This window comes from Euprymna scolopes, chromosome 16, assembly GCF_053919585.1.
Source record: "Euprymna scolopes isolate OS-2025 chromosome 16, ASM5391958v1, whole genome shotgun sequence".
Lineage (NCBI taxonomy): Eukaryota > Metazoa > Mollusca > Cephalopoda > Sepiida > Sepiolidae > Euprymna > Euprymna scolopes.
In genome coordinates, this window is record NC_136497.1 from 134,160,236 (window position 1) to 134,232,324 (window position 72,089).

The 72,089-nt window shown below is 34.7% G+C and overlaps 2 protein-coding genes across 2 annotated transcripts in view; both read right to left on the minus strand.

Annotated features, from left to right (window-relative positions):
* Positions 1-28,434: 28,434 nt before the first annotated feature.
* On the minus strand, positions 28,435-41,284 carry LOC145296100 (uncharacterized). Its single transcript, XM_080142244.1, has 2 exons — positions 41,218-41,284; positions 28,435-30,080 (listed from the first exon to the last, which is right to left on the minus strand). Exon 2 carries the CDS (start codon positions 29,903-29,905, stop codon positions 28,712-28,714), a length of 1,194 nt encoding a protein of 397 aa, XP_079998370.1. The 5' UTR covers positions 29,906-30,080; positions 41,218-41,284; the 3' UTR covers positions 28,435-28,711.
* Positions 41,285-71,211: 29,927 nt separating this feature from the next.
* The window catches only part of LOC145296105 (uncharacterized), a 3,573-nt gene continuing 2,695 nt past the window's right edge, over positions 71,212-72,089 (minus strand). The window contains exon 1 of the mRNA XM_080142246.1: positions 71,212-72,089. This exon is cut by the window's right edge and continues 2,695 nt beyond it. The gene's annotated coding sequence lies outside the window, so the exon portion shown is untranslated.

Consider the following 72,089-nt stretch of genomic DNA (forward strand, 5'->3'; position numbering starts at 1 on the left):
ATGCTAAACCACATACTTCACAAGAATAAGGTTTCTCTCCAGTGTGAATTCTCATATGTGCTTTTAAGGTAGAACTGTGTGAAACTGCAAAGCCACATTTTTTACAAAAATAAGGTTTCTCTCCAGTATGTGTTCGCATGTGCGTCTTTAAAACAGATTTATCTGAAAATGCTAAACCACATACTCGACAAAAATAGGGTTTCTCCCCAGTATGTATACGCATGTGCGTGTTTAAAACAGATTTTTCTGAAAATGCTGAACCACAAACTTCACAAGAATAAGGTTTCTCTCCAGTGTGTCTTCGCATATGCCTTTGTAAAATATAGTTCCTTGAAAATGCTGAGCCACACACTTCACAAGAATATGGTTTCTCTCCAGTATGTATACGCACATGTCTTTGTAACATATAATTTTTTAAAAATGTTGACCCACAGACTTGACATGCATATTTTTTTACGCCAGTATTTCCATTCATGTTACTGAATTATAGGTCTGTATTTCCTATATGTATTGCTTCTAAACAAACATTATTATTACATTTCGGTATAAGTCTTCTTACAAACACATGTCATTCGATTATATGGTGATTTTCTTCTATCCAGTGGTTGTTATCTGGAAATAGAAAAATAAATCATAATAAAAAACACGTCTATTACAATGATAAACATCACAATAAATTTATTTTGCTTGAACCATAAATTTAAAATCAAATTGCCTCACACTTTCAGCAAGATTACAAGATAACAAACAAAAACAGAAAATATGTAAGAAAATAATGTATATATTCATTAATATACTACACTAATTTACTTAAAGATATCTTAGCACATTATTAATGTCTTAATAGTTATGTTTTATATTTTATGCTTCAAGTTCTTAATACCTTCAAATGTACAATTATTGCTATACATCTTTTGGAGATGACTATATTTTAGGATTTCAGCTTCAACGGAACAGCTACATGAGGATATTTTAAAAGAATGATATGCAATAAAATTCTGTTTTAAACTTAGAAAAACTGTCACAGAAACGTAGGAAATGTTTCAGACTGCTTTTGGACTAGCATGCATGAATCAGGCATCAGTTATTGAGTGGCATAAGAGATTCAAAGAAGGAAGATAAAATGTTTTGAGTGGCATAAGAGATTCAAAGAAGGTAGATAAAAGTTTTTGAGTGGCATAAGAGATTCAAAGAAGGTGGATAAAAAGTTTTTGAGTGGCATAAGAGATTCAAAGAAGGTGGATAAAAAGTTTTTGAGTGGCATAAGAGATTCAAAGAAGGTAGATACAAAGTTATGTTGTTAATTCACTTGTTTTCATCATCCATAACTTCCAGAAATAAAGTCATTTAAAGAAAAAGTATGTTCACTTGATTTACTTCACAATTAACTGATATTATTAATTAACCTATCAGAGGTAATTAATTAAACCAACAGGGAGTTGAGCAGCAAAATGTCTGTTTACATTACACTTCTGCATGTCAGTACAATACAATTGTATAGCCAGGATGAGATCAGGTCCACATACCTTTGCAGTGTCTAGGTTTTTATGAAATCACGAACCTTAGAAAAATTTATTTTCAGATCATCATGTGGTTTTTGTCCAAAAAGGAAAATATGGGAGGGAGTGGTTTGGTGGGTCCAAAGTAGAGTTAGAGAAAACCGTTGGGCAAGCAAATTAGCCGTCTCGGTTGTTGTGCAAACAGTCCCTAGGTTGTTGGATAATGAGGAAATTGTTGATTGGCCATTATTTAGTACACTGTTATAAATTTTCCAGATATTACAAGTACCTAATTTCTGCACATATATCCGTTTTTTGGTGGTTTTGGTCTATATCTTCGCTTAGCTGCAGCTATTTCACTCTTAAAATTATTTTTAGCTTTTATAAACTTTTGTCCATTTGTACTGGACTTATGGTGGATAATTCTGCGGTATGCATGCTGCCTTTGAGCAATGGCAGCTAGGCAAGTAGAAGTGAACCATTGGGGAAAGTGGAGTTTGTTATAGAACATCCGTGTGAGAACAATTTGTGCACGGATCCACAGGATGAACAAAGCTATTTCCCCATGGAGTATATCTGAGGTGATCTCTGATGGCTTCCCAGTAAGCTTTCTTGTAGTACCTTGTCATTTTGAGCAATGGCTCTTCAGCTTATAGTCGAGAGTGTATAGTGATGTCTATCATTATCACAAGATCAGTATTCTTGAGAGGGCAATGGGCATTTGTTACACAATCCTTATGAACTGTGGTCAGAAGTGAAGCTTGTTGATCCTGATGATCTGGAAATGGGTTGAGAATGTTACTGTGTCAATGAATGGGATATAGAAAAATTATGTGTGATGCTATTAGCTGTGTCTGCGTAACTTGAGAAACCAAACCAATTACTGTGGTAGGCAATTAAGTCAGGAATATTCCTGAATATTTTAGAGTCTTCGTAAAACAAGGGGACATTATTAGCTGAGATATCAAAGAAGTTGGACTTGATAATTTAAGGGCCGTGCTAAACATGGGTCTGAAAATCGTAATCAAAACTTCTCCACTCAAGTATATAAATTATATTTAATTTAAAGATCTTAATAAGAGTCAATGTTCAGTGGTTTTCATACTAGAAGGTAAATTCAATGAGAAAGGTTGAGGATATTTCAAGGAGTAAGTTTATACTGATTGGCAGATAATAATAGTCAATGAGTTGTGTTTCTGTGTGTTCACTAATGTTTGTGAGTTGCAAACTAAAGGGTACTGAGTAACGCTGATCTGGGACGCCAGATCAACTGGTTTATTGAAGAAAAATCTGGCTTCTGGCTTTTAAAGAATTGAGATAGTTTCAAGAAAATCAATTTTGAATGAATAAAGAAAATCCTCTAATTCGTCGAAAATATAATTATTTGTTTTTATTAATTGAATTTAGTGTATGTGTAAACAATGCATGCAGAAATGAGTTTATGTATTCTTATTTAGACACTGACAAAGTACAATGAATGGAGTTGTTTGATGTGTCAGCTGGATTCATTTGAACTGTAACAGAGTAGTATGGGCGCATGTGAGAAAATCAGCAGCAGTAGGATACAGGCAAGCGAAACTATTAGTAGCAGTACCAGCCAGTAGAGCATGTATGCAAATTAGCAAGTGTGTGCAATCTTGCATCACAAGAAAAGGATAGAAAAATACACTACATGGTCGAGGGAAAGAGCAAACTGTATGGATCTGTAAAGATAATGCAAAATAATGAAATGGGTAAGGCAGAACTGATATCTCATGATGATACCTTTAACCACGCTCTTCATTTGATTGTCTATTAGTGTGTGATTAGTCATATCTATAAAATTAAACCTGGATAGAAAATCTGGTCCTAATATTGGCGTCATCACGTTGGCTATGGTAAAAATCCATGAAAAAATCCATCGCATGCTGAGATTAACATTTAAGGATTTCTCTCCATACGTCGGTATCTCTATGCTGTTAGCTGCTTGGAGGTGGTAAGATCGGAGTAATTTTTTGATTTGGCGGCAGTGGTATCACGCTTATCTCCGTTCCAGTGTCTATTAAGAAGTTATACCTGTGAGTGTTGTCACGAATATAAAATAGACGACCATTAGTAGGAAATCCAGTAACAGTTGTCATTTCTACGGGCTGGAATGTTCGTTTCCATGTTCTTTATTGTTAAAGGAACAAGAGTAAGTATATCTCACTTCAGTACCAATTTTATCATGATAATAACGCTGCATTGTTTTGGAAAAACAATGAATAAATACACTTCATTTGCACTTAAAGAAAATGCTGAGTCAGATTTTTATTGCTTTCCTTTTTTATTTGTTTTTTCCTTTGAAACTTGGGAGTCTGGGTGGTTAAAATGTAATGACACAGTTCGAGTGTAACGGTCACGTAACAGAATTTAATTGCAAACCTTAATAAAATCCAGTTTGAGAAAATTTTATAACTGTCACAGCACTCCATCACTAAAAGTCCCCAATTAGATGCCAACTACCATAACGCTTCAGGACCACATGATAGGAGGAGAAGGAAATACACATGATCCAACATATTTCAAGATATAAAAACAATAACAATTACTTAATAATTAAAAAGTAAATTAAACGTAAAAATTTAATTTATATTGTTTTTTTTTTGTAATGTGAATGCAGACCATGTACATAATCGTATACATAATCGTATATACTATCATTTAATATTGTTGTAGATTTCTGTTATAATCTATTCGTTGTTTGTCGTTCGTTAGGGTCTAATATAAAACTTTCACATTATAACAAATTGGTAATTATTACTGATTATTTTAATTTTGGTTGTCTTTGATGGCATTTATTTGGGCACTTCTTTGTTATAATAGCGAAATCAGCAAAAATGTATTTCCATTAAAAAACAATGTTATCTACTTACTTGTCATATCACAATTAGTTAAATATTACTGCATTGTTGCATAAAACTTGTATTTTGAAGATTTTATTAATCACTAAAAGTCGCCATTAATTGCATCAAGACAGACTGGGTTACTTCCCCCTGACTATAAGCTACTTATTGATGTATAAACTTGGATTTGATTTCGAAAACTATTTTATTAATAATTACTTTTCTATCTCATTATTTTTCGTAATTTTTGGATATTTTACTAAATTCGAGATGGCAATTACATAAATATCATAGGTGTTACTTGAAAGTCAATATTTCGATTTAAGGATTTTGCTATTATAATAAACAAGCATGTTTATTTGTTGTGTATTTTTGGGGGGTGGATGTCGGTTAAGGTAGAGTCGAGATATCGATTTTTTTAAATATGCGGTTTTAAGCAAAATCAACAACACTTACTTGAGTGTCGTATCGAAAATAGTAATATTTTCAAAAATTACGAAAATTTATCGATTAGCTACTGTTTTAGTAAAAAGAATTCTATAACTATAAAGCTACAATGTTGATCGACATTAAAGTGGCGAAAAAGGGAGTATATATATGTCTCCTGTACTCGCAATATTCAAGGTGTTCACATCTAAGGAAAATGCAATTTCCTCCAATTTTCCGTAAAAATTACTTTCAACTATAAATAATTATCTAATCGATGGATTTTTTAATGATTTTTGGAAATGACAAATTAGTACAACTGTTTTTGCTTTGAACCACATATTTAAAAATAAAAATCGATATGTGAACTATCTTAACACGCATCTTTTTTTCCACTACATTTTCTTTGTTTTGTTGGCTATTTTTGGAAATCAATACACACACACACACACACACACACACACACATATATATAAATATATAAATATATATATATATATATATATATATATAGAGAGAGAGAGAGAGAGAGAGAGAGAGACAAAAAGAAACATAATGGCTCCCCCCCCCAAAAAAAAAAATCAATTACTACTCACCTATTGCTTTAGCAAGCCGCCTTTAAATGAGTTATCTGCTCTAAAAAAAAAAAAAAGAAAAGAAAAAAAAACGATCATTAACATTTATGTTCACGGACAGAAGTCAAAATCAAAGATGGCGGCCAAACACGAGATTCGCAGAAAACTAAAAAAAAAAAAAAAAAAAAAGAAAAATTAAAAAGATAAAAACAACAAATAAACAATCAAAAGGTAGCTGACCTTTTTAATGAATTTTATAAATACGGTTAAACTGAATAGAAGCTTTTCAAATTTTGTTCGGGGGAGAGGGGAGGGGGATCCCGAGTCAGTATGGATCGTCAGAAGTATTATAAAGTCCTGGTTGGATAAAGACCATTTTTTTTTTTTTTGTAAATGTTTTAAAAAATATACTTTTACTAGGGGGACCCGTGGAAATTCCACAACAGCATCTATCATATGTAATATATTGCTGCTGGGCATTCTATGAACGTCCGGCGTGCATGGTGACCTCGCGTTAATATTGTAGCCCTTTTGTTAAAACTATAAAAGTGTTTATCTAAATAATCTGGTTAATGTAGTGTCAAAATATACCTGGTATAATGTCGGGGGTTCCCGTCTCGCGGGTATCAAACAATACGAAAGAATAACAACGCAGGGATTGACATGTTAACAACAGCTCGGTCGCAGTCAGACTGACGGCCAAAACATAATTTATTGAAGAGCGCACGTAACTAAGGGTAGATAACTCCTAGAGTTATGTCCCTTGATTGGGGACATCACACCTGGTTATTACAGTTTATCTCCAATATCCTTATAGAAGTCTGTGACATATTTCCATTGTATGAACGCCTGGCGTGAATGGAAATCCCATACATCATTATACCATCTTTAGGCAGAACGAATACAAATCTTGGATCCTAGCCAGAGGACCAAAAAAGGGGTATATTTTAGTTTCACGTACAGCCCACAAGCGGCATCATTTTCTTTTAAAATGCATCTTTGATGATCGGGAGATCCTAATTATTAAATAGAAGAATAGAAGGTAATAACCGAAAACGAACATTAAATTAGTATATAGATAAATTAATTTAACGTTCGTAACATGTTATCACCTTCTATTTGGATAATATTTCATTAATGATTAATGATTGATGTTGAAAAAAAAAAAAAAAGAAAAGATTTTTATGATAAAAAAAGAAATACATTTTTATGATGTTTATTTTGGCAGATTTGCGGTTTAGTTGTACAAATATGCCCCAACCCTGTTATAAAAAAAGGGGACACGTTCGGTCGTCACCTGAATATATCCCAAAGTTTGTTTACGTATAATTTATTTTAGATTAACCACATTGTGCAACAAATAAAAGGATTAAATGAGTTTTATTTTATGATTTAAAATTTTTATTGTATGATTAAAATTTTTATTTTATAATTTCAAATTTTTATTTTATAATTAAAAATTTAAAACATTGAAAAATACAAAAATACGTTGTTTAACAAATAAAAAACAAGAAATGAAAAATGCAGTTTTAAAATGATTAAATGTGTTTTTATTTTATAATTAAAATTTTTATTTTATAATTTAATATTTAAAACGTTGGTGCTTCTACACTTTATTGCCGAAATTGGAGACGCCATTTTTTCACGCACTTGCTATCCAAATGTAGGGGAAACATCATTTATTACTTCCGGAAACGTTAAATTAAACTAAAAGGATCAAGTAAAGAATAGATACCCTGTAGCAGACGACGCCGCCTGGCGGTGACAAGCGCAAATTTCAACTAACACCGGTGATTCGACCTTGACATTGGCACAAGCACATGGCGTCGGTTGTTTGTAAAAACGTCAAATCAAATAGCAAACATGCTCGAATATTCGCCAGCAATTTATATATATATATATATATATATATATATATATATATATATATATATATATATATATATATATATATATATATACAAAACTTTTGAAGATTTAAAAGAAAAAATATATATTTACAAAACATTTTTTTAAGTAACAAAACGAACGTATTAAAATAAAAAATATTTAAATAAATGGGTGTCTTCTGTTTCGGATTTTTGCGACCAAATTTTTAAATCTCGATTGTTTATACTTGTGATTTTATTATGCATAAAAATTGCCTCGGCCTAGAAGGATTTCTCCTTCATTGACCACCGACATACATCGCACTTTAAATAAATACTGAATTGTATTATAATAAATAAATAAATAATAATGAACTTCTTTTTAATAAGTTTTATTCAAACAGTTTTTATTTGAACTTAATGGACTGGTTTTTGTTTTGTTTTGTTTTTTGTATTTATTAACTGTTTTATTCTTTTTATCAAACAAAAATAGAACTTTTATAATGAAATATATATTATGGACTGTTTTTCAAACATCGAAATTTTAAAATTAAAGTTTAATTAAAAAAAAAAGAAAGAAAAAAGACAAGGTGTTTTTTTCTTGTTTGTTTGTTTTTTCGAGATATTTTTTTTTCACCATTTATCATTTTGAAATTTTATTCAACAATGAAATGATAAAAAAAACTTTTCGTTAAATATATTTAAAAAAAATATTATTATAAAATATCTATAAAGTCTATTTTTTATGCCTGTACAAGTTTGTTGAAAGTTCTAATAAAGTTTATAATCTAATCGAAAAAAAAATACCTCGTCTTTCTTTTTTTTTTTTTTTTTTAAATAAAACTAACTTTAATTTTTAAATTTTGATGTTTGAAAAAACAATCCATACTATATATTTCATTATAAAAGTTCTATTTTTGTTTGATAAAAAGAATAAAACAGTTAATAAATACAAAAAAAAAAAACAACAAAAAAAAACAGTCCATTAAGTTCAAATAAAAACTGTTTGAATAAAACTTATATATAAAAAAAAGGTTCATTCTATACGGTTTGGGCCATTTTTTTTTTTTCTTAGTACGTTTTTAATACAATTCAATATTTATTTAAAGTGCGATGTATGTCGGTGGTCAGTGAAGGAGAAATCCTTCTAGGCCGAGGCAATTTTTATGCATAATAAAATCACAAGTATAAACAATCAATATTTAAAAAATATATTATTTTATTCACATATCTCTTTATAACTTTTATTTTTCTAAAGATGAAATGTACTATCACAAGATGGAAATCTTTTTATAATTTGTATTTTTATTAAAAGAAACGCATTCAGAAAGACACCCATTTATTTAAATATCTTTTATTTAAAAAAAAATCTTGCTCGCGAATATTCGTCAAAATTTAATATTTAAAAATATTATTTTAAAAATATATTAATTGTCGCTGAAGTTAATGTTTTAAAGAATAATTGAATAAATATTGAATTGTTTTAAAAACGCACACAGACCCCCCCCCAAACACGGTACATAAAAATCAATCTTGGTCGAAAAAATCCGAAACAGAAAGACACCCATTTATTTAAATATCTTTTATTTAAATACGTTCATTTTATTACTTACTTTAAAAAAAATGTTTTGTAAATATATATTTTTTCTTTTAAATCTTCAAAAGTTTTGTAAATATATTAAAAAAGAAATTGCTGGCGAATATTCGAGCATGTTTGCTATTTGACGTGTTTACAAACAACCGACGCCATGTGCTTGTGCCAATGTCAAGGTTGAATCACCGGTGTTAGTTGAAATGTGCGCTTGTCACCGCCAGGCGGCGTCGTCTGCTACAGGGTATCTATTCTTTACTTGATCCAAAAAATGTTTAAAATTATGTATTTGTTAAAAAAAAAACAAAAAAAACAAAAAAAAAACAAACTATTTTATAAAAGTCCAATGTTGCTTTAAAAGTAAATAACGAAAGTGAAAGAGAACATATATCCGTAATTGTTTAATTGGAAATGTTTCGATTTAATTAATGAGAACGGGAAAGTTTTTTCATGAAACATTTTTTTTATTATTAAAAACAGAAAATTGAAATGACATATTCATAATAGCTTAAACTGGGCGAACGCCATTTGAAAACCAAAACAAAACATTTATTAGTTTTTTTGTTTGTTCATTTTTTCGTTTGTGTGTGTGTGTGTGTGTGTGTGTGTGTGTGTGTGTGTGTGTGTGTGTGTGTGTGTGCGTGTGTGTGTGTATGTGTGTGTGTGTATTTTTTCAAACAAATAAATAATTTTAAACATTTTTTTTTTGAATTGTCAAGATTCATTTTCCCTAGTAATATCGGTTTACCAAGTTTCTGGGAGTAATAAACGATAATTTTAGTTTAATTTAACGTTTCCGGAAGTAATAAATGTTCATTTTTGTAAAGTTATTCTTTCCCTTCCCGGAAGCAATCGTTCGGCCATATAATGATGTCTCCCCTAGATTTGGATAGCAAGTGCGTGAAAAAAAATGGCGTCTCAAATTTCGGCAATAAAGTGTAGAAGCACCAAAACATTGAACAATGCAAATAAGATTTTAGTTAGATTGTTGGAATTTTTTCTGTTTTTACACCAACAATTGTATACTCCCCCCCCCTGTGTATATACTTATATTTTTTATGCTGGTTCATGATTTATATTTATATATATATTGTTTTATTGGATTGGGTTCCGTGTCCCTTTTTTGTACGAAACTCCCTTCAATTTGGAGAAAAGAGAAATGCTAGCTCTGTGATGACGTCACGAGCTCAGCGCGTATTTCACCCTCTTTTGAAATTCTGCTGTCGAGGAGAGAGAACGCGTTCTTTGCCCGGCGCTGAAGATGAATTTTGAAGAGCCCTCCTTGAAAGAAGTAAACCCGGCTGTGACGAGACAGGCTTCTGGAGATTAACTACGTGGCTGCGGTCCTGCACGTATTTATTTTATTATTATTTTACAAGGAGTGAAATTTAAAGAAAATACCTTTTACGTGACAAGGTATTATGGAATTTCCTATCCGGACAAGCGACGAGGTCTTGCTCCTGTAATACCTGTGTGTCTACGGTTTTCACGCAGGAAAGGAAAATTCTAAAAGAACTTTGAACATTATTTTTGTGAGTACGTTCCTTTATTCAAGGCTTTATTTCGGAAGTACTTTTACTTTTAATATATTCTGTGGTAGTCGGGTTAACAAACGACCCTTCCGTTAAAACATTGTTTTATATAGAAGAACCAGCATTTTTTGTTTTGTTACTGTAATATTGCGAGCGTGTTTTGTCTTCGTTATTTTGGCGTTTTAAGTTTAATGCCCGCAAAGGGAAAAATTTGCAACTTATTGTAAATAAAGTTTCTTCTTCGTTTTAAAACAAGACATTTATATTTTATTCCTTACCCCCCCCCCTTTTGTTTCATGCTTTTTTTTCAGCCTAGTTACTTTAGCGTCGAATTTATCTGGAAGCAGGATAAATTCCGACATTTTGCAAATTTTTCTTTCTTTTATTTAAAAGTTGTTAGAAAAAGTCTGCTTTTATTTGTAGGCATTTTGCAAATTGTTTTCCGACATTTTGCAAATTTTCTTTCGTTTATTTAAAGGTAGTTTAGAAAATTTCTGCCTTTATTTGTGGGCACTTTGCAAATTGTTTCCCGACAATTTGCAAATTTTTCTTAAGAGTAGTTGGGAAATTTCTTTTATTTGAAAGCATTGGGCCAATTTTGTCCCATATTAAATGCATTAGGCAAATTTATTATTCCCTTTCTTGGAACCCTTTGAAAATTAAGTATATTTCCTTTTTCATCGAGGTACACTAGTCTCTTTCGGTAAATGCATTTTGCAAACTTTATATTAAATACATTTAGCCATTTTTTTGTCCGTTATCGTGTACCCTTTTCTAATAGAGATACACTTTAATTCACTTTCTTTCGAGTTAGGATTGAAATTTCTGTTAACTTCGCTACTTGACGCTATCAGCGTCACTTAGATTCGTTCGACCACTGTAAATTGCTTCCATTATTTGAAGGCATTTTACAAACTCGTATTCCTTTATTTCAGAATACTTTTCAAACTAAGTGGTCAGTTATCTCAAATAATTTAGCGAACCTAGTTGCTAAGCCTTTTATGATACGACGCATATGCCACTTCCTATTTCGAGACGCGTTTCTGTCACTTCCTCGTCCACTACACGTCTTATTGATGCCTTCCCTCCCCACTTGTAATTTAGCGCGTCTGTTAACGCTCTCCTTAAAATATTTGAGGACTATGTCCGGAATTTATAAAGCGTGTAATGTAATTTAGTGTTTCCAACATTCGTCTTTCGCTTAATGAAAATTCCCGAATTTAGCTTTTATGTGCGTCTAGTGTCTTTATATCTGAGTAATATTTTACGCACAACTTTTCATAAATATTTTTCTTAATAAAAAGATTAAGCGATAAGTATACACTTTCTTTTTCTCTATTCCTTAGAATTGAAGTTGTAAATTTCGTAAACCTCCTTCGGAATATAATTTATATTTTACCCGCTTTAGTTGAATTTCCACGGGTATTGCGAGTTACGGTGGGAGAAACTATAGTATTTTCTGTGCCTAGTCAGCGAATAAGAAATCCTACTAGACTGAGGTAATTTTATTTTTCGTCCTAATTCAGCGTGTTCGATATTTTTCGGAAGCTGGATTTTCCCCACTTTAAGAAACGACTTTTATCTTATTTTACCCTCGTGGGGAGCCTAGTAAATAGAGACGCTGTGTCTAAAACCGGTGTCAGTTATATGTTGGTATTTCTCCTCAATATATTAGAAAAAAAAAAAAAGAAATAAGTATATACCCCACTTTGATTTAATGAACACGTGCGTTCTCTCACATGTGTTAAATGTTCCGGGTTATGAATTAACCGGACAACATTATTAGAAATATTTTATACGTTGGAGATATTTATTATAATTTTCTATAGCGAATTTATACCCATTTGCTTTGCAGACTGTTATTCTAAGAGTTTGTGAAAAGACAAGCCCCCTTTTTCTTTCTTAGCCCGTATTTGCATTTGGTTATTTGAATTCCTTTGAAGATACACATGCGACATAGTGGCATGTACCCTCCCCCCGGCGTAGTTGTATATTTAAACTCTTTCCACTTTTTTCCTAGGTCGTATTCAGTGAGGATATTGCTGTAAGCGTGTTAACGCTATTATTCATTTCCAGTGAATTAACTTCCATGTAGAAGTTTGAATTTTAAATTCACTTAATTTTAATTTAAGTCATAGGGACTCTTTTAATTTGTAACTGGGGATTGTATCCCTTGATATTTTCACGGCTAAATATGCTGTATTGGTCTTGTTTTGTTTGTGCTATGAGGAAGGAATTTTATGCAAATACCCTTGTAACCTTTGTGTGTGCATTTTTTTGTGTATAATTCTCGAACGCCTATTTTTTGTATTTGTTTGGATTTATTCCATATTTTTGAAAGAAAAAGAAAAACGCTGCACGATGTTGGTCACTCGTTCTTCCGGATTCCTTGTAAAGAAACGAAAGTTTTATTTGGGGAAAGTTATCGCCGTCTTGGATTTGTTGCGGTTGCAGAGGGAATTACCCCAGCCTTATTTTATGACGATGAAGGCCGATGTCGATGAATGGTTGTCATCGGTAGATGATATTACAGAGTTGTTGGGTGATCGTTCCTTACGTGAGGACGTGGACTGTTCGCTAGTAGAAGCGGATGCTGTTAATGTTGTAGTGTTCTCGTCCCAGGTTCGATTCATTCTTTCGAGGTTGGCAGATGGTGTGGAGTGTGATTCTTTGTGCAACCCTGAGATATTTGAAACCCCTAGGGAGATGCTTGGCGAGTTTCCGACTACTAAGCCCGAATGTCAGGACTCTGAAAACTGTTCGCTGAGTTCTGGCAAGTTTGGCTTGGAAGATGTTGTATCACAGTCTGAAAGCAGTGTTGCAAGTGCCACTTCAGAGGATCTGCGTAGTCAGGCGCTGAAGTTTGATTTTTCTGGCGGGCAGTTTGCCTGTAGTATTTTAAAGAAGGTATTGGGAGTGAGATTCCCAGGTATCATGAATGATACCACTCGTGTCCACGACTTGTTAAGTGTGGGCATGAATATTATGAAATTTATGGAGGGATTTCCATGGGATGTTGGAATTGTTTTGCCCTCTAACCATGTGAGTTCGAAAACTCGCATATGTGGTTATCTTCCACAACCTTGTCAGAATACCGAGGAATTTAATCATGACGGTGGGATATTACTCCGGTCATGTGGTTCTGACAATGGTCAGTGGTTGAAGGACAGGAGTCTGTCCAGTGTGAAAGTGCAAGTTTTGTGCACTTTAAGTGCTAATGTTAGCACTGGGAGAGAAATTCTCCATGAAGGTTATAGGGCAGAAAGCACTATATCCACCTGTGAACGTGTAAAAACCAGGAGAACGGTTTTTGAAGAGTTACGTGAACTCAAGTTGGACTGGGGCGTCCAGACTCAGGTTGAGTGTAACTCGATAAAGAATCCCATGAGGGATCCTGTTGAATTTGCTGACTACATGGTGTGTAGTTCAGCTTCTCCGAGTTCCTATGGGAGTGTAGGATATGTTGTGCAGAAATCACTTGCAGAACCTTCATTTTGTGAAGTTGCTCCTTTAGGTAGGACGGTTCCTGCTTGGGAGTCACGTGCAGGTGTTTTTGTTTTTGAATGTTTTGTGGAGATCTGTCTTGACGTGGCTTACTGCAGTATTGCAAGAGCTATCGAAGTCAAGCTTGATTTGTCCAGGGGTGTTTCTGAGGCGCTCAGAACCATCCTATACTTAGTTAGAAATGATTTTTCTAATGCTGAGATGTTTGTTTCAGTGCTGAACACAAGATTGGATCTCTCCTTGATAGGAGTCTTCCATAAATATTACATCTCAAGCTACCTAGGTGTTTCTGACACCTATACTCAACTTTGTTTGTTTAGCTATATGTATATAGCTATGCAAGCGTTTAAAACTGCAATTGCCTTTAATAATTTGTGCAAAATTTGGGTTGCAGTTTTATTTTATTTCACAGAGTTGAAGAACTTGTCCAAGCGTAGGGTTGATTGGATTCGTCCCTCTTGTAGCACCGGTGTTGATCTCACTGGGCTCTTGTGGTTACGAGGGAGCTGAGATATTTTGATGTTCGCCAGAGATAATATAAGGATGAGGAGGGTGGATGGTAAGTGAACTTCTCAAGCCTTTACTCTTATATGCTAATGGTTGATTACCTGGCAGAATATTCTCTGTTCTAACCTTAAACATGAATGTTTTCATGTGAATTTTTGTAGAATAAGCCTTTAAATTTTTCTGCTTTTTGTTCTAATATGCGTTTCCTGGAGAGCTCCTGACCATACATTGTGTAGTATATGTATATATAAAAAAAATTTGTATTGTAAATTTTACAGGTGTCATCCAACTGTAGGTTGACTGCCATTTCCTGTTGGGGGAGAATGTTGGAATTTTTTCTGTTTTTACACCAACAATTGTATACTCCCCCCCCCCTGTGTATATACTTATATTTTTTATGCTGGTTCATGATTTATATTTATATATATATTGTTTTATTGGATTGGGTTCCGTGTCCCTTTTTTGTACGAAACTCCCTTCAATTTGGAGAAAAGAGAAATGCTAGCTCTGTGATGACGTCACGAGCTCAGCGCGTATTTCACCCTCTTTTGAAATTCTGCTGTCGAGGAGAGAGAACGCGTTCTTTGCCCGGCGCTGAAGATGAATTTTGAAGAGCCCTCCTTGAAAGAAGTAAACCCGGCTGTGACGAGACAGGCTTCTGGAGATTAACTACGTGGCTGCGGTCCTGCACGTATTTATTTTATTATTATTTTACAAGGAGTGAAATTTAAAGAAAATACCTTTTACGTGACAAGGTATTATGGAATTTCCTATCCGGACAAGCGACGAGGTCTTGCTCCTGTAATACCTGTGTGTCTACGGTTTTCACGCAGGAAAGGAAAATTCTAAAAGAACTTTGAACATTATTTTTGTGAGTACGTTCCTTTATTCAAGGCTTTATTTCGGAAGTACTTTTACTTTTAATATATTCTGTGGTAGTCGGGTTAACAAACGACCCTTCCGTTAAAACATTGTTTTATATAGAAGAACCAGCATTTTTTGTTTTGTTACTGTAATATTGCGAGCGTGTTTTGTCTTCGTTATTTTGGCGTTTTAAGTTTAATGCCCGCAAAGGGAAAAATTTGCAACTTATTGTAAATAAAGTTTCTTCTTCGTTTTAAAACAAGACATTTATATTTTATTCCTTACCCCCCCCTTTTGTTTCATGCTTTTTTTTCAGCCTAGTTACTTTAGCGTCGAATTTATCTGGAAGCAGGATAAATTCCGACAAGATTTTACATTTTATATTGTTCTCGGATGCATATGATGATGCGCGGAAACACTTATTCCTTATTCCTGCATGCATCTCCACAAAAATTCAATATTTAACTTCATCTTTCATGATTTCTTTTCGAGAACAAAAGCAATATTTTATTTATATTGTTCAATGATTTCATTTTTTAAATTATAAAATAAAATACATTTAATCATTTTAAAACTTTATCTTGCATTATTTCTTTATTATTATTATTATTATTATTATTATTATTATTGTTATTATTATTATTATTATTGTTATTATTATTATTATTATTATTATTATTATTTGTTAAACAACGTGGTTAATTTTAATTACATTTTTATCACAAAATTACATTTTCAATAATCACGTAAATATAAACAAACGTTTGTTTACAATACTTATACAGCGGTCTCGACCCAACGTATCCCTTTTTTATAACAGCATAGAAGGCTATTTGTACAACTAAACGGCAAACCTGCCCCCCCACCAAAAAAAAAGAGAATAAACTTTGTTTAGTTTATTTTTTTTATATAAAAATGAATATAAATTTTAAATAAAGATGTTTTATCAAAATTCTTTTTAAAACATTCTTTATAATGTTTGTAAAAGTTGAAATAACACTTTAAATCCAACCAGAACTGACCACCATCGATACTGACTCAAGAAACCCGATCAAAATTAGAAAGGCTTCTCTTCAGTTTAACCACAAATACAATTATTATTATTTATTTACCTCCATAGTTTCAGATTTTAATGTTACAATATAAAAATTTACAGACCCTTTTGTAATATTAAAACACCCCTTTCACACACACACACACACACACACACACACACACACACACACACACACACACACACACACACACACACACGCACGCACGCACGCACGCACGCACACACACGCATAAAAATAACATAATTCATTGAATTATTAATTTAATCAATACTTACATTTTGTTTAACTGACTGCTTTTAAATGACATAAATGAAACGAAACGATTATTAAAATCCATGTTCACGGATGAAGTCACGATCAAAGATGGCGATCGGAAACCAGTTTTGCAGAAAAATTTAAAATAATTTTTTTTTTCGAATCTGTGTATAGTAAAACAACCCCGTTCTGTTCACAAATACACATAAAAAAGTAAAAAAAAAAAAAATGGATTATTTTACAGTTTCAAAATTATGCCCCCCACCCCCACCAAAAGTAAATAAATAGCAAAATTAAATTAATTTTAAACTGCACAATGACGGACCCAATACATTATATTGCCGAAGAAATTGCGTTTAATTCTTGTAGGTATTACAATTAAATTATTAATAATTGATTATTAAATATGTGTTTATATTGTTTTAAATTTGAAAAAAGGTCCTGTATATTGTTTAAAATAAATAAAAAGCGTTTACTAGTAAAAAAAAAAAAAGTTTTGTTTGTATTGCTAAAGTTAAATTTAGGCACCGTCAAAAATGGCCGAAAAATCAAGTTGTTGTTGTTTTTTAAATCGAAATTACATTTATTAAAATCCATTATTTCTGAGTAACTTTTTTTTCCAGAAAGATAAAACCCTGAATTTTATCATATAGAAAGCAGCATAATGTAAAACTTTTTCTACTATTTTTAATTAAATTTGAAATGTTAAATTTTACCCAAAAGTTAGCAATTGGCGGTTTTTGTTTTGCACAAAAAACGTATATAAATAGTTTAAAAAAAAAAGAAGGTTTTTGAAAGAATTTGTTTATTTCTTGTCTAACTAAGATTTAGGGTGATTTTCTATGAGAATATGCAAAAATATTATAATATAAGTACCTGAATTTTAAATAATTCCACTTATTCATATAGGCAACCAGTTACTTCGAGTCGATTTGATTACTCTGTTTACATTTGTACTTGATAAAAAGCAAACTACGGAAGACCAAAAAGCCAAAAAAAACTTATTTTTCAGTGACGAAAATTTCAATGTATTATAAACGCTGAGGCTGGCTAATACCAGATGGGTGACCATTTGTATGAGTTTGGCTTTTAATGTATATGTGTGTGGGGGTCAGGCTCTCCAAAATGGGGAGGGGGGCAATTTAAAGCAGAATAAAAAAAAATATTTCAGCGCTTTTGGTCCACCGTTGTAGAAAGACGGCAAACGTTTCCAAACTGGATCGAAAAAAATGATGATATTTTTAACACAAAGGGCACAATATTTATCGATTTTTTTGTATCGATTCTTCAAAGCATGCCCTGTTTAATAATGGTCATGCATTATTCGGCTCGCTAACAAGAAATTGTTAATTTATTTATCAAAGATTTTAAAATGGCTTTTTTCGTATAAATATTAAAAAAAAATTTTTTGTTTTGCTTAACTTAAATCAATTATTTTACTTAACATATTCACCGAATTTCACACTTCAAAACTCAAAAGCAGGATAATTAAACACAATCGAAGTTCTGATATTCAGACATCAAAATAAGGTATGCAAACAATTTTTTTTTGTTTTTTAATCTATAATCCCGTCCCTTACAACAACAGAATATGTTTTGTTCAGTTTCAGATGATTATTTTAAGCATATTTGGAACCCCCTCAAAACAAGGGGGGTTTTGTAAGCAATATATATATATATATATATATATATATATATATATATATATATATATATATATATATATATTGTTTATGAAAAATAAGTACACTGTTATAAAGTTCATTCTTCTCTTAATAATCACTGAAAATTTCGTATTGATTGGATAATTACCTGATTTTTAGTAGATTTTTAAAAAGACGGTCCGTCAAAAAGTACTTACCTGCCCCCCCCCCCACCAGTTTTGGCGGTGCCTAAGTTCTTAACATATGTTATGTGTACGGTGATTCTTTTTTTGGGATATCAGGACGCCAGTTCGCCAAAAAGTACGCCACGGGCCAAATTTCATTCCTCATGAAAACAACTTTATACAGAAAAAAACAAAAAAACAACAACTTATTTTTACATTTTTATCTCGCGAATAAACGTGAAATTATATATTGAAAACCGTGTTTATTATTTTTAATATCCAACAACGGAGTTGAAGTCAATGATTTCGATTTTAAAACAAAACTAATCACTGCATAAGGTCTTATGGCGTGGCTGCCAGACAGAGTGGCAATACTCCAAGATAGGACACACAAGGCTCTTGTAAAGTTGCACAAAGACTGTATTCGAGAGGAAGTCAAAAGTGCGGCGAATGATCCCGACAACTTTATTTGCTTTTGCAATGGATTTAGCTACATGTTCATTGAAACTCAGTTTGTTGTTGATGTAGACGCCTAGGTCTTTCTTATGATCATGCTCTTCCAGTGTTATCACTCCAAGCGAGTTGTCTTTCAATGTGTATTTAGCCTCTGATCTCCTGCTCCCTAGTTTCAGGACGCTGCATTTCTCTGGGTGAAAACGGAGCAACCAGTCCTGTGACCAGTTTTGCATATTATCTAAGTCAGCCTGTAGGCTGTCTGTGGCTCCTGGGATGTCACTACGTGTGAACAACTTTGTATCATCTGCAAACAGCTTAATTTCACTTTGTCAGAGTTTTTGTTGGTAGTAGAGTTTTCTTTCTCTTAGGAATTCTCTGTTTCTCTTACTACAATATTCGATCTGTTACTTTGTTTCCCCCCCCCATAAATTGTATCCTTTTTCTGACACCATGTAAAGTTATCAGCTGGGTTTTAGTAGTAAGACGGAAAGACGTACAGGATAAGAATATAAGTTTTATTAGCGGCAAAATACATATCTTCCTGAGTCATCATCAGGGGCCGTAATTCGTCCCTAACCAGTGAATCGTCAGAGCAGTAACAATACAATATGAAACCAGTAGATGCCCAGCTTTTGATTAACGATGTAACGCATGTATGGAGAAGAGCCATTTTGAGTCGAAGTGCCCCAGCAAGTTCAGAAAAGCTACCGAACAATGGAGCAACACATAAAAAAAGCATAGTACGCCACGACCACATGTCCTAACTTTACAGTAGAGGATAACAAAAGTGAATGCACTTATGGGCTACACGTAGTGAAGTCAAAGAAGACGCAAAGAAGAGATGCCAAGTGTCTCATGCTCCTCGACAACCAGGAAATTGTCTTCCAGATCGACACAGGAGCAACCATCAACACACTTTATGCAAAGTTTGTGAATAAATAAAACCATACAATGGGATTCTGACGATGTGGAACAAATCCCCAATGAAATATATCACAATAATGTTAAAACCCCTAATATATATGTCACAAAAATTTTAAAAACCATAAGAAGCGCAAAACATATTCAATGGAGTTTGTCGTATTCAAAAAAGAAGACAACTGTCAACTCCTTCTGGGGCTACAAGCACACATATGGGCATAGTGGGGATAAAACAGCAGAATTTCCACCATGTCGCAGCGGTTAACATAGACAAGAACTATCGAGAAATGTCTGATGGAGAATTGGGAAAGTTACCAGGAGTTACAGCCTTACAACTTAAGCCAGATGCTATTCCAATGGCAAACAGGAGGACACTTGTGGCGGTACGACCAGAACTTAGGAAGAAACTGGACAAACTGAAAAAACTGGGAGTCATTGAGCAAGTGAAAAATCCTACTCCATGGGTTAGCCAAATAGTCCTCACAAGAACGAAGAATGGGGCCTTAATAATATGCCTGAACCCTCATGAATTCAACAAAGCACCTATGTGATAAAACTAAATCATTCCTATCCTCGAGGATACTCTCCATGACATTTTTTTACATGGAGGTCACCACTTATTAAGGCCCGGAGGCCACTCGGGGATAAGGGTTATTGCATGTACAGTAATCAATGAGATAGTATTGTAGTAATCATTAGTATTGGAGATGTGATAGAGTGTCTTACTTAAGGAGGCGGTTTGTCAGGAATTTGTTTATGTTGGACTTGAAGACATCCAAGTTGTAGTCAGGTGGGAAACAAGCAAACGGAAGAGAGTTCCACAGTCGTGCACCTCTGAGAAAGAAGCTCTGCTCGTGGAATCTACGTTTGGATTTAGGCACAGATAAAGAGTGAGGAAAATTACTGACAGTGGTTTCAGCCAGACGGGTGTTTCTTGTGAAAGATTGGTGAGCGGCGACGAGAGATTAGAGCTTAGACGAGCACTTGCCATGGAAATAACGATAAAACAAAGACAGGCTCGCAACGTCTCTTCTGTGGGAGAGAGGCTGCAGAGAAGAGAAAAGGGCATCCCCACTAAGCTACGAAGTCTATTTTGTACTCAGTGTAGGCTGTTTTTAGCAGCTCCTGCCCAGATGTGGCAGCAGTACTCCATTCTTGGACATACTTGGCTTTTATACAGATAGAGAATTGCATCAGTAGTGAGATATTTTCTGGAGCGGTAGAAGGATCCCACTATTTTCCCCAGCGTCCTTGGCAACAGAACTGATGTACATGTTCCATTTCAGATCAGGAGTAAAGGTCAAACCCAGAAGCTTGTCAAAACATGGAGCCTCCCCAAGACGAGAACCATCCATTTCAATTGATGCCAGATGGTAATCAGAGCGTTGATGATTTAAAGATATTCACCGAGGCAGACCTATCTACAGGATATTGGCACACTGAATTTTCTGAAGGCTCCAGCAATTTCACCACATTCTAAACATGTTTCAGCCGATACTGTTGGCGTCGACTACCCTTTGGTCTGAACTCGGCAGCCGAAATATTTCAAAGGAAGCTGGTAGAGCAATTCCAGGATATGAAAGGAATCATCATCATTGCTGACGACCTGATGGTTTATAGAACTAACCAGGAGGAACACGAGCAACGACTTCACAGCCTTCTCCAACAATGCCAGACAATAAGGATAAAGCTAAACCCCGAAAAGTTAAAAACATGCCTAGATGCTATTATTTTCATGAGGCATCACATCACTAAGGATAGTATAATAGTCGAACCAGAAAAAGTGTGAACTGTGACTGACATGCCATCCCCAGAAGCTATTGGAGACCTGCGAAGATTTCACAGCATGATAAACTATGTTGGGAAATTTATTCCCAACCTCACGACAATCTTAAAGCCCCTTCCAGGACTTAACGAAAAAAATGTCACACTGGACGTGATCAGAGGCACAGCAATCTGCTTTCAATACGGCCAAAGAAATGATAAGCAAAGCGCCAGTGTTGTCCTACTATAATCCACTTAAGGAACTCACACGTGAGTATGGATTGGGAGCAGCCCTGATCCAAGAAGGATAAACAGTCACCTATGCAAGCCGTTCCCAATCAAACACCGAAAGAAGATATGCCCAAATTGAAAAAGAGATGCTTGCAGTGGTGTATGGTCTGGAAAATATTCACCATTACACGCACGGAAGGAAAGTGAATGTCCTCACTGACCACAAACCACTTGTGTCGGTCTGCAAGAAGCCATTAGCAAAAGCACCTAAACTGCTCCAAAATTGCTGCTACTGTCTCAACATTATGGTCTCTCTATCAGATATAAGCCAGGTAAAGAAATCCCATTAGCAAACACCCTCTCACATGCGCCTACAGACAAACCCAAACCAAAAGAGCTCATGATGGTGAATTATCTGACGATGCATCCCATCAAAAACCGCAGGCTTTTTGAGATCAGACGCAAGACACTGGAGGAACCTATCATGAAGATATTAGCCTAGGTGATTGCGACAGGCTGGCCCAGCAACTAAGGCTGCTGCCTGATTCAGTAAACCCCCTTTTGACTACAGGGACGAGTTGACAGCACAAGATGGACTAATACTAAGAAGACAAAGAATAGTCGTATCTCGTTCTATGAGAGCAGAAATGAAGCAAAAATGTCACACTGGCCATCTAGGCACAAACTCTTGTCTCAGAAAAGCGAGGGAGCTGTTATTCTAGCTAGGTATGTTCACTTAAATACGCCAATACGTCCAAGCCTATGCCACATGCGTATCATATGCAGATCATCAACCAGCGGAGTCACTTATATTCACAGAAGTCCCAAGGAAACCCTGGCAATGAGTTGCTGCCGACATTTTCTCATGGGTTGGAAGTGAATATCTAGTCACGATGGACTAGCATAGTGTTTTTTTTTAAGTGGAGAAGCTGAACAGCTCAACCTCAGGTGCAGTGATCGGTCATTTTAGAGGCCATTTTGTCAGGTATAGTATACTAGACATTCTCATTTCTGATGACGGATCCTAATTCTCATCTAACATATTTCAAAAGTTTGCAAAAGATTGGGCATTTACTCATGAAACAATACCCCCCGGTAACTGTCAAGCAAACGGTGCTGCTGGGGCGGATGTGAAATTGATGAAGCATCTTATGTGGAAGTGCCAGGCCTCGGGAGATGATCTAATACTTGGGCTACTAAACATGCGAAATATACAAACTGAGCATCTCAATACTAGCCCAGTACAAAGGCTACTCGGCTGACCGAAAAAAGCAACGGTACCAAGTGGTTTAAGAAATTTACGACCTAAATAATAAATAAGATGGAATCTTACTTCATTTCACCCCACTCCACCAAATTTTTCCTAAGAAAATCTGTCTGAAGAACGGAAGGAATTTAAACAAGACCTTAAAATATATTTGATGGCGTCGGAAAAGCTAGAAAAAAGTGATGCAGTCAAAGCGAATATTCTGCAAACAAAGCCGCAAAATCTATAGAAATTTTATTTTTTAACCTGAGGAAGACAGCTTTATTTTTTTAAGTCTTTGATAAATTTGAGGAATTTTGCAACCTTCGAGAAAAACACGCTCTCGTTTTCAGTTTCTCACTTTGCATTAGGACGACGCAGATCATATGATGAATTTGTCACTAAAATAAAAACTCTCAGCTTAGAATGTGAATTTGGTGAACTCTGTGACAGCTTAGTGAGGGATGTTATAATTATAAGCACTAATGACTCCCGTCTGCAAGAAAAATTTCTAGCCGAATTTAATTTAACTCTAGAAAAAGCCATAAAAGCGGGTAGAATGGCCGAATTAACTAGATAAAGAATGGATGTCTTACAGAAATAGTTAAAGTCGGTTAATTTTACAAAAAAAGCCCAGCAAGAAAGAAAAATATAGACCCAAAAGTTTTTTTTTTTACATAGGCATCACCACTTATCAAGGCCAATAGGCCACTCAAGGATAAGGGTTAAAGAGTGTACAGTAGAAATTGGACAATATAGTAATCATTAGTAATGAAAATTTTGTTAATTAGATAACTTATATAGAACGGCTCACCAAGAACTTATTTACATTAGACTTGAACACAACCATATTGTAGTCAGCCGGAAAGCAGGCAAACGGAAGACAATTCCACAGGCGAGCAGTTCTAAGAAAGAAGCTTTGTTCATGGAATCTACGTTTAGGTTTAGGTACAGATAAAGAGTGGGGGGAATTATTGATAGTGTGTACAGCTAGAATCACTAAACTCTTCAAACAATAACTGCAATAGCGAAAGATAAAAAAAAATTCAGATTCTGTGCATTCTCGTATTTTCGTGGAAACTGCCCTGCATACAGACTTGCAACAAATGCAACAGAAAAAAATCATTTTGCCAGTTGATGTCTTGCTAAAAGATCAGTACATAAAGTGCATCAGAAAAAAAATAGTGAGGCATCTTCTACAGATGATGATATATCTGTAAGTTATGTGGATTGCATCTCTGCCAAATCCCCAACCCGAAGAGGAAATAAAGTAACAAATATCCACAAGGTCAATGCCTTATCTGAAGATTGGAATGTGAATCTACAATAGGACCAACATTGCATTTAAAATAGACTCAGGCAGTCAAGTCAACATTCATCCCATATCGAGTCTTCCAAAATTAAAACCAACCAAAACAACATTCTCTGCTTATAACAACACCGCAATCCCAATTCATGAAATAATTTGAAGTATCATATCACAATCATCATAGCAAACATAGATGCATTAGGTGTATCAGAATTTTTGTAGGAATTTTTTACACCCCTAACACAAAACTGCGAATAAAATATAAAAAAAAGTCGCAATTTCTCTTTTAAAAATGGGTTGTTTATTTTCTTTATGGATCATACTTCCAAAATAAACTATTAAAGTTGTATAAAATGTAATAGAAATATTATTTTTTTATTTAAAAAAAAACAGTAATGAAATTATTTGAATTTTACGAGTTCAGTATTTTCAATTTTTAAACTTTAAAAATCTATCAAAATTTTTCTATTGATTCTATTTTCACGATATTTCCAGGGTCAATGTGAAATTTTATGCTCTTTCCAATAAACCGAATAAAATATTTTAGACAAACGTTTTTTTTAATTCACGCCCCCCATTTTGAAATGTCTATTAAAAAGTAAATGATTAATTTATGTGCCAAAGTTTTATATATCACAAATTGAAGATAAAAGATTAATAATATATTCTAATTTAAAACGAAAAAAGAACAGTTTTTTGGAAATTTACCTGTAAAGTCTGACGTTTAAAACCTTTTTTAACCACGTTGTTTGTATTTTTTTATGAAACCTTGGTCCTTGCCCCTTTAATTGAAAAAAAAATAGGGTTTGAATTGCATTTTCGAGTAGTTATAAGCTTAGAAAGACAGGGGGTCGAATTAATTATCACCCCGATCTTGAGATGTCTATTAAAAAGTAAATAATTAATTTGTTTGCCAAAGTTTTATATATCACAAATTGAAGATAAAAGATCAATAAATGATGTATTCAAATTTAAAACAAAAAAGTAGCGTTTTTTTAAGAAATTTACCTGTAAAGTCCGAAGTTTTTTTTAAAAACCACGTTGTTTGTTTTTTAAATGAAATCTTGGTCCTTGCTCCTTTAATTAAAAAAAAGTAGGGGTTGAATTACATTTTTCGAGTAGTTATAAGCTTGTAAAGACAAGGGGTCGAATTATTCAATATTTTTCACGAAGTTTCTGACACACCTATAGAGGCATCTCCAGTACATGGATTCAAGACCTGTACCAGTCTTAACCTCATAACAATATGTGAAGTTAAAGCAAGCAGTCATGATTTTCTGGCGGAATTTAAAGACTGTTTTGGAGTACTTAGTGCACTCTCTGCCACTTATCATATTACAATGAATCCAAAAATGAAACCCTCCACGAAAAATCCCTTTTTATTAAAGAAAAAATTAAAAAAGAACTCGAAAGAATGATGGACTTAGGGGGCATAAAACCAATATCTGAATCAACAGGATGGGTATCATCGCTGGTAGTAGTAGAAACATCCAATGGTTCCCTTCATGTATGCCTTGATCCAAGGAATTTTAACAAGGCCATAATACGAGAGCACTACAGGCTACCAACAGCATCAGACATAATACATGAGATGGCAGGTGCAAAGTTCTTCACTCCAATGCATTCTGGCAGATCAAAGTTGAAGAAAGCCCCAAACTTCTTATCTTTAACCCTCCCTGGGTGCAGTAGAGATCCACACGTCTCTCATATGGCATATACAGGGCCAGTGAAATATGTCATACAAAAATAGCAGGGATCATCGAAAACATTGAAGGATGCAGAAATTCACAGGACGATATCATAATTTGGACTGACACTTCAGAACTTTTGCAAAATGGAACTAGTGAAGTTTTGAATCCGGTATGAAACTAAATCAGTTCAAACGTCAGTTTAATTTAACTGAATTGACATTTCTAGGTCACACAATATTCAGTCGTGGAGTTGAGCCTGATGATAACAAATGCAGAGCTGTCAGAAACATGCCAGATCGAACAAACAAAATCGAACTTCAGCATTTTCTAGGCATGATAAATTACTTAGAAAAATTCATTCTTAACTTATCAAATGAAACCGCACCTCTTAGACTCTTATTGGGAAAAGACAACATGTGGTCTTTTGATAGACCACCAAATGAAGCTGTCCAACGACTAAAAAATTTGGTCACGCAGAGTCCAACATTAAAATACTTTGACCCAGCATGCCCAATCAGAGTCTCTTCAGACGCATCAACATTAGGACTTGGAGCTATGTTGGAACAAAACCATAATAATATATGTGCTCAAGTGGTATTTGCTAGCCGATCTCTTACATATGTTGAAAAAAATTATTGCCCCGTTGAACTGGAAATGTTGACCATAGTATTTGCCTGTGAACATTTTCATAAATTCTTATATGGATAACACTTCTTAATTAACAACGATCATAAGCCTCTCAATACTATTGACACAAAACAGATTGCTAAAACTCCACCCAGAATACAACGCTTAGAAGTATGGCTTACAGAAGTATGGCTTTGAAATTGAATCTACTATGGGAAAACGAATGTACGTTGTTGACGCACTCAGCTATGTGGCACAAAAATGCAATACTCCAGGAATCCTGGACAAAGAAATGAACCTTTTTGTCTACTCCATAATGGCCTCAATACCTATCAGTGACAAACGTCAACACTTGACAACTGAGACAAGCAATGATGTAATATTGCAACAATTACAATAGCAAACATAACATCTGCCTCTACCCATATTTAAACTACAGAAATTATCTTACATACCAGGAAGGACTTCTATTAAAGGCCAACAAATCGTTATACCAACTAATATGCGAGCAGAAATGCGCAAGATTTTGCATCCGGCACACCTGAGAATTGAAAAAAAAAAAAATAAATAAATGCCAGACAGGCTCTTTTTTGGTCAAACATGAACAAGGAAATAGAAGACGTCATAAAAAAACTGTGATTCATGTCAATCGTATAGTAATCAACAAAGTTCAGAGCTTGAGATATAATATGATATTCCTGATCAACCCTGGCAAAAGGTTGGCACAGACCTCTTCAGACTGTGGGAGAAATATTATGTCATGGTAGTGGATTACTACTCCAAATATTTTGAATTCAGCCATCTCACTGATACAAATGCCTCAACAGTGAAAACTCGAACAAAACACATATCCAAGCATGAAATACCCAAACTGGTAATCTCCAATAATGGCGCTAAATTTAAATCTTATGTATACAAAGAAATTTGCCACTAAATGGGACTGCTTCTATGTAACAAGCAACCCAGAATACCCACTATCTAATGGTCTAGTGGAGAGAACCATTCAAACAGTAAAGAAAACATTTAAAAGCAGTTAAAGAGACCAAAATAAAACTAGCATTTTAGCCCTTTTGTAAGGCAGATATTCCTTTTTATCTCCATTATAAAATCTGTTTCAATTTGAGTCAGTCTATCTTTTGGCATGCTGTTATATTTTCTCTTCCAATTAGAATCCTAGAATTAGATTCTAATTATAGGACAAAATATAACAGTATGCCAAAAGATAGACTGACTCAAATTGAAACAAATTTTATAATGGAGATAAAAAATGAATATCTATTTTACACACCACTAAAATGCTAGCTTTATTTTGGTGTCTTTAACTGCTCCCCACCAATTTTTGCTGATGAGGAGACTTTGTTTTTAAAGGACAAAACTTTTGTCAAATTATTGTCAATATTTATTTTTGAAACTGATTTTTAATTCAAAATTATGAATCATTTACTCAATATTAAAATAGCTCTAGGATATTTATACCTGTTGAGCTTATATATCTACAGTACAATGAGCACTGCTTTCTTTTAATAGCAATAATACATTTACTAGTACAATAAAATAAACTCTGCTCTTTAGAATCCAGGTCTAACGTTAACAAAAATAACTTTTTAGGATGTCTGTATATCTTTAATTATATACGGGTGAAAAATTGCTCAACAAAACATGACAGGATTAGCTATCAGCCATTCCTCCCCAGTATATATTTGCATGTGGTTTAAAAACAATATTATTAATGTATAAAATATCTTTCAATGGTCGTATAACATATATGTGTATAACAATAACAATGTATAACAGTAACAATAACTCAGAATGTATTTGTATATCTTTATAAATCATCATGTAAAAATAATGCTAAATGAAACATGTCAAAATAATTATGTTTTGTTTCTGCATTTTTGTTCTTAGAAGTTTTTTCTGTTTATAAAATGTTTTTAAATTCTTAATTGTGCTTTCAAGACGTTAAATATTAATTCCTAACAAGATAAACTAACATATATATATAAGATTAAAAAGAATAGCTACTGAAAATGTTTGCATAAACAATGATGTGGTGAATATGCTAAACCAAACATATCGCAGGAATTGACGTTTTTTCTCAAGAGTGTTTTTTCATGTGTCTTTTTATATTAGAACATATCGAAAAACCTGCCCCGCATACTTCACAACAATAAGGTTTTTCTCCAGTGTGTGTCCGCATGTGTTTCTTCATGTTAGAACCATTTGAAAATGCTGAGCCACATATGTCACAAGCATATGGTTTCTCTCCAGTGTGTGTTCGCACATGCGCTTGTAAAGTTGTCTTTTCTGGAAATGCTGATCCACACACTTCACAAGAATAAGGTTTAACTCCACTGTGTGTTCGCATGTGTGATTGCAAAGAAGAATTGTGTGAAACTGCTAAACCACAGATGTCACAAGAAAAAGGTTTCTCTCCAGTATGAGTTCGCATGTGTGTCTTTAAAATAGACTTTTGTAAAAATGCTAGTCCGCACTTTTCACAAGAAAACGGTTTTTCTCCCGTGTGTGTACGCATGTGCGTATTTAGAATACAATTTTGTGAAAATGATACTCCACAAATCTCACAAACATATGGCTTTTCACCAGAGTGTTTTCGCAGGTGTCTTTGTAAATTAAAATTTTGAGAGAATGATGAACCACAAATGTCACAAGAATATGGTTTATCCCCAGAATGTATGCGTGTGTGTTTTTTCATGTTAGAATAATTGGCAAATCTTGACTTGCATATTTCACAAGAGTAAGGTTTTTCACCAGTGTGTACTCGCATGTGTTTTCTTAGATCAAATTTTAGAGAAAACGCTGAGCTACACACTACACAAGAATATGGTTTCTCTCCAGTGTGTGTTCGTACATGTTTCTTCATATCAGACGTGTCATAAAATCCAGACCCACACACTTCACAAGAATGAGGTTTCTCTCCAGTGTGTGTTCTCATGTGTTTTTTCATATTAGAACTGTTTGAAAATGCAGAGCCACATACTTCACAAGAATATGGTTTTTCTCCAGTGTGTATTCGTTTGTGTTTTTTGAAATCAGAATTATTAGAAAATGCTGAACCACAAACTTCACACGAATAAGCTTTCTCTCCAGTGTGTGTTCTCATGTGTATCTTTAAAATAGACTTTGCTGCACATGCTAATCCGCAGACGTAACAAGAGTAAGGTTTATTTCCAGTGTCTGTTTTCATGTGTGCTTGTAAAATATAATTTTCTGAAAATGTTAACTCAGGGACTTCACAAGAATCATTTATTTCCTCAATAATTGTCTCCATGTTTATAACTGAAAAAATATTTTATATACAGCCTTGTTTATAAAAGAACTATTTGTATTTATATACATCACATCAAGGCTTCTTAATATGAAGGTGCTACCATTATTCAATTCTAACTTAACAAAAATGCTGATTTATTTTTGTGATCAAAATAACACGGCAATTTTGCTGGAATCTGCAAATAAAAATAAATCTCATTAAATACATCATTATAAAGATAAAGAGAGTTCATGCAGATTTTACATGTCTATTTTCAAGGACATTTAAAATTTTCTGATCCAGATACCAAGAATCATTTATTTCCTCAATGCTTGTCTTTTGTCCAACATGCACTTGTTTCTAAAAACGTTTTGTATGTATCACAATACGGCTTCTAATATAGAAAGTGTTACCACTATTCAATTCTAAGTTTACAAAAATGCTGATATATTGCTTGTAACTAAATTTATATTGCTGGAATCTTCAAATAAAGAATAAATTTCATTAAATTAAAGGAGACCTGTTTGTCTGTTTTTATGTCTACTAAAAACGTTCATTAACCACATCAGACTAAGTCGAAACTGGTACCATCTGAAAAAGCAATTCCTTGAATGCATAATATGTGAAAATTAGAAAAAAAGGTAAAATCTGTCATGGTAAACATGGCAAGAGTGGCACTTTTCACAAGTTATACAGACATATCAAACTAAAACTGTTTAAAAACGTTATTTTGCAGCATCATGACGTCATAAGTAGTTGTGGTCATAGCTTTTTCCTTTTTTCCTCTTTCACGATTCTAAGTTTTAATCCAGCTGCCACAGCTCAATTTTTTTGGTCGCATGGGCACTCCCTGCTATTTTGGTTGAAAGAAAACTGTTTTGATCCATTTATTTTTGGGAGGGAGTTTTTTTCCAGCACGCAGGCAAAAAGTGCTCAATATCCAGATAATAGCTTCTTTTCTTCATATCCCTTCTGCCATATTTATTGGGGGGGGGGAGGGCTGGAGGGGGTTTTCAGTGAACAGGCAATAAAAAGTGCTATCTGCAGAACAGCTTCTATTCGTATCCCATCTGTCAAAATATTTGATGGGGAGGTTGTCACTTCTTTTGGGCGAGTACATTTTTTTGTGTTTTATCTGTTCTATTATTTTTTAAACTGTTGTAGAGGTATTGACGTTACCCGTGATGGGCTTAAATACTATATCCTTAGTATAGAAAATGTGTGCAAAACAGAACTTCATACCGACCCAGGAAATGCCAGGTATCCATGCTAGTCGATTTGTGTTTGTATGTCTGCTAAAAACTTATGTCATCCACATCTGACTGAGAAGAAACTGGTACCATCTGAAAGGGCAATGTCCCGGATGCATAATATGTGATAATTGAAAGAAAGACCACTTTTTGGACAAGGAGTCTCTTTTCATGTTGCTTTTTCACAAATCATGTACACGTATCAAGCGGAAACTATGTTTTAAAAGCTTATTTGACAACGTCACTACATCATAAGCACTCGTAGTTTTTGCCTTCTTCACTTCTTTTGCATTTCATGTTTGAGCTCAGACATTGAAATTTTTGTGGGGGTATCAGTGTTGCCCAAGATGAAAGTGCTAAATATCCTTAGTATAGCAGCTGTGTCTGAACGGAACTTCATGGCAAGCCGGGCAACACTGGGTATCCATGCTAGCTCATTATAAAGATAACTCAGCCAGATTTTCACTGTCCATTTTCAAGCACTTTTCAATGCTCTTCAAAAGTTTTTCAAGGCTTCAGACAACATTTAAGTTTTAAAAACAAAATTTAATATACAAAGAATGATAAGATAAACAATGCAAACTTATATTTTAATATTAAAAAAATATTTTTAGTGCATACTTGGATTTTCACTTTGGCTACATCCATAAAGTATATGGATAGCATCAGGTAGTATCACTGAAGATTAGATGTACAGATATAGAATTATTTCTGTCTGAAGAGAGTGGACACACAATGGTCTGGTTTCTATTAGAACAAAAATCGCAGTAAGAGAATGACAGAAGTACCTGAAGGTATCTGTTCTGTTATAACGTCCTCTTATCTTTATTTTTTCATACTCCCAACAAAATAATTACAGAAAAGATTAAAATTAAGTTCCCATTCAAGCTATAGCTATAGGATAAAAATATACGGTAATGCATGTATTAACAATAGAAATCTATAGATGTTTAGTGTGTATCGATTTTTAAAAGGTCAGGACCAAAAGCCATCTATGTCATGCTTCTATTCAGTCTTGAAAGACAAAGGATACCCCTAAGGGGTAGTAGTGTGTGTAATTGTGAGGCAAGGGTTGCACAATATACAACCTCACCTCTCCTGAATCGGCACTGTTTGAGTCCAGTGGCAAGGAGAAGACCAGGAGGACTGGAAACTATGCCGAGATAAGCGGAGAGCACATACAGCACCTGAAAGTCCCAAATGGTCACCCATTTAGTACTGACCCGGTTGAACATTGCTTAACTTCAGTGATCCAGCAGGAACCGGTGTGTCAAAGTGATTATGCCGATCAACCACTAAAAGCTAAACCCCTCTATAGAGGTACATGTAATGTATGGCAACTGATGAGTTATTGCTCAAAACGACATAGTATTATAAAATGGCTTACAGGGAAGCGATCAGGGATCTCATCAGAGATGCCCCATAGGGAAATATATTTTTTTTTCCCACTGAACAACATGCAAATGAGACAACTGAATGGTTCAAAACGTCAATTAAAGTACATGTTCCCATGGGGAAATTCTATAGCAAGCCCCGCTCTCCCAAATGGTTTACTTGTGCAGCTGCTATTGCACAAAGGCAGAGTGCATACTGCAGATTTGACCAACTTGAGTCCAGTACAGACAAAAGTATATAGAAGCTAGAAGTAATTATCAGAACGAAATGGAGACAGCTAAAAGAGAATATACTGGAACCACTACAAAATGTATTGAAGCACAAAAATTAGGAACCCGTGATTTCTGGAAAATCTACAATTGTGTAGTAAATAATGGGCAATCAATAATTCCTCCACTAACCAACAATCATGAGATTGTTTTCACAGCAACCAAGAAGACTAACATGCTTGTCATTTGGTTTGTCTCAAATATTGAACCAGTAAACCACTTCCTCCCTGACTTTACATTGTGGACAGCTGCCACACTGGTTGATCTGAAAATTACCCCTTCTCAGGTGCATGATATCATAAAAACCTAGACACTTCAAAAGCATGTGGACCTGATCCCATCCCAGCTGTGCTATTAAAAAAAATGCTCTGCTGAGGTTGGTCCAGTTCTCTCAAAACTTTACAATGCCTTAATGAATCTTGCTTTCCTGACTGCTTCTGAGATACCAGTTTACAAGAATTCTGGCGAAAGAACTGACTAAATTATTGCCAATTAGCTTCCTGCTTTTTGCCAAAATATTTCAGTCCATAATTAAACAAGCTCTAGTCCATCACCTTACAGCTGCTAAACTTCTGACCGACCAGCAATATGGATTTAGGAAAGCGCGTTCTACAGCAGATATCCTAACTGTAATCTCTGAACGTATATACCATACACTGGGCAAGGCAGGGGAGGATGGAGTGGTAGCCCTAGATATATCTAAGGCTTTTGACCGGATATGGCACAATGATCTTCTCAGGAAAATCAGATCATATGGTATCACTGGATGAATACTTAACATAATAAAATCATCCTTAAACAGGAAAATTCCTTATATTCATAAATGACCTCACTGATAAAATTGTCTCTGAGATGGATATATTTGCTGATGATACCATGGTCTATAACAGGCACAAGGGGAAAACAAATTAACACATATCTAAGGAAATGGGAGAAACTCTAGCGAAATACGTCCAATCTGTAGTGGAATGGGGACAAAAATGGATGGTCACATTCAATGCTACCAAGACTAAGCTTGTTTCCTTCAATAATTATAAGAAACCTTCTTAACCAATAACTATGGCTAAAGATACATTACCTGAAAGTACTTCTTTCAAACTCCTCGGCTTAACGTTCACAGGGAACATGAGTTGGAACAGATACATTGAGAGCATTGCCAGGGCCGTTGCAAGTAAGGTGGGCTCTCTCTACTGAGCTAGAAAGTTACTTACGCCTGAAAGTATCCTGTATCTTTACAAAGCCACCATTCGTCATGTATGGAGTATTGTTGACACATTTAGGCTGGTAGATTTGATACTAATCTCTTGCTCCTGGACAGGATTCAAAAGAGTGCTAACGTCATAGGTCCTGAACTGTCATCCAAGTTTCAACCTCTGCTCCATCGACAGAATGTTACTTCCCTCTGCCTGTTCTACAAGTATTTTAATGGTGAACACTGCAATGAATTACAAGCCTTGATCTCTAAGTGGAAGGGTAATTTAAGCTTGCAATTAGTATCCACCTCTTATCTAATTCCAAGTAATATAATCGTTTTCTAATTACGCCTGATTTTGACCTTTAACTGATGCTTGAAAAAATGCAAGCAGCTACTGATCAGAAAAAGATACTTCCCTTGAGATTCCTTCAAATGTGACGTTTACACGACTATTCGAGTTAGGACTAGAATTGCGAGAAACACCATTCATTTTTCCCTATCACATGGCGGCCCAACGCTGTTTAATTAATTTAGTCATAGAAGTAGTTTGTAATCGATGCAAAGCATCACCTTGTTGACATATTCCCAGAACTGTTCAAGTCCGTGACATCTGAAGATGTGCTCGTGAGTTTCTTCTGTGTAGATGTAAGAAAGCCTTCTACTCTAATAGTTTCTTTCCAGAACTGCTAGACTCTGGAACTCTCTTCTGGGTCCCCTTTCTCCATTTTTTTTTTGACATGCAGAAGTTAAAGTGTAATGTGAACAGACATCTTGTTGCTCAACTCCCTACATAATATCCCCGCAACTTATGTCCTCGATAGTAGCCCCTACATCAAAGTGGCACTGTGCCTTGTTGAGGATAATGGAATAAAAAAGATTAGGAAATATAAAAATGTAACACACCCATATGCATACATTAATGTAAACAAATAGACGTGTGTATATATAAGTACAAACACACACACACACACATATATATATATATTAACACTTCTTTTCTACAGCTTTTTATCCATTTGTTTATTGTCATGGAAGATAATTCAACGAGGAATTGAATGTGCTAGTGATACTTATGTCTATAATTTTTTAGACACAAAAATGATTTTAAAAGTTAAAAACTTGAAGAGGTCTAATTAAACAGAGAAATATCCCAATAACATTTTTTATGAATACTCTTTTGCCTATTACACTTTTATGCAGCAGTCTGTCTACCCTAAGTCTACTCAAAGTAGTAAGATTTCTTTTTACTGATGTTTCATCAAAATCAACACATCAAAAACTGAATAGAACTCCTTTGTCTTCATGATGATGGGCCCGTTTAGTCCACATCTGCAGCATTCTCAGGTGATTGGGCTAAAACAGTGATCTCAAATTGTATAGTGCCGCAGGTGTTATAGTTCTAAAGATTTTTGAAGGAGTGTTGTTGGAAATTTGAAATGATCCCCTGAGCACAAAACGATCTTGGTGTCGGAGGATTCTTAATAAGGACCTTATCTTACTGAAGATGGTTTTCTGATCGCAATCAGCAATCTTCTGGAGTTTTCTTGCTAAAATCCAAAAGATATTGTACTACAATTCAGGAATTTCTGATAACTACTGGTTTATTAACTATATCATTTTTACAAGCATGAAAAAATCACGAGGTTGTTTGCTCAGCAACCGAGAAAGCTAACATGCTTGCCAGTCAATTTGCCTCAAACTCCATACTGAACCCTTCCAACCACCCCCTATCTGAATTTCCTATGCGGACAGATGCCATGCTAGACGATCTGAAAATTACCCCTGCTCAGGTGCATGCTATCATAAAAAACCTTGACACTTCAAAAGCATGTGGACCCGATCTCATCCCAGCTGTGCTATTAAAAAAGTGCTCAACCGAAGTAGCTCCAGTTCTCTCCAAACTCTACAACAAATGCCTTAATGAATCTTGCTTTCCGGGCTGTTGAAAAACTGCTTCTGTGGTACCAGTATTCAAGAATTCTGGCGAAAGAACTGACCCATTAAATTATCGCCCTATTAGCCTCCTCCCACTTTGTGCCAAAATATTTGAGACCTTAATTAACCATGCTCTAGTCCATCACCTTACAGATGCTAAACTTCTGACTGACCAACAATATGGATTTAGACAAGCCTGTTCCTCAGCAGACATCCTAACTGTAATCTCTAAACGTATATACCATTCACTGGACAAAGCGGGGGAGGGCAGAGCGGTAGCTTTAGATATATCTAAAGTTTTTGACAAGGTATGGCATGGGGGTCTCCTCAGGAAAATTAGATCATACGGTATCACTGGTAGAATACTTAACATAATTAAATCCTTCTTAGATAAGAGAAAAATCCAGGTTGTCCTCGACGGTTGCACATCTAAACAATATGATATAAATGCGGGAGTGCTCCAAGGCTCTATCCTTGGACCTCTACTGTTCCTGATATTCATAAATGACCTCCCCGACAAAATTGCCTCTGAGATGGGTATATATGCTGATGACACCACACTCTATAAGAGGCACAACAGGAAAACAAATGAACGCATATCTAAAGAAATGGCAGAAACACTAGAGGATGACCTCCAATCTGTAGTGGAATGGGGACAAAAATTGATGGTCATCTTCAATGCCGCCAAGCCTAAACTAGTTTCATTCAATAATTACAAGAAACTCTTCTATTTATCTGAGAGTACATCTTTCAAACTCCTTGGCCTAACGTTCACAGGAAACATGAGTTGGAACAATTACATTGAAGGCATTGCCAGGGCCGCTCCAAGGAAGGTGGGCTCTCTCTACCGTGCTAGAAAACTACTAACACCCGAAAGTATCCTGTACCTCTATAAGGCAACCATTCGCCCATGTATGGAGTATTGCTGTCATATTTGGGCTGGTGCATCTGCTATTAGTCTCTCGCTCCTTGACAAGGTTCAAAAGCAAGTCACAAATCGGATAGGCCCTGAACTGTCATCTAAGCTTCAGCCTCTGTTGACAAAACGTTGCATCCTGCTGCCTGTTCTACAAGTATTTTAATGGTGGATGCTCTGACGAACTGCAAGCACTTGTGTCTCTACGACGTGAACACCCTCGACAAACCCAACAGGCTGCTAAATCCCACCCCCACACTGTAGAGATCCCTAGATGTAAAAGATCTTTCTACTCCAGTAGTAACTTCCCCAGAACCGCTAGACTTTGGAATTCCATTCCAGATCCCTGCTTCCCCAACTGTACTGATGTGCAGAAGTTCAAGTGCAACGTGAACCGACATCTTGCTGCCCAAATCCCTACATAGTACCCCAGTAGTTGTTGCCCCTGATAGTAGCCCCCTACACCAGTGGCAATGTGCCTTGTTTGGGGTGAAAATGTAATAAAAAAAAATGTTCTTCCCCAACCATAATCTGGAGTGATATTAGGGCTTCAGGACATGTGATGATTTGCTGTAGTAGCTTATTTATCCACAAACACTAAGAGGATTGTTCACTGATTTTAGATATGATTTTAAGGAAGATAAAATAGTTAAATTTATGACTGCCACAAATCTCGTCTTCAGGCTGTGGAATCCATTTTAAACATAGGTAGATATAATCTCCAAATCAGCAGTTAAATATGATCTTACTAGTTGCTTCTGCATCCATTTTTAAAATGGGTAGATATAATCCCCATATATTTGGAGATCTACATTTTTTCACAACGGTTTCATCCTTATTCTGCCTTATGAAAACCTTAAAATATTTTTGGTGCCTTTCCCTTTCGCCAGGCTCCTGTCACCATGATCCAGAATGTATGAAGCAACTGTGTGATTCCAAAAAGTCTGAAACAACCTGGAAAGATGCATTTGGATATATTGTGCAATATTTGCCAAGGGTATCTTGATCCTCATCACAGACTATTTGACAAAGGTAGGCATCAAGACAGTTCGTCACCCTATAGTCCAAACCTTGCTCCCTATGACTTTTGGTTATTCCCAAGCTCAAGGAAAACCTAAGAGGCTGTAGTTATGAGACAATTGAGGAGATCAAAGAGGCTGTGACAAAGGTCATTGACATGCTCACACAAGAGGACTTTCATGCATGTACTATTAATAAAAATGCCCATACAAAAAAGTCTAGAAACTTATTTAAGGCACCTTGTACCTGTTAATAATTTGTATTGACACAGATTAATTTATCTAGGACAGGGATCTCTCAGACACGAAGTATTTTAAGTAACTTAAATTCTCCATATAATTTTCAAATGTACATGTTCAAATGTGGATATCTTATGAGCCAGAAGAGATAAAAATCGGACATAATCACAAAATCTTTGCCTGTGTATTGACAGTCCTCCCTATGATGAATAAATATACATAAAGTGAAATGTTAGTTTTATAACCTTTGGTTCACGTCTGATTCTACTCCCACATACAAACGGCAAGACTAACAAAACACATGTTTAAACACAAATTTATACATCTAAAATAATTTTATTACAATAAAAGATTCAATTGCCGTGGAATTTTCATAAAACGTGAAATTACAACATTATATGTATTATAATATAATGTACAAATGACTCAAAAAAGAAAACATTATCCATTTGATTAACTGTTTAATGGGGAGAGAGGGAAGCGGATACTTGAGTTAGTAAAGAAAATGGGTGAAGCAATAGGTATGTCAGAAATTTCGTGAAAAATATTGAATAATTCCACCCCGTCTTTCCAAGCTTATAACTCCTCGAAAAATGCAATTCCAGCCCTAATTTTTTTTCAATTAAAGAAGCAAGGACCAAGGTTTCATTAAAAAAACAAAAAAAAAAAACAAACAAAAAAAAGTGTTCTTTTTAAAAAAAGGTTTTAAATTTCGGATTTTACAGGTAAATTTCTAAAAAACACCACTTTTTTTGTTTTAAATTTGAATATATTATTTATTGATCTTTTATCTTCATTTTGTGATATATAACACTTTGGTGAATAAATTAGTTATTTACTTTTTTTATAGACATTTCAAAATGGGAGGCGTGAATTAATTCGACCCCCTAGCTTTCCAAGCTTATAACTATTCGAAAAATGTAATTCAAGCTCTAATTTTTTTTTCAATTAAAGGAACAAGGACCAAGGTTTCATTAAAAAAAAGAAGAAAAAACAAACAACGTTGTTTAAAATAAAAGAAGGTTTTAAACTTCGGACTTTACAGGTAAATTTCTAAAAAACACTACTTTTTTGTTTTAAATTTGAATATATTATTTATTGATCTTTTATCTTCAATATATAAAACGTTGGTGAGTAAATTAATTATTTACTTTTTAATAGACATTTGAAATGGAGGGGGGGGAGTGAATAAAAAACCGTTTGTCCAAAATATTATATTCAGTTTATTGGAAAGAGCATAAAATTTCACACTGACCCTGAAAATATCGTAAAAATTGAAGCAATAGAAAAATTTTGATAGATTTTTAAAGTTTAAAAATTGAAAAATACTGAGCTCATAAAATTCAATTAATTTCATTACATTACATTTTTAAAAATGAAAAAAAGAAATACTTCTATTACTTTTAAAACAACTTTAATAGTTTATTTTGGAAGTATAATCCATAAAGAAAATAAACAATTCACTTTTAAAAGAGAAATTACGAGTTTTTTTATATTTTACTCGCAGTTTCGTATCAGGAGTGTCAAAAATTCCTACAAAAATTCTGATACACCTAGCAGTGCGACAATCAATGATCATTTCTTTCGCAACACAGGGAAACTCCGAATCATCAATGGCCCTTTTTTTGTTCATCTCCGCAATCTCTGCATATACTGACAGGCACTAGCAGTGTCAGAAATTTCGTGAAAATAGTGAATAATTCCACCCCATCTTTCCAAGCTTATAACTCCTCGAAAAATGTAATTCAAGCCCTAATTTTTTTTTTCAATTAAAGGAGTAAGGACCAAGGTTTTATTTAAAAAAAAAACAAAACAAAACAATGTGTTTTTTTTTTTTTAAAAAGGTTTTAAACTTCGGACTTTACAGGTAAATTTCTAAAAAACTGATTTTTTTTTTTGTTTTAAATTTGAATATATTATTTATTGACCTTTTCTCTTCAATTTGTGATATATAAACCTATTAAACCTAAATTAATTATTTACTTTTTAATAGACATTTCAAAATGAGAGGCGTAAATTATTCGACCCCCTATCTTTCTAAGCTTATAACTCCTCGAAAAATGTAATTCAAGCCCTAATTTTTTTTTCAATTAAAGGAGCAAGGACCAAGGTTTCGTTAAAAAAAAAGAAAAAAAGACAAAAAGAAAAAATGTGTTCTTATAAAATAAGGTTTTAAACTTCGGACTTTACAGGTAAATTTCTAAAAAACTGATTTTTTTTTTTGTTTTAAATTTGAATATATTATTTATTGACCTTTTCTCTTCAATTTGTGATATATAAACCTATTAAACCTAAATTAATTATTTACTTTTTAATAGACATTTCAAAATGGGGGGGGGCGTGAAAATGGGGGGGCGTGAAAATGGGGGGGCGTGAATTTAAAAAAAACGTTTGTCTAAAATATTATATTCGGTTTATTGGAAAGAACATAAAATTTCACATTGACCCTGAAAATATCGTAAAAATAGAATCAATAGAAAAATTTTGATAGATTTTTAAAATTTAAAAATTTAAAAATATTGAGTTTAAAAATTGAAAAATATTGAGTTCGGAAAATTCATTACTGTTTTAAAAAAAAAATAAAAATATTTTTATTACTTTTAAAACAACTGTAATAGTTTATTTTGGAAGTATAATCCATAAAGAAAATAAATAACCCACTTTTAACAGAGAAATTACGAGATTTTTATATTGTATTCGCAGTTTCGTGTTAGGGGTGTCAAAAATTCCTACAAAAATTCTGATACTGCTAGACAGGCACACAACACAGATAGGTATAAAATTAACTTTTATTAGCTACGGTAACATTTATTTCTTGTATATTTATATATTTTTTTCGTATAGTTTTGTATTGGCTTCTCTGTTAAATTACCGAATATTTTATTTTTAGATGAATATTGAAAAAATGCTAGTAATTTTATTTATTTATGGTATTTTAAAAAGAAAGTGGGTGTATGTGCATCGGGGAGAGGGCAGTTTTGTTTACAAGAAAAAATTGAACGTCTACTTTTAGGCATCTACATCTAAAACAAAGAAAAACATAATGATTCACTGATTCAGCCACGCCCCTGCAGTAAAAGTAAAAGTAAAAAAAAAAAATCAAATAATACTTACGTATAAAAAAATACATTCAAATGAATTACCTTCCTACAATATAAGAAAACAGAGATCTAAGATGGCGACCGAAAAACAAGTTCGCAGAAAATTAAATAATACAAAATTAAAATAAACCATTTCGGAAGCGGACCGATTTGTTTGATCAAGATTAGAGCTAAAATAATTATTATTTTATTTATTTCAATATTTCAGTTGTAGACAGCTAAAGTCTTCCCGTATTTTCCGCGTGACTGTAACCGGAACCGGTGACGAGTCAAAATAGTCCCTTCGCTTTTTTCATCATGTCTGTAGATATTCTTTTTTATTACGTTTTATTGAAAACACCCCTTTTCCAATATCTTTTCAATGGAATTATTGAAAAACACTTTTTGCAATCTTTTTTTATAAAAATTATTGCAAACACTTTTTGCGATTGTTTCTAAAAACGAAAAAAAATCTTCTCATAAAGGCTAATCTTATTATTTTTATTTCTATAATTTCATAAACGGATACTTATAAGATTTCAAATGAAAATCTTTTATTTTTATAATTCCATTAACATTGTAGCAATATGCTAGAGACATTAAAATGGATGGATAAAGAACGTCCCAGTTACGCGTACATTTGTCGTATGTACCCACGCAAATTCTGTCGAAGTAAAAAGTAAAACTGTTCCTCTTCGCACAGACGTAAGACAGCGCCAGTAAATAATAGTATATCACACGAAACCGTTCGAAGGGACTTTATTCTCTAGCGTACGGAACGAAACTCAAAACACAAACTGAACAAGTAAACACAGATGGAAGACACAGACAACTCAAAATATGCTGAGTTATCTCCCTTGGCCAGGGTTGCCAATTTAGCGGGTTTCCCGCTAGAGCTGGAGAGTTCGTTTGAAATCTAGCGGGTAAATGTTGGATCTAGCGGCTAGCGGTTTTTTCCTCTAAAATCTGGAGATTTCGTTTTGAAGAAATTGAAACCGAAAAAACAAAAAACAAAACGCAAAAATTAATTAGTAAGATAGACACAGCTAACAGCGGCCAGGTCAAAACAAGTCTAAAAAAAAGTTCAGTGTTTTAATATTCAACTGTAAATTTTGCCAAGTAGGTGTGAAGTGAACACTTCCAAATAGATAAGGGTTCAGGACGTACCAATAAGAGAACATACAAATTAAACTGGAAGAGTCAATGATAAAAATCTGGAAATAGGATCCCTAACTTGCGGTCTTGTGGCCCTGTTTGTTTCATTTTTTATCGCCAAGATAGGTTAATTCAGGCTTATATCATTTTTTAACTAGCATTTTTTATTCTTTATTTTTAGCAAAATTATTTTTTTTAAAATAGGATTTTTAAAGTTTATGTTTGTTTTACTATACACATAGATTCATAAAAGGTGTTAAAAAACAAACATAACAAATAAAGGCAAGATAAGTTACTCTTCTACCTACATGGACAAGTTTTAGTCCTGTTGAAACTGAAAATCATTCTGACAACTTCTCAGAATATCTTAAATTTTAATGGTAAAAAGTAATTTATTAATACTGTAACTTGTGCTAATCATTTGGAAAAAAAAGAAAACAAATGATTAAAATAAATCGTTCATGAATTACATTGTTTTTTAACATTTGAATTCTTAAATATAAATAATAATGTAACAAATGATTTAAATAACATTAATTAAGGGTAGGTATATATTGAAGCGGTTTACTGACCAATATTACCAGCTAATTTTGTCCCTTTTTTCAGTCATGATACAGCGAATTAATCGACTTATTGTTTTGTTGTCTGATTTTTGCAATTTCTTAAAACTGTTTATTTTTCAAATGCTAATTTGTTTTCTGGGGGTTTGTGGATGTGATCATTCTGCATTATAATTGGATACAAAAATGCATTTTAAGTAAAAAGATCACTATTGTCTAATTGCCTGTCGAAATTAATAAAAATAAATTCAACAAATCTGAAAAATGATCGAGTAAAACATTACAATTACAAGAAAAAAAATCTGTCGAAAAATGCAGTTTTATGTTTCTTTTATTGCAGTCAATACCGACTGAGTTTTTTGTTTGTTTTAGTAAAAAAAAAAAAAAAAAAAAAAAAAATGCTCAAAAAGATCTAAAACTTTTAGATCTTCTTTTTAAGCATGTCTTTTTTTTTGTTTTTATTTTTTGGAATTTTTGGAATTTTTACTAATTTCGACATGGCATGTAATTAGGTAATAATGTTTTTACTTAAAATGTATTTTTGAGTTTTATTCGTTGATTTTTTGTTGTTGTTATTTTTATTATGCAAATATTTATTTGAATTGTATTTTGCGACAATTTCTTCGGTGATATTGTGATCTTAAATTTGTAATTTAATTTTTTATAAAAATTGTGATTTCATAATTTGTTTCTTACACAAGCAAAACCTCCCACTAACCAAATAGCAACCAATTAATATTTGTGAAAAAGTAATATTTATTTGCAAGAGTCAGATACATTAATATTCGCAAAATGATAAATAAAACAGACAAATTCTTATCTGCACATATTTCATAAATTAATACTTAGGACTTGCTGCTACATTGGATGTTTAATTTTTAACAGATGGTCCAGTGGAGGTAGTTACATACTCCATCATGTTTCGGTGTGTAGTAGCCATCCCTGAAAAAACATTGCAACTTAATACTAGATGAATCACACTTTCCAATTCCGTGTGGCAGAATCTACATTTGTGGTCATTAGTGAAATCTACTTCTTCTTGAATGCATTGGCCATCAATTCCTCGTCTTAAGCAGCCATTATAATCCTTTCCTGATCGTGTTGGAGGGATCCCCTTTTGAGTCAGTCCAAGGAAACTTCTTTGTCTATGTATTCTTGGGAGAGTTCCTCCAGAAAATACTTTGCACGCTGATGTTGGTCCCACTCTTTAAGGTTCCTCTTTTGAAAGGTCTCGGTATAATTGTGCCGACTCTTTCTTGCTATTTCTGTGGCAGGCTTGTTTGGTGCTTCATCCTCATCTGAGAGACAGCCCTGACCAAAATGCTTGGCCAGCTGGGTGACTGATGTTGTTCTGCTGGCTCTTGTCTCTTGATGTTCATATACCATTGAGAGGGTGTGGTTCTAGGAGCTTCTCAGATACTGGCCTGTGCTCACTATTGTTGCTCTTTGTTGGTGGTTGATCTCTGAGAGTCCTAGTCCTCCTTCTCCCCTGGGCAAATACAGTCTTGGTAGACATTTATTTCCAAATATTATTTTATGAAGCGTTAGTAGTTTCCGTGTCTTTATAAATCTAGCTGGTTGATGTATTTTTGGACCAGTCAATGATATCAAAACTATGTTATTACTGGCATGGCAAGCTAGTTGACGGCAGTAATTTTATTTTTATTTGTTTTGCAGATCTTCCTTACACGGTACACATACTCTTTGCCTATATTCTCCCTCATCTTGGCATGTTGCATGTTGTCATTTTCTTCAATATTAACAACAGCGGAGTTACTATCTTTCAACGCATATCTGAGAAAATTGACCAAGTCCTATCTGCTTATCCTTCAGCTAACATTCACGTATGCAGAGACTTCAATGTTCACAACGTCGAATGGTTGACCCACTCAAACAAGACCGATGATGAGGGGAGGTTCTGTCATGATGTCTCCATTACCTATGACCTCACTCAGATTGTTCAGGAACCCACCCGTGTGCCCGACAATGACGGCCAGTATGCGAGCCTACTAGACCTTTTTCTCACAACTTGCCCTGAACTATGTTCAGTTTCTGTTCTGTCGCCTTTTGGATCTTCCGACCACTCTGTTGTATCAATTAAGATAAAAATGAAATGTAATAAGTCCCCAGACGTACCTCTCCATCATACAGTATATCGATACACTAAGGCTGACTGGGATAGCTTCCGTACATTTATATCTGATCTACCTCTGCATTCCATGTTTAAAAAGGATGTGTCCTCTATAGTATTAGACCTGACTGAATGGTTAATTGTAGGTATTGACCATTTCATACCCTCTAAAAAGTTTCAGCAAAAACCTAACAGCCAGCCATGGTTCTCTCCAGAATGTGCTGCTGCCATTGCGCACAGAAATCACTTTTTCCACTGCTTCAAACGTAATAGATGTATGGAAACTAAAGCCGTTTTCAGGACTGCCAGCAACCATTGTAAGAAAGTAATAAGGAACGCAAGAGAGTTGTATGCTCAATCTGTTAAGTCCAAAGTAGCTGAGCAGCGGCTTGGTTCCCACCAGTTTTGGCAAATAGCAAACAGAATCCTGAACAGAAGCGTGTGCTCCATCCCAACTATTATCAATGGACCTGAGGTAATCTCGTCAGCATCAGACAAAGCCAAACTCTTTGTCAAGAACTTTGCAGCTAATTCTACCCTTTGCGACCAAGGCCGCCAACCCCCAATATTTCCTCCTGTATCAGAAAACACGCTATGTGATATACATATATCTGTACGTGATGTTGCCAAGCTAATCAAAAACCTTGATTCCAGTAAAGCAACTGGCCCTGACGGTATTCCAATTATAGTACTCAAAAAACTTCAACCTGAACTAGCGCCCATACTTAAAAAACTGTTTAAACGTTGTCTTAAGGAGAATAGTTTCCCATCTCCCTGGAAAATCTCATCAGTATGCCCTGTATTTAAGAATTCAGGTGATCGCTCATCCCCCTCTCAGTACAGGCCAATAAGTCTCCTGTGCGTCATGAGTAAGTTGCTAGAATCTGTGTTAAATACAGGAGTAATCAACCATCTCAACAAAAATAACCTTCTTAGTGATACTCAATATGGTTTCCGTTCTGCTAGATCTACAGCAGATGTGCTTACAGTTATATCGCATAGGATTAGCAAATTGCTCGACGGTGGCAATCTTTCTGGGGCAATTGCTCTTGACATATCTAAAGCCTTTGATAGGGTATGGCATAAAGGTTTACTTCATAAGATCGCTAGCTATGGTATAGCTGGAAAAGTCTTCTCAATTATTAAATCATTTCTTTCTGATAGGTTCATAAGAGTAGTAGTTGAGGGGCAAAAATCAGAAGCTCACAGTATTAATGCCGGTGTCCCTCAGGGGTCCATCCTGGGCCCAACTCTTTTCCTGATCTACATTAATGATCTTCCAAATCACATCCTTACACCATTTGTAGACATTTATGCTGACGACACTACCATTTATGGTAGCACATCTAAGACAGGAAACGACCAAGTTCTCTCCAATTCTCTCTCCTCTGATCTTGAGCACGTAGTACAATGGGGAAAGGAGTGGCTGGTTACTTTTAATGCATCTAAAACCAAGCTTCTCTCTTTACATCATCAACATTCTAATACACATTTGGCATCAATTGAAATGAATGGCTCTCGTCTTCAGGAGGCCTCAAGTTTTGACAAGCTTCTGGGCTTTACCATTACTCCTGATCTTAAATGGAACACGTACATCAAATCTGTTGCCAAGGCCGCTGGAAAAATGGTGGGATCTTTCTATCGATCCGGTAAATATCTCACTGCTGATGCTATTCTCTATCTATATAAGAGCCAGGTACGTCCAAGGATGGAATACTGTTGCCACATCTGGGCAGGAGCTGCTAGAAAGGACTTGTCCTGCCTTGATAGAGTTCAAAATAGACTTCGTAGCCTCATAGGAGATGTCCTTTTCTCCTCCTTGCAACCTCTATCTCACAGAGGAGATGTTGCGAGTTTGTCTCTGATGTATCGTTATTTTCATGGCAAGTGTTCGACTGAGCTTCAATCTATGGTCCTCCCTCGCCAACCTTTCACAAGAAACACTCGTCTAGCTGTAAACACGATCAATAATTCCCCCACTCTTTATCTGTGCCTAAACCTAAACGTAGATTCCATGAACAAAGCTTCTTTCTTAGAACTGTACGCCTGTGGAATTGTCTTCCGTTTTCCTGCTTTCCGGCTGACTACAATATGGTTGTGTTCAAGTCTAAAGTAAATAAGTTCTTGATGAGCCGTTCCATATAAGTTATCAAATTTACCAAATTTTCATTACTAATGATTACTATATTGTCCAATTTCTACTGTACACTCTTTAACCCTTATCCTTGAGTGGCCTCTGGGCCTTGATAATGTGGTGATGCCTATGTAAAAAAAAAGAAAAAGATATTTGTAAGGCTCGAGCTCTTTTAGATCCCTGATGTCAATGTCTTCATTAAGCTGCATATTTTCTTTGTGGGTCTTCTTCCCAGCTCTGAGTGTACACTTGGCATATTTATCCAGGCCAAACTTCATTCCGATGTCATTAGAGAAGGTGTGTAGTACCTGCAGAAGCTGGTGCAGATCCGTGTCAGAGCTAGCATACAGTTTAAGGACATCCATGAAGAGCAGATGGTTTACTTTCTTGCTTGGTTCTCGATGGCACCCCAGAATCAAATTTTAGGCGCTCAGATTGTTATTCAGGAGTTTGCTGAGTGGGTCTATTGTTATACAGAAGAGTAAGGGAGATAAGCTGTCATCTTGGAATATTCCCCTCTTGGCATTTACTTCAGGGTAATGGTCTTTTCTCCATTGTGTCTTAAGGATATTGTAGTTTTCCACATCTGAAAGTGAGCCCCCAGTGTTTGTCTAATTACTGGGTGGATCTTGTATAACTCAAAGCACTGACGTAACCATTAGTGTGGCACGCTGTCAAATGCCTTCTGGTAATCAATCCATGCCATGCTCAGTTTTTTGCCTCTTCCTACGGTCTTCTAAGATTGTCTTGTTGATCAATAGCTGATCTTTGGTACCGAGGCATTTTCTTCTGCACCCTGTCTGCTCTTTTTCAAGGTAGGTCCCAGAAGATAGGTGGTCATATATAACGTCGGCTACCAGACCAGTGAAAAGCTTTTAGGTAGTTGTTAGGCAGCATATTGGCCTGTATTTATTATGGCAATGTCTCTTTTGTCTTAAGTATGAGGCTGATGCCCCCCTCTGTCAGCCAGGGTGGTGTTGCTTCTTCACCTCTTAGCATCCCGCTGAAGCAATCACTGTAGTGGCGATGAAGTGCAGTCAATTGTTTCAGCCACAAGTTTGGGACATTGTCGATGTCAGGTGCTTTGTGGGTGGATAATTATGCCAGTTTTCTTGTTATTGTCCCAGGAGTTATAACTGGTTCTTGCATCTGAGGCTTGCTTTCGTTGAGCCTAATAATATCTTCAATCCACTGGGCCTCTTGATTGTATTTTGCCTTCTGTTTCAAATAGAGGCCTCCAGTAGTTTTCCAGGTCTTCCTATGCAGGTGGACTATCGACATTTACCGAGTATGCATTCGTATGTGTTTTTGTAGAGTTGTATTTTTTGAAAACGCTAAACCACAAATTTCAAAAGAATAAGATTTTCTTCCAGTGTGTGTATGTAAGTGACTCTTCATGGAAGATCTATCGATAAATGCACAATCCCACTCTAGACAGCGATGTGGTATATCTTTCACTTTGGTCTCTTGGTCTTACTGGATTCAAGGACAAGGATTTATCTAGTCTGATGGAGTATCCAGCTTCGTGCCGTTGAGATAACATCACTTGGAGAAGGTGCACCATTCCTCGTAAAAGCTAATGTGAGTCAGCCATAGTGAGATCGTGATTTTGAATATTTGGTCAGGGTTTACTTCTATGGAAAAAGTATCCTCATGCCAGGTTGTTCTGACAAACCCCTGTACAGAGAGACCATAGACACTCGAGGACAGTGTCTAGTAGGCATTCAACTTCTCTCACCAGTGTGTATTCGCATGTGTGCTTTCAATGTAGAAATCTAAGAAAATGCAAATCCACAAATTTTACAAGAATATGGGTTTCCCCCGTGTGTGTTTTGTTAGAGTAGAATATAAAGCAAATGCTGAACCACAAATTTCACAAGAAAAAGGTTTCTCGCTAGTGTGTGTTCGCATGTGTTGGTTCTTATTATGATCAGTTGAAAATGCTGATCCGCATATTTTACAAGAAGACTCTTTCTCTCTTTTTTTGTATTTTACTTCAGTAAGTTTTAAGAGATCAAGGGGCTCCCTCCACTTGATTCCGTAATGATTTAAATTTATATCCGAGGGCTTTGTTCCCTTTATGCCTGCTATCTGTATTTCATTACATTTTCCAGGGATTGCTTCTAAGTGTGTGTTCGCTTGTGTCTATTCAGAATTTTGAAAATGCTGAACCACAAAATTTACAAGAATGAGGTTTCTCTCTAGTGTGTGTAAGCATATGTTTGTTCATAGCAGACCTATGCGAAAAAGCTAAACCACACACTTCATAAGAATGTCCTTTCTCTCTTTTTTTGTTTTATTTTACTTCAGTCACAGTTCTCAGAAGTCAATGGGGCCCACAACCTGGGGCTAACACTTGAACTCTATATGAGATACATAGATATTCGCATGTTCTATTTAACTTCTTTATTTCTCAAACACTGAGTTAGTAAATAAATTGAGAACATAATTTTCCTCTCCCCAATTAACCATTTTCATGGTGGAGTATCCAGCTTTGTGCTGTTACTTGAGGTAACATCACTTGGAGAAGGTGAACCATTCCTTCAAAAAGCTAATGTGGGTAAGCCATTGTGAAGAGATCTAATTTGGGCTGCGAATACTATGTGATTTTGAATATTTGGTCAGGGTTTACTTCTATGGAAAACGTATCCTCACGCCAGTTTGTTCTGACAAACCCCTGTACAGAGAGACCTTAGACACTCGAGGATAGTGACTAGTAGGCATTCAAGTTCTCTCCAGTAGGCATTCAAGTTCTCTCCAGTAGGCATTCAAGTTCTCTCCCTTCCTCTCCATTGTTTTTGCATGTGTGACTTCAAGTTAGACATGTATGAAACTGCAAATCTGCAGATTTTACAAGTATAAGGTTTCTCTCCTGTGTGTATCAGCGTATGTCTTTTCATTGCAGAACTGTCAGAAAATGATGTTGCACAAACCTCACAAGGATATGGTTTTCCCCCTGTGTGTGTTCGTATGTGTTTTTGGAGATGTTTTAGTTGAAAATACTGCACCACATACTTCACAAGAATAAGGTTTTATTGCAGTATGTTTTTGCATGTGTTTTTTTTAAATATCAGTATTTGTTTCCATATTAATTACTGGATTAGACTACGTTTAAATATTCTCTATGTTTCTTTCTGAAAAAAAGATTCAAATATATTGCTATTAGGTTTTGATTGAAGCGTATGTTAGCATATATAATCAAGTCTAAATTTCCCCAAAAACTGATATATCCTTTTTCAGAAAATAACATTATTTAATAAGAATTGTTGTAAACAAATATTTATTATGCAATTACAAAATTTCTGATTTACTATGTTATATTTCCATTCAAATTGAGGTAGTATGCCTTTGCATGGGTCATTAAAAATCAGTATTTGTTTCCATATTAATTAATAGATAAGACTACGTTTTTATGTTCTTTATTTTATTTTTCTAATAAAAGATTATTCGCATATATCACAATAAGGTTTTTCATTGAAGCATGTGTTAGCATGCATATTATTCAATTCTAAATTTGCTAAAAAAGCTGATATATCCTTTTTAGAAAAATAACATTTTTGTCCTCTTATTCAATAAGGGTTGCTGTAAGCAGATATACCTTATACAATTTGAAGTATGCAAAAATTCTTATTTATTTGCTTTTCATTTGGATTTGATGAGTTCAATGCATCTCTTATCTGAAATTTAAACATAAATCTGATTAAACAAATTAATATTATGTTTATTAAACTATATTTTAATCATTTAAACATGATAATTGCAAACGACATTCAATACATAGACTTAATGTATATATATATATATATATATATATATGTGTGTGTGTGTGTGTGTGCTTTTTACATATATGTTTTTATCATCTGTTTTTTAATGAAAGATTATTTACATATATCACAAACAATTAAAACATCTTAATAGTATTTTCCGCTTCAGACAGACATACCAAATCTCACTTATCAGTAAGTAATAGTATATTTTAGGCTTAAGACAGACAGATACCAAATTTTACTTATCAGTCGAAGTAATAAATTTAGCCAAAAAGCTGATCTATACCTTCAGAAAATTTGTCCTTTAAATTTTTATTGAAATACAAATGATCAAAAATGCTGATATATACCTTTCAGAAAAGGTAAAAATATTTTTCTTACATTCTTTTAAATGGATGAGTTTATTTATCTATTAGTGTACCAGAAAAGATCAGAAAGAAAAATAATCGATTATTATGATGACTACTATAATCAAAAATTAAATAAAACCTATTCCCATGTAAATATTCATAACGTGTACAATGAAGTTTTTATCAAGTGTTAAAAGCTTTATATGCAGGATTTTTGAAGTACCAGTTGAAAAATTATCTTGTTAGTTGAGTATATTGCTCCGCTGTAGTTTCAGTTTGTAAATACTGACGTGAGTTTATCTTTTTTCTTAGCTTGTTCGAAAACTTTTTTAGCAATTTTCTATCCTCTTTATGAATTCGAGTTTCTCAACTCCACTAAAAAATCCGATACAAATATTGTTTAGAAAAGGTATGTGTGTTTACAAAAAAGACAAGACTGGTGTTTACAAAAAAGACAAGATGAGATATTTTTGAAGTTGAGAAAATATATTGTTAGTTGAGTATATTGCTTTATTGTAGTTTCAGTGTGTAAATACTGATGTGAGTTTATTGTTTTCCTTGTTAGTTCAAAAACTTTTTTTTTGCTAATGGTCTGTTGTAAGTATCCCTTTTAAGTATCTATTTTCCAAAGAATACAATAGCGAATTACTTAAACCATTTACTCAGTTATGATTGACAGTACGAAAGCATGCTAACCCGTTTAATGGGTAAATGAGTCCTGTTAGAGATTTCCTGCAGATTCCTGAGTTCAAGAAAATATTTCCAAGTTCAACATTATACACCTCAAGAAATCTGTAGCAAAATGTAGTAATCAAAAATCATGACCAAAGATAGGAAATAGTCAGTTTCACCCAGAACCGCCCACCTCTAGAAGAGAGGGATTTCTTGGCTGTAATGACCATAGAGAAATAAGGAGACAGAAAAAAAAAGGCAGAAGAAAACTCACTTCTCGCAGATTCGTGGTTCGTCACAAATAACAATCAAATCGCCGGAACCACCTACGCACAATCTGCAGAACACTGCCTGACTGCTTCCCAGCATCCTGCCTTTATAGTGGTCAGAATTATATAATTGCATAATCATGCGAGAACACACGTGTGAGAATTGCATGGGGTCAACGCCAATAAAAACCGATGGATGCCATCTTGGAACTCTCTTCCGCCCAGCCCACAACACAATAGATGTATCCGAGGTAAGCTTTTTATTCCCCATATTTCGGTTATTGCCAATTTCGCTACAAAATCCAGTGGTTATATCTGCTGAAACGTTGTGCAAATATCATAACAAAAGTCTGAATAGTCAAAATAATACAAATTGTCAATCCTCATCTTTAAACATAAAATAAAAAAGAGTTTTAAATTTCATAAAAAATCATGAAAAACCCTGCTTGAATATCAACAACGTTTAGTAAACAAACAAGAAAAATAAGTTATATTTATTTTTTATTTAACTGTCATTATGTAAACACGTTTCTCTGAAGCTTTCATGTTCCCAGATTCAAATAATCTCCCATCAGAGAACGACCAATAGCAAAGAAGTTAACAACGTTTTAAGTAATAATGAGGAATATAATTCGGACTTATTTAAGACTTCTACAAGGTTATGACTGACTGAACAGGAGCATATTACTCCATTGATTAAATATAGTAGTTTTATTCAGAAATAATTATGGTTTCTACTGAGTGTCCGTATGTGTTTTAGTAGATTTATCTTTTGAAAAATGCTGACATGTCTCTATTAATAGCAGATCTATGAAAAAAATGCACAAAAATAGAATTAAGTTTTCTTGCTTTTTTTTATTTTATTTTACTTCAGTCGAAGTTATCAGAAATCAAGACTGGGACTAAAACTTTAACTTTATGTGAGATACATAGATATTCGAATGTTCTATTTAAGTTCTTTATCTCTGAAACACTAAGTTTATAAAAAAAATTGGGAACAATTTTTCTCTCTCTAATTAAACATTTTCATGCTATAGAATATCTTTCGTTTTGGTCTCTTGGTCTTACCGGATTCCAGGACAAGAATTTATCTAATCTGGTGGAGTATCCAGCTTCGTGCTATTACTTGAGGTAACATCACTTGGAGAAAATGCACCATTCCTCAGAAAAGCTAATGTGGGTTAGCCATAATGAGATCTTCTTTGTGCTGCGAATACGAAATGTGATTTTGATTATTCGGTCAGAGTTTACTTGTAGGGAAAATTATCCTCATGCCAGGTTGTTCATCCAAACCCCTATACACTAAGACACTCAAGGATAGTGTTTAGTAGGCATCCAAGTTCTATCACTTTTTTGTTTTATTTTACTTCAGTCAAAGTTCTCAGAAGTCAAAGGGCTCACAACCTGGGGCAAACACTTGAAGTCTATATGAGATACACAGACATTCGAATGTTCCATTAAAGTTCTTTATCTCTCAAACACTGTGTTAGTAAAGAAATTGAGAACATAATTTTCCTCTCCCCAATTAATCATTTTCATACATTGTAGTATATCTTTTGTTTTGGTCTCTTAAGCTCCCTGGATTCCAGGACAAGAATTTATCTAGTCTGGTGGAGTATCCAGCTTTGTGCTAATTGTTGAGGTAACATCACTTGGGGAAGGTACACCATTCCTCGGAAAAGCTAATGTGGGTTTGCCATAGTGAGATCTTATTTAGGCAGCGATTACTATGTGATTTTTAATATTTGGTCAGGGTTTACTTCTATGGAAACGTATACTCATGCCATGTTGTTCTGACAAACCTCTGTACAGAGAGACACTCGAGGATAGTGTCTAGTAGGAATTCCTCACCAGTATGTGTTCGTATGTGTATTTGTAGACTTGCCTACCAAATATGAGACATCACACTGCTATCTGAGATTCCAATATATTTATATTAATAGCCTGGGTGCCTAGTGTTGTGCAGGTGTTTGGAGGTGTGTGTTGAGCAAAAAAAATATGATAGTAGGCAGGCAGGTTTGAACCCATGAAGCAAAGGCGGAAAAGAAATTGAAAGGAAACCTGATGTCTTACTGCTACTCCATGACGTGACCAGAAGTTTGGAACATTGAAATTAGTAAAGTCATTCCAACTGATACATTGATTTGCAAAAATGGCGACGTAAGAAAACTGATCCTCATTGTAGAATACTGTCCACTTGAGAGTGAAGGAATTAATATTTTTAGCCAATTTTCAGAGATTTGTCGTCCAAAGGACTGAGCTTTAAAATGATATCAATCTCGTGAAAATCCGTCGCCTGTGTCTAATGTTTTAGGCAGACAGACATTTAAACAGACAGGAGGGATTTATATAATAGATAACCGGTAATCAAAGTACATGGATTACTGGTTATTCTGCCATTTTTGAAATGCTGAACCACATAGAATGAGGTTTCTCTCCAGTGTTCAAACCTATAGTCAAATGCTGAACCACATAGAATGAGGTTTCTCTCCAGTGTTCAAACCTATAGTCAAATGATGAAACACATAATTCACAACTACTACTAGTTTTTGTATATTTGTTTTTACTTTTTAATTTACTTCAGTTACTTTTAAGGGACCAGGGAGTTCCCTCTTGAAGCTAATACTTTATTTCATTATAATTTGAATTTATATCCGAAAGCACTGCCAAGAATAATACATTACTCCAGTATTTGTAAACACGTATCTATTCAAAGCAGATCCATCTGGAAATTAAAAAACTATATACTCTACATGAATAGAGGGTTTACTGCGTATGTGTTTGTATGTGTATTCGTAGACTTGTCTTTCTTGAATATGCAGAACCACAAACTTTACAAGAATAAGGTTTCTCTCCAGTGTGTTTTCGCATGTGTGTTTTTAAGGAAGATAGCTGAGAAGTTGTAAACTTACAGATTTCACAAGAATATGGTTTCTCTCCAGTGTGTGTTCGTATGTGCTTTTTGAGAGTAGATTTGTGTGAAAATGCTAACCCACATATCTCACAAGAAAAAGGTTTATCTCCAGTGTGTATTCGCATGTGTTGATCCTTACTATAACGAGTTGAAACTGCGAAGCCACATACTTCACAAACATGGGGTTTCTCTCCCGTGTGAGTTCGCATGTGTGTATTCAGAGCAGATTTATTTGAAAACGCTGAACCACATATTTCACAAGAATGAGGTTTCTCTCCCGTGTGTGTAAGCATGTGTTTTTTCATAGCAGACCTATGCTTAAAAGCTGAGCCACACACTTCACAAGAATGCGATTTCTCTCCACTATGTATTTTCATATGTGATTTTAAGGTATAAGTGTATGAAACTGCAAATCCGCATATTTTACAAGAATATGGTTTCTCTCCAGTGTGTGTTCGCATGTGCATTTTTAAAGAAAAATTTCTTGAAAATGCTGAACCACAAACTTCACAAGAATATGGCTTATCTCCAGTGTGTGTAGACATGTGTCTCTCCCTAGCAGATTTACTTGAAAATTCTGAGCCACACACTTGGCAAGAATGAGTTTTTTCCTCTGTGTGTGTTGGCGTATGTCTATTCATAGTTGAAGTTACTTAGAATGACACACGTCACACAAATATGTGTTTTTTTACTTTCTTTCCTTTCAACTAGATGTCAAACATCCATCTACTAACTAAGGTATTCCAAATAAACGATTTATTTAATATTCTGACCACATTTTTAAGTGCATTTTTTTCATCTCTTTTGAACTATGTTCATCAGATATATTTGCCAGGTAGTTTTTGAAATTTTTTTCTTGAGTTCCGTTGATCCTAATGAGTGTTTGTATGTGTATTTGTAGATGTGTCTAAGTTGAAAATACTGCACCACATACTTCACAAGAATAAAATTTCGCTGAAGTATGTGTTTGCATTTGTCTGTGAAAACTATCATTTGTTTCTGTATAGGCTATAATTTTCCCTTCTCTTGTCTGAAAGTAAAAAATACATCTTATTAAACAAAGATAACTTGAATGTGTATTAACATATATTTCTTTCATTTTAAGCATAACTGCAAATAATCAGTACACAATTACTATATATATATATATATATATATATATATATATATATATATATATATATATATATAGACAAATATTATTGAATAGCACGGAATTATTCTATTTTACAATTTTCCTTTTTATCTTCTCCAATCTCCGAATAGTCCTTTTTGTGTTTTTCTCAAAATTGTATATGTTGGATCCATAATCGCGAGCGCTTTCGACAGAAGTACTTCTATCACCCTCAGGCATATTGTAGAAATAAATGTAGGGATTGTTCTTTAATTTACTTATATATATACAATTTACAGTAAAACACAAAAAGGACTATTCGGAGATTGGAGAAGATAAAAAGGAAAATTGTAAAACAGAATAATTCCGTGCTATTCATTAATATTTGTCTAAATGAGAAAACGCTGCCTAAATACACACAATATATATATACATATATATATAAACCGCTTTTCATCAAACGGAAATGGAATCATGTCGTCTTTTCTATGGCGACAATTCTTATCGTTCCATTCTGTTTAATTTCACTTTACATGTATATTGGCAAAAATATTGTGCTTTTTAATGCATTGAAGCGCATTCAATTAATATATATATATATATATATATATATATATATATATATATATATATATATACATGACGAATCCTAGCGTGGATGAAACGCGGAATATTCTGTGTAACTTAATCGCCATATATATTTTATAACTTACTATATATGTATATATATATATATATATATATATATATATATAAATAAATATATGTATATATATATAATTGCAAATAATCAGTAGATAATTACTATATATATATATATATATATATATATATATATATATATATATATATGTATAAACATGATAAAGTACATAAATTTATTTACTCAATTTTACACTTTGAACACAAGATTATTGTCATTACATAGGAATAGAGGAGTTAATATAACGAGTGAAGAAGCATCAATACTGAAAGTCAGACTATAAATTAGGAAGGAGGTAGAAGAGGGGGTAAAATAGGAACCATTCCTTCAATGGAAAGGGAAAATAGTTAGTTTATACGAATGAGATTTTAGATGGAAAAATAGGAAAGAAATCAATTTACCTTCCCGGCAGAAATTGATCGAAACCTCGTTTGTTTTTCAGATAAGGATATTTGTATTATTTCATTTATTAGAACTACAATGTTTATCTTGAGTGTTATTATAACAACGCAGAACATATATTGTAAAAGTTGAAATAATTTTCATCTAACTAATAATACATGTTCTGTAATAAGTGATATAGTTACTATAATTGAGTTTTTGAACAGCATTTTTACAAAAGTTTTATTTTTACTTTTACAGAATACAGACGTCAGCCAATAATTTTAGTGTATTACTGAATAAGACCTCATACTAAATTAAATATAAACCTTTTTCTAGATAAAAATAAATTCTTATTTAATAAGCGTTTCTTTTTTATTACAACAAAATTAAATTAATTTAATGAAATTAATACACGTTGCATGATCCTTACTTTCTTAAAATGAACATTTTGTGTTTAAACATTGTTAACGTTTTTTTCTAAAAACTAATTTGCCTTTTATGATAATGATGCAATTTTTAGCTTAAAATGTGTATATATTCTTTAATTCGAGATATAGTTTTGTAGCTGAATTGGACAACAATATTAGGGAAATTGATTATGTGATAAAAGTAATGAAGAATTGCCTCTCTCTATCCTATCAGGTGACAGAATGAGAAAAGGAAAGAGAAAAAATATCTTCGTTTGTACAAGGCTCATTAATTTGCATATGAGGATAGAAACTGTTATGAAAAGAACGAGTTGGAAGCACGAGATGATGATCTGATTTTATTCTGAGAGACAGAACGAATGGTGGAAATTACAATTGAAGTTAGTTATGGGAAAGCAGGAGTTCGAACATGTATAATTCCCCATTTAATTTCCTTTTTTTTAAATAAATTTTTTTATTCAAGCTATTTTGGCCTGACATCTGGCTAATCCTCGAATTCAGTGGCATAGCAATGGACACTCCAATAATAGAATGGTTGGAGGATCTTCAGTTAACTTGTGAGTTGTGAAAAATAACCTAGCTGGAACGAGTTCTGCCAGAACAATTGAAAGGTGCGACTTGGAAAAAATATCAGTAGCTTCTAGAAGAAGAACAGAATAATATTGAGGAAATCAAACATACCTTTGTAAAAGCCTACTGAACAGACGCATTTGCAGTCTTTAAGAAATTCACCAGTCACTGTCTTTTCCCAGGAAAGCCTGTAGACAAGTTCTTGACAGACTCCCTATAAACCAGTTCAGTGATGCTACATTTGCTAGGATCGAACCTTATGCCTGTGCCACAATCAGAATAGAGGAACCAGACTTCAATGCTGAGTTCAATGACCAGACAAAGTCTTGGATGGTATCATGGAGGTAGTCAATCAATCAGCCACACAATGGACTCACCAACAAGGTACCTGAGTATCTGATATTTGACTGAATTCGACATGAGTACTGTCTGGAATTACAGACATAGTTGACCAATGGAGGGCTACTTCCCTATTCTGAGGAAGAGCCTGGTTTCCTAAAGGTTCTGATTCTATAAATGGCCATTTTTCTAGAAAATAAGACTCAGGTGCGTCCAGTGTTGGACTTTTATTAGCTATATGAACACATCAAGCCCTATACAGTACATGCTGATGTCTGTGTGCAAACACTAAGAAAATGGAAGAGGAATGGCTGGAATGTGTCCTTACTTGAACGTTAAAGGGCCTATCTACATGTGCATAAGCCTTATGGCTTGGTACAGCCATAACGATTTATGCACACACACTTGTAGATAGGTCTTGTGATCATCAAAGGAAAAAAGTACTGCCTGACATGCATGATTTTCATGCTCAATGTAGCACTCTCCATCATGTAAATTATTGTTAAGGAAAAACGATATCCGACAAGCAACATCGACATACATTGACAATGTATTTATCAAGGCAAACATAGTTTCTGCAACAAAAGTGAAACAGCATTTGGCCGATCTTGTATTAGCAAGAAAAGAACTAGAGCGTTTGCAGAATGGTGTGAGGGTGCTTGGCCTATCAGTTCGGGGAGAGGGCTGCAGTTTGATATGGGAATGAGAAAATGAGGTTCCCAGTTTTCTCTGTGCTTTTACCCGACAAAGTATATTCTCATTTAGTGGGAATTTGATTGAGCACTTCCCAGTGATTAAGTGGCTCAGGGTAGCTGCAGCATTTGTTAAAAGAGTAGTGGACGTGACAAAAAAGCTCGGATGACAGTCAATTAACAACAATGATTGAAAGATTGCCGTAAGAGTGCACCAAGAAGACACTGAGTGAGGAAAGTGGATGGTTCTGAACTGGACGTTGGAGCCACCATGGAGGATGCAAGCTAGTTATTAAAGGAAGGCGATATGCAGCATATAAACCTTGCAAAGCTCGATGCTGTGCTGAAAGGAGTGAACATGATATTGATGTTGGGAGGCAACCATGCTGCATCTGATTTTGTGTACAAGTGGATCACAGACACCCTCACAAGTAAAGCTACAGTGTGACCTTGACTGGATGCACCAAAGCGGCCAATGAAATACTGATTAGGCAAAGGCTTGACACACTTGGAAGTTTGGTCATAGAATATAAACTGCCCGTAGATGCAGTATTAGTGAGATGCAGTATTAGTGAGATCAGAACGTAACTGAGCAGATAATATAACGAGATACCTGCAGCAATAGTTTGATCATGTCAAAAAAGTGGGTGAACCTTCACACTGTGTGGGAGCAGTGTTGACAAGTAAGTATGACCTTGACTGGATGAAGTCTGTCTATCAAAAAATTGCGACTCCAGCATAAGATGAACATTATACTTTGTTAAACAAGTGGACCCCACGATTCCTAAGGCATTGGTTAGAGTTGTGGTAAGAAATTGCAAAAAATGCCAGTTGCCATACCTTTAATTTTTTAACACATAAAATTTACACTTTTTCCTTTTAGAAATTAACTTTTTAAATCTTTCAAATATAATCAAAATTTAAATGTAAACTAAAAAAAATAATCCTTTTACATTTCTTTTAAGAAGCACAGAGGCTTGTTAAACGATCATTTTTGCCGGTACCTAGTTAAAACACAAATAATCATATTTAGGTAGGTAAAAGACTCACTTATCTTTCGTTTGGTAACATTTATTTGATGTTGCTATTGTTTTACACTAATTTTTAATTCTGTTAACTACAGCTCAGCATACAAAGACAATAGGGTAAATTTTTACTTTCTCTCCACCTTTAAAATTACGATTTTACAGGTTTTCGGGTCTGCTGTAAACGAATATCATATTTAAATTGAGCGTAGGCAAGTAGTTTTCTGGACATTAAGACATTTTTTCAATGTATTACGTAATAAATATCAGTGGCATTCGCCATTCTTAACATGGGGAGGAAAGGGGCAGTAACATGCATGCCTATTAGTTCTTTTCAGTTGGAAAAAACATGGCCTGTGGTAAAAACTCAATGGATTAGATTCGTTTTAAGAATACCCTTTTGGCTATTCTTAAAATGAATATCGCTATAAAGTCGAATATCGCTAATATTTATCCATATATCTATAAAAGTGAACGTGTCTGAGTGTCTGTCTGTCTGTCTGTGTACATTTCCCTACGCAATAACTCTGTCAATTTTTAGTCTACAGACTCGAAATTAGATATACAGGATACTGAGATTTGGGAAAATCTATGTGATCGGTAATCGGCCAGAAATTTGGCTGTTAAAGGGTCAAAGTTCAATGATTTGACCTTTGAGAACTCTATCAAACTCCTCCGACAATTTTGGGTCTACACACTTGAAATTTTAGATATAGGTTCCTTGGACATGGATCTAACTTAATAACTTGATTTGAGCCCAAAACAATAAATGTTAAGAGCTCATAATAGGCGTCAAATGTAAAAAAAAAATTGACCCTTTTTTTCAGCATACACCTCCAAACACCCGGGCAATGCCGGGCACCCTCGTTAGTATATATATAAAAGTGAACATGTGTGTGTGTGTGTGTGTGTGTCTATGTACATTTTATAATACAATCACTCTGTCAATTTTAAGTCTACAGACTCGAAATTTGATATACAGGATACTGAGATTTCGGAAAATCTTTGTAATCTGTTTTCGGCCAGAAATTTGGCTGTTAAGGGGTAAAGGTCAACGATTTGACCTTTGAAAATTCTACCACACTCCCCCGAAAAATTTTGGGTCTAAACACTTGAAATTTTTGATATAGGTTCCTTGGACATGGATCTAACTTAATAACTTTATTTGAGCCCTAAACAATAAATGTTAAGGGGTCATAATAGGGGTCAAAGTTTAAAAAAAATGACCGTTTTTTTTTTTTTTTGCTCAACATACACCTCACACCCAGGCAAAGCCGGGCACCCATGCTAGTAAGCTATAAAGTCGTCAATTTAACGGTGAATACTGAGATGAAAAGAAACTAAGAAGAAAAAATACAGAGAAAATGGTATTATTTTACTTTAAAGTCCGTCTCACGTTCGTATAGAAATGTTTTTTTTTGTAGATTTCAGTGTGCTGAAAAAGAATATGAAAACCGTTTCCGTCGGAAATTTACCGTTTGCATGGTATGAACCCCGGAAGGTTGGAAGTACGCGCGAGCGCGCGGAAACATAAGCGAGCTTTTTCGATGGCGGAATCGCGCGCGCACTCGCGTACCTGACGGCGTTTTCACAGAGCAATAATAATGCTTGGCGGAAAATTTCAAAGTAGATGAAAAACAAGAAAAATAAAACAACTTGGCGGGGGAGGGGGGGATGTCGGAAAGACCCTTTTTTTGTGGCGGACAAATCAGTTTTTTTTTTGTTTTTTTTTGAGAGGGGGGGTTAAGTTGGAATAGCATTAATAATCTCGGAGCCTTTTTTTTTTTTTTCAAAACAATTCTTTTTTTTCAGTGGCGGAGTGGCGGACAAATTACTTTTTTTTTGGGGGGGGATAAGTCGGAATCAGAATGATAAAAAATGTCAAAATGATACACTTACATTATCTCTGTTGTTGGCAAATGTTCCTTGGCGCATGTAACCGGTGGCTGGGTAGGTGCTATAAAAAAATATAACTTCCGGCGCAAATTAAACCCCACACCCCCACCCACCCCAATATATACGCGGAAGAATATCAATTAAAGAATTTTCGAATTTTTCGAAATTATTGATTCTTTCTACAAATAATGGTAAATATCCAGATAGGTTACTACAGAACACCGACCACTCTAATTTGTTTTTTTATAGGTAATTGAGGTCGCTGACAACGAATCTGATAGTCAAACTTGGGGCAAATTTACCGTTTGCATGGTATTTACCCCTGAACCCACGAACTACTTTTCACCATTTTGCAGCTTCCGTTTATGCTACGCGCATGCACGCTGTAGCATAAACGACAGCTTCAGCGTGCATGCAGGACATAGAATTTTCTCATTTTCAAAAATATATTATAGCACTTTTTGGGTGGAAAATTTAAAATTAGCTGAAAAAGAAATAAAACAAGAAAAGGAAAGCACTCCAAGTTTGGGGAGGGGGTAATTTATCTTTTTTTTTGTTTGTGTTTTTTTTTTTTTACCTGGAACATAGAATTTTCAAAAAGTAATGCACCGACATTTACCAATTAGAACACCATTTAACATTTTCCGAAGATTTTACTGTGTACATTGGGGGCGCGGATGTGATGTTGGGCCATTATGTGGACCTCAAATATAAACAAGTGTCTACGATAACGCAAAACCATATAACGAAATAACGCAAAATATATGAAAATCAAAACATTTATTGTATAAAAAATATATCAAAATATAATTTTAATGTATTCATATAATTTCTTTTCAGTGAGTGATTCAATTCATAAATATGATAAAAACATTTATAATTTTTTTTTTGTACAGAAAGATTGTATGAAAATGTATCAAAATATAATTTTAAATGAGTGATTCATAAATATAAAAACATATATAATTTTTTTTTGTACAGAAAGATTGTATGAAAATGTATCAAAATATAATTTTAAATGAGTGATTCATAAATATAAAAACATTTATAATTTTTTTTTTGTACAGAAAGATTGTATGAAAATGTGTCAAAATATAATTTTAAATGAGTGATTCATAAATATAAAAACATTTATAATTTTTTTTTTGTACAGAAAGATTGTATGAAAATGTATCAAAATATAATTTTAAATGAGTGATTCATAAATATAAAAACATTTATAATTTTTTTTTTGTACAGAAAGATTGTATGAAAATGTATCAAAATATAATTTTAAATGAGTGATTCATAAATATAAAAACATTTATAATTTTTTTTGTACAGAAAGATTGTATGAAAATGTATCAAAATATAATTTTAAATGAGTGATTCATAAATATAAAAACATTTATAATTTTTTTTTGTACAGAAAGATTGTATGAAAATGTATCAAAATATAATTTTAAATGAGTGATTCATAAATATAAAAACATTTGTAATTTTTTTTTTACAGAAAGATTGTATGAAAATGTATCAAAATATAATTTTAAATGAGTGATTCATAAATATAAAAACATAATTTTTTTTTGTACAGAAAGATTGTATGAAAATGTATCAAAATATAATTTTAGTTTGTCAACTTAAAACTAAAATACATGTCGGAAAGACTTTTTTTTTTTTTTTTTGCAGTGGCGGACAAAACACTTTTTTAGGGGTGGGGCGTTAACCTAAAAGAAAATGGCAAAATCATCCATTAATTTTCTTCATCGGTTGATGATTCATCCATGATTGGGAGGGGAGGCTCCACTCGCTGACGTGGATGTTGGGGGGGATAGAGGCGTGCAGCATGAAGAAAAAAATGATGGAGAATTCCATCTTCGCCATATTCCTTCACAAATAAGTATCTGGCCAAGTATTGGTATAAATATTTACTTCGAATGCCAGGGCGCTTAACCCATTCTTTAATGTCTCTCCATAGGCGCTCTATGTTCTGTGTGTGAACATCGCAGTTGGCTGGGTCGACGAAATTTTCTGAATGTTTCACCATATAGTGAGTGTAACCGTGGTCGTTGAGCGAATGGTAGGCACCCCACCGGTCACTCATTATAGTCGACCCAGCACGTATATATTTTAATATAATTGGGAGGAGAGTCCCTCGATCCCTCGTTTCACCGACAGGTCCCACCAGTGGAATAACAAATTTTTTTTTGCTATGTCTCTCTATCCCACCAAACAGCCAAATTTGGGATAAAGGACAGCCTTTATTGTACTTGGCATGTACCACTAAAGTCTCGTCTATTTCGACAATGACATTAGCGCCACCGATGGCTTCTTGTTCTGAAAACCAAAAATCTGTAACTTCACTGCAGAACGACCGCCAGTCAACAGACGTTTTGGTCGATATTTTTAAACATTTAACCATTGTAGCATGGTCCCAATGCTTGCTAAGCCAATGGTTAACAAATAGAATTATTTTCCAGGGTGCAATTCGGCAGTCTTGAAGGAATGTTCCTTTATAGTCACTTGTGGTGAAGTTACAATATCTTCTTTTTTTCGATTTTGGAAGAAGATAACTCCCTCGGCATCTCCACTGACCCTTGTCCTCTCTAAAGGTGCACTCTTTGCTGCATGTATCGCATCTAATGTTGCGTGCGATAACGCCATGGCTTCTCAGAAATTTTAATGACTCTTTATCATTATTATAAAAAAAAATGTATGGTTTGTAAAATAATCTAACGTGCAATCTGTACAAGCAGCCATATTTTTAATTGATAATCTCCCGTGGGAGGCGAGGGGAGCGGGATAAGGGTTAGCCTCGAACCTTCAGTATGTATGAGTGAGAGGGGGCTAATTGTAGCAACAGAAAACTAATTTATTGAAAAAAAAAAAATTACTCTTCTAATTACCTGAATAATTATTTATAGAAAGAATCAATAATTTCGAAAAATTCGAAAATTCTTTAATATTCTTTAATCTTTAATATTCTTCCGCGTATATATTGGGGTGGGTGGGGGTGTGGGGGTTTAATTTGCGCCGGAAGTTATATTTGTTTATAGCACCTACCCAGCCACCGGTTACACACGCCAAGGAACATTTGCCAACAACGGAGATAATGTAAGTTTATCATTTTGACATTTTGGGTTTGTATTGTATTATTATGTTATCAAAGGCAAGATAAGTTACTTTTCTACCTAACTGGATATATTTTTCGTGTTTTTATTCAATGTAACATGCTTATTCAGCTCGAAAAGCATACAGTGTTTACCGATGTATTGGAAAATTCAAAATGGCGCCCGACACTCTCTTTAACACGGTAAGTTCAGGGAAAGATGTTATAAATAATAAACTAGACAAAATACTGTTAGAAATTCGCTCAATATATGTTACCGTGACATAAGTTGATATATATTCGGTGTTTTTTTAATAGTATTTTTTTTAGTTTATTATTTATAACACCTTTTCCCAAACTTACCATGTTAAAGAGAGTGTCGGGCGCCATTTTGAATTTTCCAATACATCGGTAAACACTGCATGTTTTTCGAGCTGAATAAGCATGTTACATTACAATATAATAATAATACAAACCCATGTTAAACTATTCCGACTTATCCCCCCCAAAAAAAGTAATTTGTCCGCCACTGAAGAAAAAGAATTGTTTAAAAAAAAAAAAAAAGTCTTTCCGAGATTATTAATGCTATTCTAACTTAACCCCCCCCCCCCAAAAAAAACTGATTTGTCCGCCACAAAAAAAAAGTGTCTTCCCGACATATCCCCCTCCCCCGCAGTTGTTTATTTTTCTTGTTTTTCATCTACTTTGAAATTTTCCGCCAAGCATTATTATTGCTCTGTGAAAACGCCGTCAGGTACGCGAGTGCGCGCGCGATTCCGCCATCGAAAAAGCTCGCTTATGTTTCCGCGCGCTCGCGCGTACTTCCAACCTTCCAGGGTTCATACCATGCAAACGGTAAATTTCCGACGGAAACGGTTTTCATATTCTTTTTCAGCACACCGAAATCTACAAAAAAAACATTTTCTTCTATACGAACGTGAGACGGGCCTTAAAGTAAAATTTTACCGAGAAAATAATGTAGGTCAATATAACGTTATTTTTTGTTTTTGATAAATATTATGCATTTCATATTTATTTTTCATACTTTTTATTTTGTTAACTATATTACACTTTTGCCTATTTTTCTATAAACATTGAAAATTTAATTACAATTCAGTGATTGTCTTCATTTTTTGTGATGTTTAAATAATACTGTCGTCAGTTTTTTGGGTAACCGTTTTTTGTTTACACGGAAAAATGTTATTTCTTTTGTTTATTTGTAAAATTTTTATCTAAAAAAAAAGTAAAAAAACAGCGAGTCGTTTGCGCCCCTGTTGTAAAAAAAAAAGAACCTACAAAAGCAATAGAATTCGAATAATACACACATTTTCTTTAAATTTTTTCCGAATGACTTACCCGACTCCAAGAAAGAAACGATTATTTAAAAAAATGACTAACGATTGCAAGTCTATATTCAAGATGGCGACCGTCGAAACAGGTTCGCAGAAATTTTTATACAAAATTTAAAACTTAATAATAGTTTAAACCGTAATGTTTAGCAAAAATCCGTTAGCTTGAATTTTATCATATTAAAAGCAGAATAATATAACACTTTTTCTGTAATTTTGGTATTTGTACAGTTTAATCAAGATATTAAAATATGAAAATACCGAAAAAAGGTTATATTGTACCTATCCGTAAAAAACTAAAGATCTCTGAAAAAAAAAAAAAAAAAAAAAAATGCCACTTAATTTGATCGAGTATTTTTTTTTTTTTTTTTTACAGCAGACATCTTCGATTTTTTGTAAACTTTTGTTTGAATTTTAGAAACACCACGGGAAGATAACTCTAGATAAAAGCGTCGACCCCCCCCATCTTTAATACTAGATTTTCTTCCTAAAAATAAACCTTTTGCTTGGTATCATAACAAATTGTTTTTTTTTTGTTTTTTTTTCGCTGTTAAAAAAAAATCTACTTGATGAAATTAAGTGAAATTCTTTTTCGGAGAACTTCATTCCATAACGTATACATACAATTTAAGCTTTTTTTAAATTATTTTTTTCTCGATATTTTCATTTTTTTTAATGTCTTGAATAAACTGTACAAGTACCGTAATTATTAACAGAAGTTTAAATTTTGACCCGCCCCCACCCTAAAAAAAAAAAAAAGAAAAAATTAATATTCGCTGAATGACGGTTATTGGTTTATTAATAGCTTTTGGACGAACTCATTTTCATCGTAGGTAGGTCCAAATTTAACTTTGGCATACAATTATTGAGCACTTCCTTCCATGTTCGTCACACTCCTCCCAGATCTCGAGATTACACAAATGATAATGTTGGACAGGCTGCTATTTCCTGGTACTTTTCGCCTTAATGGTACAGGAGCAGTAACTTCCTCAGTGGTGCTTTCGTCTGTCACATCATTGAACTCTTTTGTTCTGAATCCTTGGGTGCATCTTTTGAAAAGCTTTCTTCGTGTGTTTGTTCATATAACATTGAGGCTTTGTCGGCTGATGAAGTAATTTCGTCATGGATTAAGCAATCATGTCGGTATGCTGGGTGTACATTCTTTATGTGTCATGGTGTTCCATCAACTGAGACCAAGTGCTGGGTTTTTGATTTTCGTTATCGACGTACCTGTGCATAACTGCATTGTATATCTTCCCCATAAATTATTCACCCAAACAGCATCTCGCTCCTTGTACAGATTAGCAACTGCATTATTGGGCACTACTAATTCATCGATACCCTTGACATGGATCCTATAGATGTATAGTGCATTCATAGGTGAAGTCGTGACTGTCTTGTCATCTTTAAACGTTGTGGTAGTATACTGCCTCCAAGATCGTGCAGTTTGTTCTTACCACAATGCGCTTTATTATTGTGTGGGACCTCTTAATTATTCCATTTCCCGAGGGTACTTGGGTGCACCAAAATCGCATCTTCACGCTTCACATCTGTGTAAACTCAGCAAATATCTTTCCGCAAAATGCTGCGCAAGTTTTGGTGAGCAATTCAATTAGCAGCCCTCTTTGATAGAACACAATCTCCAATTGCTTAATGGCGCTAGTAGAATCTTGTTGATGCAACAGCTTCCAGATAGCAAAATGGTTAGAGCCACAGTTATCAAGGTACAACTGAGTGCCTAATTGGGTTATATCCATAGCAACCCTGCACAATTTTCAGGGACGTCAAGCCTACCTGGACTTCAATGCATTGGGACTGGATCTATGGATTGGCATTTCAGCTTCAATTATTAATGGGGTGACTAACTTTACAAAGTATAATGTCCTCTTACGACCTGTATGTCTGCTAGACCGATAGCTTACCTGTACCTTAGAAACATTTTTTGCAGTTATGGCACACAAAGGTTCTCTTGGTTCTGTCTTTTTATGAATTTTATTTAACCATCGCTGTGGTGCTCGATCAAGTTAGTCAGTTCTATTATCGTGAGACTTAACGAGCCCCACATCAGTGTTCAATGCATATTCCGAGGCCAAATCTCAGAGCGTGGAGGTGGCACCTAATTAATATTCCAGAAGCTGCTTTGGTGTGTACTCTCGTCTGGACAATGTATCAATTATCCACCGATATACACATGCAGAGTTCGTTTGTAAATGAATGGTTTTGGCTTTCCACTGCAATACACGATTGCATGGTTGACACCTCACAGCACAGTATCAAGCTTAGTCTTCATGCACCGCTTAAAGCCAGATTGTGTCTTCTGTCACAGAATCATTGCTTTCCACAACTACTACGCCTGTGGCAATGGAACTAGCGCCAACCCACACTGTAATATCTTCACAGATACACCAGTCACCTTTCACTGGATTGTCCTGGGCTGCTCTGAAACAAATGCTTTCGATCATCCGTGCTAGAAGAGGGTCTCACCCTTTGTCATCCCATTCAATGGTCATAGTGTTTGCCTTTTGCTTTACAAATGATGTGGCGACATGTAACCAGCCGCACCCGGGAAATGGCCAGTCAGTTTGTCGCACACTGAAAATACGATTTGATGGGTAAGTCTATTGAGACTACTGAAAGGCCATAACAGTTTTCCCTGCTCTTTCTGGACACCTAATCTCAACACGCACGAGGCCAATCTAGCTGTACTGGAGTCTTGCTTGCCAGACCAAACTTCTTCAAATGTTCCTTGACATAGGTTGCAGAACACACATTCTCATTCACAAAAATATTGTCAATATAAGAAGACATAGTTGCGTGTATGATTTCATTCTGGCTGAGTACGGCATTAACAATGACGCACATTATTAAAGGGGCGATACTGAGCCCAAATTCAAGACGGATAAGACAATATCGTTGTCCCTTGATCCCCACTGTTTGGAACGGCCACAGAGATTTGTCAATATGTACTTTTAGCTCCCAATAATCCATAACGTGCTGAACTTTCTGTTTGTTCTTTGCACAACAGCCATGAAGAGTCTACTTGATGTACTCGTCGTGAAGGAGCAACACGCTTCTTGCTTTCTTTCGTTCATGTTGTCTCTGTTTTCACGTCGTTTTGTCTTTGTTGCGACACTTGGACTCGAAGTGTACTTTCTCGTTGCATGCATAGCACATTTTGCCATGGGCTAGCATCTGCTGCGTTTTAGCGCATGTGTGTAGCCACAGAATTGGCAGTCTCTTTTGTAGCCACAGAATTGGCAGTCTCTTTTGGTGATTGGTTCTATCACTCGATTGACTCCACCTACCCTCATCACCTGGGCTGTATGTAGTCCCATTCCTTGACTATGAGTTGAGGCCATTTCAGCTACTCTTCATACGTCTACACTCTTTTGTAGACTGAGGTTCTGTATCATCAGCAGATCTTGCTTGATTAACTGTCCATGGACACCTACAATCTGATCCCGCAAAAGTGAGTCAATGCATTGAGTGCAGAAGTTGCACGTCTTCGACAGTACTTTAAGAACATTGTAAAACTTTCAAAGGCCTGTCGCTCATCCTGTTTCCTCTGATGGAACGCAAATCTCTCATAAGTTTTGAAAATTAGAACGGAATCTTCTTCCAGTGCCTTTAGATAATATTCTATCCATAGTGTGCTTAGTATCCTGGATGTCAAACTACTACCTATTAGTTATCAAGTTTAGCAACTTGAACTTATTGTGGTTTACAGTCCAGACCTGTCAATAACGAGTAGTTGGACCATCATTTATGAAAGATTTTTTTATGAGTTTGCCTTCTTTCCACTAAATGTGTCGTTCTTGGGCCTTGATGTGTAAGCCGGACATATTGCCTGTCAAAAAGACAGTATTATTGCAGTAGCCATATTCTTTTTGGTGGACATCACCGTGAGACAGGCGTGTTCTGTTTCGGAAATTAATCAATACAGAGACGAAAAATGTATAGACAAAAATCACTCGCGACAGTAACCCAATAATGATGGTGATAATAGTAGAGGGCATAAAACAAGGCGAGGGCATGTCATTAATATATCCACGTCGGAGTGATCGAGTAGAAGAAGACACATGACAGAAGTTATAACCGAAAGGAATATTGCTTGCATGTTATTTAACGATCTCTCATTCTTCATTGGTGCTAATCCTGTAAACACGCTGCCATATGTTACGTTCATGGCTTAGTATCGGAATGAGGGTGACACAGAGCTAAGTAAAACAACTTTATTTGGCGGACATCTTACATTAATCTTCACATTTTGTAGGAGATTTATATAGGAAGGAGAAAGAGAACTAGAGGTGTAGTGATGGGGGCTTGTTTGCACGCAACAGATACTTTTACCTACAAGTAAACCCTTGTTGCAGAGGGTTTAACAAGCAGTTATAAAAACCAGTTGACCGTACAACTAAAATATTAAGACGCAGAGGCAAAAAGAAAAGAAACAGCGAAGCAAAAGGAAGAATGACAAAAAGGCTGGAGTCAGTTTAAAGACTTTTATTTACAAAATTACAGTAAGAATGGTAACCAGTTGAGGACTGCAAGAGATGCTGGAAGGATGTATGAGAGTGTGGCTGATGCTGGAAGGCGGTAGGAAGCTGCGGCAGGCACTGGAAGGATACAGGAGGACCAAATATTCCAAATCACAGTTCAAGAAAGATCTCGGTATGGTTAACTCACACCGATTTTTACAACGAGTGGTACACTTTCTCCAAGTGTTTTTCCCTTACATAACAGCACTAAGCTGGGTATGTACTTTTAGCTTCCAATAATCCATAACGCGCTGAACTTTCTGTTTGTTCTTTGCACAACAGTCTTGTAGTCACAGAATTGGCAGTCTCTTGTAGTCACAGAATTGGCAGTCTCTTTTGTAGTAACAGAATTGACAGTCTCTTTTGGTGATTGGTTCTATCACTCGATTGGCTCCACCTACCCTCATTACCTGGGCTGTATGTAGTCCCATTCCTTGACTATGAGTTGAGGCCACTTCAGCTACTCTTCATACGTCTACACTCTTCTGTAGAGTGAGGTTCTGTATCATCAGCAGATCTTGCTTGATTAACTGTCCATGGCTTGATTAACTGTCCAAGTGTTTTTCCCTTACATAACAGCACTAAGCTGGATACTTCAAAAAATTGTGTGAAATTAAATGACCACAAGAAATATTTACTACAGCATATTAAAATGGATAGTTGGGAATAGGAAAATTATGTTCTAATTTTCTTAATAAACTCAATGTTTGAGAGGTAATGGATAACTATGTACGATGTGCCCGCAATAAGTTTCCAGACTTTTTCGCATGAACACTTTTATTATAGTACACATATGAAACCCTAATCCCCTTCGAAGCAATCTCCTCT

Coding starts and splice junctions, on each gene's coding strand:
- LOC145296100 (XM_080142244.1), bottom strand. CDS start 29,905: ATGGAGACAATTATTGAGGAAATAAATGATTCTTGTGAAGTCCCTGAG.